This window comes from Cornus florida, unplaced genomic scaffold (genome assembly GCF_030987335.1).
Source record: "Cornus florida cultivar Cherokee Brave unplaced genomic scaffold, ASM3098733v1 CherokeeBrave_3.0.0_Hap2_Chr01, whole genome shotgun sequence".
Taxonomy (NCBI): Eukaryota; Viridiplantae; Streptophyta; class Magnoliopsida; order Cornales; family Cornaceae; genus Cornus; species Cornus florida.
The window spans coordinates 89,615,608-89,687,696 of NW_026775571.1; the positions used below are offsets into that span (position 1 = coordinate 89,615,608).

The window sequence follows — 72,089 nt, forward strand, 5'->3', positions numbered from 1 at the left end:
TGTTGCTTTAATTGCCTTGAAATTTTTACTAGAACTTCCCACTTGGGTTTGACACTACTCAGAATTTTTTCATGATTTTAGAGTATTTCTAATTTTTTTTTAAAATCCGAAACTATCTGCTGTCCATGTTTTTATTGCAGCTGGAAAACATATTTTTAGATGATTTATTTCACTAATCTTTTGACATTGGATCATGGCTTAAATTTCCAGTTTTACACTCTCATATGTTTACTTCCAAAATAAATTAGGTTTGCCCAATTTGGATGTCAAATGAATTTTTCATGAATTTTCAAAGTTGGAAGCTACAGACTGAAAATGTGTTTTCTGGGCAGAATTTGTTTCAAAGTTGTGGGTCAAAATGATTTCAATTGGAAAAATATTTTGTTAAACTAAATTGATATTATCAAATTATAATGTTAAAGCTTTCATTGGGCTTTGGATTCATTCAATTTGGGTTAGAATTGAATTTTTTATAAATTTTACAAGTTGAAGGTAGCAAGCTGAAAAATCTGTTTTGCGGACCGAAAATTTGGGGCGATTTCATTTCGGTGGTAATTGGGATTTTCATTCCAATTGAGGTAGGGAATATTTTAGGATTATTTGTGTGTTGTATTGTGTGTTTGCCATGATTATACAACATATATGTATGCCTTGTATCAAATCTAGAAAGTTAGTAATTTTTATTTCTTTGTATAAGATTTAAAATTTATGATGATGTATAACTTTGATTTGAATTGTAACATGCTAGGAAATTATGCTTAGATATATTGGTTAACATATATTAAATTTGGATCATTTGATTAAGAATTACAACTTTTATTTAATATTTATCTTTAATGAAAGTTTAATTCACATGGTTGTATCAAGCATTAAATCAAGTTGTAATGTGATATTTAAATAGGCCTTGGCATGTTCTCTAATATAGATTAAATTGAGGGTATTTGGAATTGTTTAAAAATCTAGAGGAAATTAATTAATTGGTTTGATTAATTTTGTTTTAAGTGTTTTAATCACTTAACGTGTCATTTGATGTTATATATATGATGACCATGACATGTCTTTCAATATATATTAAATTGAGATTATTTGGATTAACATGGAATTTAGATAATTTAACTATTTATGTTTAATTAAATTTTACTTTATTACTCCATGGATTTAATTGCATTTTGGAAGTTGTTGCTTTATTTAAATCATGGATTTGGATTTGATGTATGTTCACTTGATTACTTTTGAGCATTGGATAACATAGTTGTTACTTTTATATTCATGAGAACATATTTTTCCTTATTGAATATATTATTGTTATGTGTAAGGAATTGCACACTTTGTATTTGACATCTTACATGCCATAGTAGTTGTGAATTTTGAGCATGTATTGTATAAGTTTCCAAAATTTGGATTGTGCTTGGTAAATAGTTGATGTCTTGTATATACATGTTGATATATATACGTTGTTGCACAATTTGTTGATTTTGGAAACTTGGGAATGTCGTTGTTTCGCTACGACTAGGACTTAGTTCTAGTACTGGGGATTGTCCCTCTATATAGTCTAGTGCGTACATAGGGAAGTTACCCATGGGCTAGTAACTTTAAAGTAACTATGTTGTCGGTCTGATCCGGCGTGACGTCCGAGTATCCATTTTGTTTGATTTCGTATTTCATTTCGAGTTGATAACTAGATGATATCGTAACTTGTTGTTCCGTATTTGATTTCCTATTTTGAGCTTAGGATGTAGCTTTGTGAAAGCATGCTTCATGCATTGTATTGGAAGTTCGATTGTTGGTTAAATTGCATCGATATCATAATTTGTGTTTTGATGCTCAAATGTAGTTTAGGAATGACCCTATAAATTCATTTTGAACATAGACGTTAGGTGGCATGCCCCAAACTTGTTGTTTTCGTATTTTGGATTTCAAGTTGAAGACTTTGAGAATCTATATCTTGTTGCCTTGTATAACATGTTTCCATGTTGTTTAAATTGCATGAATAATGTGATTATGATAGAAATGATCTAGGTAGCTTAGGATGCTCCCTGGGTCTCATCTTGACATAAACGTTAGGTGGCATGAGCCCCTTTAACATATTTCACCATAAGGTGATAAAATTATAAAATGCTAGGTCGATGCATGCTCATCTCCTACGAGTAGCTTTATGTTACTCACCCCTACGATACTGGGGCATATTTCAGGTACAGGACTCAGGATTTGAAGATTCCATTGCTCCTTGGATGGCTTACAGTTTCTAAGTTTCTATTTTATGCAAGTGTTAGCATAAGATGCCTCTTTGTAGCCCTATTTGTTTAAACTTGTATTCGTTGATTCGTATATGTAAAATGTACGTAAGTGCACTCTTTTCAATGTATTTAATATGTATGAGATGAGGCCGGAGGCCAATGACATGTATCTCATTTTATATGCACTTTTATTTTCAAAGTTTATTATGAAAATATTGAAAAATGTTAAGTCATTGCTTCATAACTTTCGCATCGGGTGTTGAAATTTCATATCTTTTCTGCCCAGACTCAGAATCAGACGATTCTTGAGTCTAATTTTGTTCATTTTTCATTGTCCTTCCAATGGTGTGCACGGTGGCACCCTTTTCAGTGAGAAATGACCATTTTGCCCTTAGTTCATCTCTTTTCGGGTTAGGCATTCTTGCTTCATTTGCTTGGCTTATTTGAGTTCCGTGGCTTCATGGAAAGTCATTTTGGGGCCTTAGGGATGACGTACATCTCTTGAGGTCATTTGGCTTCTTTCGCTTTCGCATTTCGGGTCCGTTATCGGGTCAACTTCCGGTTCATCACTAACGCACCGGGTTGAGAAATCCGGGTCGTTACAAGTGGTATCAGAGCTCCTAGGTTTGAATACCTTGGATGACGAGTTTTGGGTGCATATCATGCTTATGTTGCCATTCTCTATGTGTTTATATGCTTCATGAGAACATGTTTTGGTTTGATAACATGTTTATGTGCTTACGTGCTACATATGGGTTGCCGTTTGTTTAGCATGATTTAATTATTATGTAAAGAGCATGACATATGATGTATTCTAGATCAGATTTGTATATACATAACTGTGTTGCATATTTGGCATAACACGAGATTGGTCATTAAGGCTTGAGTTGAGGTTGATGGTGATTGTAGTAACGGTTGTATTGTAGTTTAGGTTATTGTTGACCTAGAATTGGTTTTTAGGTAGGTGGAGAGACACATTTTGTTTAGGCTCTCGTGGGGTGAGCCATTAGGCACAACCGTAGTACTGGATTTGTTGATTTTAGGCCATGGTTAGGTTTTGGACCTTTTGGGATCCTTGGTTGTTTTGGAAGGTTCCTTTGAGATTGCAATTTTCGTAGGCAGGTACGTTGTGGGCGGGTGCATGGCACTGTCATGCTACCGTACTGGCAAGCTACGAGTGCAGTTCGGATGGAATCAGCGTTGGGTTTTGTTCCGACAGGTGTAGTCCTTTTGATCGATAATGATGATGGTTGTTTTGGGGATCAGTCATAGTGATCGATTTGGTTGTCTGATTGTATAGCTAGAGTTGCCATTTTCTTTGAGTTTTCCTTGCGCGATGATGCTTTTGGGGTCAAGTCGATTGATAGATGCTTCGGGTAGAGAGAGTATTGCATTGTTAGTGTCACTTGTAGTGTCACCCTTAGATTCAGAGATGGATTATAGGAGTCTTACCATTGTGGTAAGGGCTCACGTTTGTTTTGAGACAGGTTGTTGTTGCATTGGTTTTTGGAGTCAGTGTATGGCTAGGACTGGTCCTTCCTTTTTACCTAGGCACTCTAGGACATGATGTCCGTAGGGTTCATTGTTGCATCACTTTAGTTTTCTGCAGTTTCATTTACTACCATGTTAGTAGTATGCTTTATGATATTGTGATGCATGAGTAGGTGGAGGTCTATCCACGTTTGCTTTCTTGTTGTGTGGCAATAGCATGCCTTTCTTATATGCTTCGAGATGTCATGTTCTTACTGCACTTTAATGACATGCTTTTGTGTTTATGTGGAGACGTGCAGCATGTGCTTTTGATTTTCATCTATGTAAGTAGATTTTCTTTCTGGTAGTTGCATTCCTTGTCATATGCATGACTTTCAGGTTTGGTTTTCCCATTCGTTTCCTTTGGTCGCACGTAGTCTGTATGCGGGTTTCCACAATGGTTTTGTGCTGGTTCGTGTTAGGGACTTCACAAGGAGTGAGTCTCTTCCCTCCGTTGCGTTGTGCACTGTTTTGGGGTTAGTTGGTCCATGAGGATCATCGTTGTTGTCTTGAGTCCTTGGTGAGGATTTGATAGATTTTAGTCGACTTACTTCCATGTAGGGGGTGAAGTCGTTGACTTTGTTGTCTTTCATTTGAGAGATGGAGTCGTGGTGTTGTCCTTTTTAGGACTGGTGGTCCCCTTTCTTTCGTGTCTTCCCTTGGGGAGTTCCTACCGTGGTTGTTGACGGTTGTGGTGCTCAAGTGAGTTGATTGGTGTGAGATCATTTTACGGAGACTTATGTCCATATCTTTAAGGATTGTTTGATTTGTGAGGTGAGCTCGATGCTCTTTTGAGAATGTCTTTTGGAGACTTGTTCCAGTTTTGGAGGCCTGGATATGGTTGACTCTTAGGAGGAGTTTTGGAGGATCGTTGTTGGATATGGCTTGCTTGTGGAGTTTTCTCGTCCTAGTTATGACTAGGCATGGCCTTGGGGAATCGTAGTTCCAGTGGTTGTTTATAGATGGATCGAAATTGAGGAATTTTGATTTAACTTGGTGTTGTCAAGTACGATTTCGAGAGACTTGTTCTATGACCTTGGTTGTCAAGATTTTGATGTGTGTGCCACTTCGTGGACTTGTATTTCGAGGATCTAGTTATCCGTGATAGGGATTTTGATCCGATGTTTGATTACGGTGAGTAGTCTTATAGTTGATTTATTTTATGATGATATCTGGGATTTTGGAGATGCTGTTTTGCTTGTCAGACTTTGGATTCGTAATTGATGTTGTTGATAGTAGTGTTTTGAGATGTTAAAATTGTTGGTCTTTTTGTATTGAGGATTTAAGGCCTTAAGCGTAGCGGTACCTATGGCATTGTTGTCAGAGTTTTGGGATTGGCCAGGATGGTCCGGCCGGACATCTTTGGACCATATCTCAACTCTCACAAAATGTTGGTTTCCGTAGTGCTTTTGGTAATGATCATTTTTGACATTGAAGTCATTTGTATCGAGAGTTTTCATGGGTAGACCTAGTGGGGGCAGGTTATAAATTGGTGCCTTATACTGTCATGCTACCGTACAAGTTATGTGCTGTGGGCGAGTGCTAGTTGTCTTCGATGCTACCTTACTGACGAGTAAGTGTGGGCAGTAGGAATTGTCATTGCTACCACACATTTGAGTATGTTATCGGCGGGTTCTGGTCGCTATTCGTACTGTCACGTCGTCTTTGTTTAGTACTTTGATTTGATTCATGGATATCTTGGAGTTCTGTTGGTGGTTATTTTTGGTTCCTTATGATGGTTCGTCAGGAGGGGTGCTTTCGATTGTTGTCTTCTGTTCCCTTGTCTGGCCTTAAGTTCTGTGTGTGAGTTTCGACTTGTGGTGTGGCCATGTGATCACTTTTCTTTTGAGGGGTTGTCCTGTCGTGAGCACGTGGGTGCGAATGACATGGGGTTGTACGTTGTCTTCAGTTTTGGGATTGCTTTCGTAGCATGTTGTGAGGAATACTCAGAGATATACTCCGTAGTTATCCTGGTTTCGCCTTTTTATTTTATAGGGGCTAGATTTCGGGGATGAAATCCCTTTAAGGTGGGAAGGTTGTAATGACCCGGTCATTTTTCTTCCTTTTCTTTTTCTCAGATTTTAGCGGATATTTTTTTTTTCCGTTGTCTTTTCCTTTTTGGGTTCGGTTTTTCATCACTTGAAGTCGTCTCGAGTGCTCTGGAATGATTTCCGAGACTCTTTTCCTTGGATTGACAACTTCCTCTGGGGATTGTGTCATTTCCATATTTTATTTTTCCGAACACTATTCACATTTTGTCTTTTTCTCGTTTATCCTTTTTCCTTGCACAACCTCACTTTTTGTGCTCGGATTTGATTCCGGTTTTGCATGCATTCATAATATTTGATTTCCATGATAGTGGTATTTTTACTTTTCTAGAAAAGTATGTTGATTGCTTACTTCTTTTATAAAGGGGCATTAATGCATACTTTAGTGTAATTATTCTTAACTTGTGGGGTTTTAGTGTAATTAAATAAAGTAATTATTTTTCATCTTGGGGACCATTTTGTAATTAAATTTGGAAGATATTTTCAAAAAGGACCTTTTTGTAATTTTTGAAAAGTGTGACAAGTGTCACACTCGCATTGGTCCACTTGTTGACATTTGTGTGGAAACACTTTAATGCATTGGATGATGACATTTAGAGGGTGAGGATTCACCCACTTGTTGGCCTAGGATTAGTGCACTTGTTGGCTTGGATGGTTGACAAGTGTAGGTATGGGATTAAGCCTAGGAAGGAGCCATGGATTGGTGACAAGTGTTGGTTCATAATTTAGTCTTGTAAATATCTTTAGGCCACTTTGGGATTATGGTTTTAAAGGAAGGTTTTTGTGCAATTGACCATAGATGTGTGTGTTGACCATGGTGTAAGAGCACATAGTGAGTGGAGGATTTCTATTTCCTCCACTCACACTTAACCACATTATTTCATTCCCTTCCTTACAAGAAAACCCTAGCCTCCATGGATGGAGCTTGAAGCCTTAGGCATTGACCTTGATCGCCCTTCCACTTACTTTAGACCATAAAGCTTGGAATACGTTTTGTTCCCCTCATCCTCCTCTTCAAAATCCTTGAAGGATCTAGCCTAACTCATAGTTTTGCTTTGGTATCTAGAGATTCAATCCTCTAGTGAGGTATTGATCTATTATTTTGAAGTATTTTTATGTCATTATTGAGTGTTTTACATGCATGGAAGAGAAGGACTTGTATTTTGCCCTTAAACTGTTTTAACTTGAAATTAATCCTGTCAAATTAAATATAAAATATAAAAATATACTCAATTAGCTTTCATTTAGTTTTGGTTTCATGTAATTTGGATTTAAAGTGAATTAGTTTTGAATTTTTGAAGTTGCAAGCTAGTTGCTGGAAATTTGAAGCTTTTCCTTTTCGGTCAGGAAATAAATTTTTATATAGAGCTGTGTTGCTTTAATTGCCTTGAAATTTTTACTAGAACTTCCCACTTGGGTTTGACACTACTCAGAATTTTTTCATGATTTTAGAGCATTTCTAAATTTTTTTTAAAATCCGAAACTGTCTGCTGTCCATGTTTTTATTGCAGCTGGAAAACATATTTTTAGATGATTTATTTCACTAACCTTTTGACATTAGATGATTCATAAACCGGGGTAAATTGTGCAACTAGAGGCCTTGGTAACCCCTAAAGTTAATTATTAAACCCCCCAATAATGTCCCAAAATTAATCAGTACAGCCTAAACATCCAACCAATAACCAATAAAAAAAATTCAGAATGCGCAACCTGAGAAAGCCTGCTCAAAAATAAAAGAGCAGGCTTTTTTTTATCATGGAGTCGACTCCATACCTATTGGAGCCGACTCAAAAGGGTTGGGAGCCAGCTCTAAACTCCCTAGAGCCGGCTCTTTCTTTTGAGGGAGCTGTCTCTGCTCCATTGCTTCGTCTCTGCTTCGTCCTGTTGCCGTCTGTGCTTTCGGCGAAGTCCAGTGTTGTATCCCAAACCTTGTAACATTCTTAGAGTTCTATTTATGTTCCTAAATTCCTAGAAACCCTTCATAAACTTGTGTTATTTAATTGATCCAAAACTTAAGGCATAACAGAACAGTTTATGCAAGTACCTAAGTTTCAGTTAACAAATAAACGAACAATTTAAGGTTAGATAATATGTATCAATATTCTGTTTTAAAGTTCAATTAACACCCTGGAGACTACATAGAATGCACAGAACACAAGTTTACAGGAAAGAAATAGACTGAAACTTGCCTTTAGGTTTTGGTTTGAAACCTTTCAACGCCATTGCTAAATTCTCCGACGAACTATAAACTTCCGGCAACTCTCCTACTGCTCTAGTTCTATCTCACGATCAACCTTTTCCTTCCTCTGTGATACACCTTCAGTCCATAGCTAAAACCTCTCCGTATTTTTTCCCCTCAAACCTCTCTGTTTCTCTCTTCTCTAGTTTCCCTCTCTAGATTATCTTACAGGAATAGGGTTTCTCCAAACCCTTGCAAACACCAACTCTCCTGTATATATAGACTCATGCAAAACCCTAATCCTAATCCCGGCGTTCTTATCCATCGGCTACCCTAATTACATAACTAAAACCCTAAACTTAAAACATACGCAACACAGTAATAAATAACCGACTAAACAATTACATCCCTATAGATATATCTGTAAGTCTAATTAAATACCTAATTAAATAATTATACGTAAAACAAATAAAGGAAAACAAATAAATAACTATAATCAAATAAATCACTCAAAACACATAAACAATTTCAATTCAATAAATAATTAACTAAATACACAATTAGACAATATTAATTTAAATACACACAATTTATTAATTAAGAAAACAAAAAAAAAAACTAAATCACATAATTAAATCAATTAATCAATAAAAAGTAAAATTAAATTCCCAATTTTAACCTTTTAAAAACTAGGGGTATTACAGAGTTGGTTCGTGCTGAGTAGAGACAGTCCACATTATTCTTCCGGATATACGTAGGGCTCTATTTATGTTTTAGTTTCTGTTATGTTTTTCCCAGTTGATTCACAGTTGGATTATCATTAGGGGTCCACTGGATGGATTCCCGAGTTGTAATAATGATTTAAGGTTTTTGTATATTAAGTTAAGGATTTTAATATTTAGTTTTCTTTTCTGCTTAATCATTTATTTCTTAAATCTTTTAGTATTTTGTGTTTGTTAAATATTAATTGTTTGATATTCCCTCGGGTTCGGGCTTGGGCCTGATCAACCCATGTCTCGAAGTCGAGAGGTATCACAGTTGGTATCAGAACACTTTAGGTTCAAGTGTCTCTAGGATTCTATCGTATAAGACTTCCGCGTAGCATTTTTTCTTGATTAGAGCTTAAGTTTAGGATTCGTTGTATTCCTTTATTGTCTGCTTAGAACATACTAATGTCAATTTTATTCTGTGATTTTAGAATGATTGGCACTAGGAAGATGTTATGGTCCGCAATGAAAGCAAAGAAGGACCCAAAGAAGATGAAGATTACTCCGACGATTACTGTGCGAAGGCCGACTAAGAAGGCAGAATTGGAGACCAAGGAATTGGTTCCAATAGGTGTTGCTTCGGAGTATAAGTCAAGGAAGATTTTTGGTGTGAGAGATTGGCAACCATTCTGTGGACCTAACACAACTTCGGTGGTGCTCGAAGCTGAGTCAAATGGAGAAGAGGACCCCAAAGAAGATCCGAAGAGAGGAGATACCGGAGCATCCAAGATAGAGGGTACCGGAGTTTAAGAATGAATGCTCTTTTAAGAGTAATATGATTTTCATTACTAGTAGGAGTGGAAATATTCTTTAAAGAATAGTAGTATTTAAATTATATACACTAGTATTATATTAAAGAATATTTGACAATTATTCTTTTGGAGGTTTATAATTTAATGAAATTCTTAACAAAGTGAACTGGTGGTTTTGGCATCACAACTGTGTTTTATAAAAGTATTTTTGAGTGTTGCCATAAATGGTTTTAACTATTTTGGAATATGTATGTTGTGATAATATAGAATTATCACAGTGGAGTGATAAATGGGGTAAGCAAACAAATCTTTGCTTATTGGTATGTTGTGTTGAGATGGGACGATTATCAATGAGTTTATAAAAGAAACTTGTAGGAATCAATCCTGTAAGATGGATTGTAGAGGAGACAGTTTAGCACCTTTAAGGTGGTTGCTACACTTATGGAGAGTATAGTCATACTTTCAGGCAGTGTCCTAAAGCAGGACAGGGACAGGAACAGCAGGTGCAGCAGGGGCAGAGGGCGCCGGTACCTTTACCCGCTCCACAGGTTCCACGGATTCAGGGACAGGCATATCCAGCTTTACCGGCACCGCCACAGCCTCAGGGATAGGCACCGCAACAGTTGCATTATGGCAGGGTGTATAACCCCATACCACAGGATGTTCAGGCACCTAAGGCTGTTGAGGGTAAGTTTTGCTATTCATGGTTTACATGGACATGTTTTATTTGATACAGGTGCTACACACTCGTTTGTATCTAGGTCTTTTGTTGCTTTATCTGGGATGGTGATGCGGGTTTGCGATAGACCTCGGAGTATTTCTACACAGTTGGGCAATACAGCCATTTTATATGAGAGTGATGGGCCTGTGACACTAGATATTGGTAGACTCAGATTTCTAGCCAATCTATTGGTCCTGGACATACACACTTATGACGTAATACTTGGGATGAATTGGTTATCTTATTATCATGCCCAAGTTAATTGTTTTGATAGGTCTATTGTGTTCACTATACCTGGTCAGGATATGTATGTCGTCGCTATTCCACGTTCTAATGGGGGTACTAGTACCTATTTGTTCCATTTAGAGGAGAAAACGAAGAAGGAGGTTACTGTGTCATTGGATCACATACCTATTGTACAGGATTTTTCAGATGTTTTTTAGGAGATTCCAGGGTTGCCACCCAGTCGAGAGATCGATTTTGTGATTGATTTGGCTCCAGGCACTACGCCTATTGCTAGAGCACCATACAGAATGGCACCAGTGGAGATGAGAGAGCTGAGGGATCAGATTCAACAATTACTCAGCCAGGGTTTTATACGTAGCAGTACTTTACCCTGGGGAGCACTGGTTTTGTTTGTGAAAAAGAAGGATGGTTCGTTCCGCCTGTGTATAGATTACAGGGAGTTGAACAAGGTTACCATACGTAACAAGTACCCTTTGCCCAGGATTGATGATCTTTTTGATCAATTAAAGGGAGCTACGTATTTCTCTAAGATTGATCTGCTTTCGGGATATCATCAACTTCGGGTTAGGAAGCAAGATATTCCTAAGACAACGTTTCTCACTAGATATGGTTCTTATGAGTTTTGTGTCATGCCGTTTGGATTGACGAATACACCAGCAGTCTTCATGGATTTGATGAACAGAGCCTTCAGGGCTTATTTAGATCAGTTTGTCATTGTCTTCATTGATGACATTTTGATTTATTCTAAGTCAGATGATGATCATACTAGACATCTTCACATAGTGTTGCATCGTGAGCGCTAGTTGTATGCCAAGTTCGAGAAATGTGAATTTTGGCAGCGGGAAGTGAAGTTTCTGGATCACGTAGTGTTAGAAAAGGGAATAGCTGTGGATCCAGCCAAGGTTTTAGTAGTGGTCGAGTGGGGACAACCTACTTCGCCTACCGAGATTCGGAGTTTCCTCGGCTTGGCAGGATATTATCGTAGATTCATCCAGGGGTTCTGCAAGGTAGCGGGACCACTCACTCATCTGACTAAAAAGGGTGTACGGTTCGTGTGGGATAAACACTGCCAGGAAACTTTTGATGAGCTAAAGACTAAGTTGACTTCAGCACCAGTTCTGTCTACTCCATAGAGCGGGATTGAGTATCTTGTCTACACAGATGCTTTTTTGCAAGGTTTTGGATGTGTTTTGATGCCAGAGTAACGACCGATTTCATATGGATCTCGAAAGTTTAAGCCTCATGAGCTTAATTATCCAACACATGATTTGGAGTTGGCAGCTGTGGTCTTTGCCTTACGCATTTGGAGGCATTATCTATTGGGAGAGTCTTTCAGATTATTTAGCGATCACAAGAGTCTGCAGTATTTGTTCACTCAGCGGGAGCTGAATATGAGACAGCGCAGATGGTTGGAATTTGTGAAAGACTATCACTTCTCTATACAATATCATCTAGGGAAAGCGAATGTGGTAGCAGATGCACTTAGTCGCCGACTCGAAGCTAGTACTTCTGTTTTATTCACCACTTAGTAGAATGCTTTGAAGATGGTGGATAAGTTTTCGGATGCTTTCATGGCTTGTATGGTAATTACACCTTCCATTATTCATAAGGTTTTGAAGGCACAACTCACGGATTAGCCGTGCATTGACAGATTTGTAGAGATACCTTCCGGGGAGGTTCCATTTTATTATGTTGGGACTGATGGAGGTTTGAGGTACAAAAGACGGTTAGTAGTACCTTCTGCTGATGATTTGAGGAAGGATGTGATGACTGAGACTCATCATTCTGAGTTTTCTATTCATCCAGGGGAAGACAAGATGTATCAGGATATGAAACGGCAGTTTTGGTGGGCAGGTATGAAGAGGAACATTGCTTTTTTTGTTTCTCAGTGTAGTTACAGTCAGATGGTTAAGATTGATCATCAGAGGCCGCCAGGAGCTCTACAACCATTACCTATACCGGAGTGGAAATATGAGAGCATTTCTATAGATTTTGTGGAAGGATTGCCTAATTCTTTCAAGGATCACAATTCCATTTGGGTCATCGTGGATCGATTGACTAAATCAGCTCATTTCTTACCTATTTGCGCTGACTTCACATCAGAGCAGTTGACGAGGCTTTACATTACCGAGATTGTGAAGTTACTTGGCATTCTATTGTCTATTATATTATATAGGGATTCGAGGTTTGTGTCAGGCTTTTGGAAGAGTTTTCAGCAGGCTTTGGGTACAGAATTACATCTTAATACTGCTTATCATCCTCAAACTGATGGACAAACTGAGAGAGTTAATCAGATCATGGAGGATATGCTTCGTTCGTGTGTTCTTGACTTCAAAGGCATTTGCCACTGGTGGAGTTTGCATATAATAATAATTTCCTAAAGACTATTGGTATGGCACCATTTGAGGCATTATATGGCCAATCGTGTCGATCGTCTGTTTGTTGGATGGAGGTTGGCGGGAGCAGATTCTTGGGTCCAGAGTTTATCAAGGATACTTCAGAGAAGATTGCTTTTGTTAGGGATCGCATGCGCACTACTCAGAGTCGGCAGAAGAGTTATGCCGATCGTCGCACACGTGCTTTGGAGTTTCAAGTTGGGACCAGGTTCTGCTCAAAGTGTCTCCTATGAAAACAGTAATGCACTTTGGGAAGAAAGGGAAGTTGTCACCGCGGTTTGTCGGTCCATTCATGATTACGAATCAAGTTGGCGCTGTTGCTTATCGGTTAGCACTTTCGGATAATTTGGATCGCGTACACAATGTGTTTCACGTTTCCATGTTGCGGAAATTTCTGTGAAATAAGGATCGGTATCAGCATATCGATGTTGGGGAGATTGAGTTGCAGCCGGATGAAACCTATTTGGAGCCACCGTGTCGTATTATCGACCGTAGGGATCAAATCTTTCGTAATAAGGTTATCCCTTTGGTGCGTGTTCAGTGGAGTCATCATAATGAGGTTGAGTCTACTTGGGAAGGGAGGATGTCATTCGCTCGCAGTTTCGTGAAATATTAGAAGAAGGTAAGAGCGAATTCCAAGGACGGAATTCCTTTTATTAGGGGGGAAGAATGTAATACTCCTAATTTTAGAAAGGATAATCTCGGTATTTTATTCATTGTTTTTTTAATTCATTAATTGATTCCTTGGCTATTTGTTAATTGTTTGTATGATTTAATTGAAATACTTGTTTAGTTGAATTACTTGGTTGGTTGAATTATGTATTGGGTTTCTTGTAATAAATAGTTAGGAATTTAAATGGGATAGTCTCGGTATTTTATTCATTGTTTTAATTGTTTTTTTAATTCATTAATTGATTTCTTGGCTATTTGTTAATTGTTTGTATGATTTAATTGAAATACTTGTTTAATTGAATTACTTGGTTGGTTGAATTATGTATTGGGTTTCTTGTAATAAATAGTTAGGATTTTAAATGGGTGTTTATTCTATTTTATTTTCTTTTAGTTTAATTTATTTTATTTTAGGGTATTGGGTAGTAGTCATGGGCCAACCAATTAGATTTCATGGACTACTTGGATAAGGAGTTTAATGGGTATGGATCATTTCCGTATGAATTTATATAATTAAATAATATATATTTAGGAAAAGTCCTTTGGAGATAATCTAGGGTATTTATTTTATTTAGATAAAAATTATATACATAGATTTTACGTAACTTATGTTTTTAGTTACCTTTTTATTATATTTTTCTTTTTATTAATTGGATGTGGATTGGGAAAAGGAATAGAGTTTGGTTGTAGCCTATTTATATGTCTCTATAGGGTTGGAAAAAGGGGCTAGATTAATATCACGCATATTTTAGAGAGAGAAAAGAGGAGGAGGAAGAAGAAGAAGAAAGAGGCTAGGGTTTTGTCAAATCCTATAGGTAAGTTCTCTGTTCTACTCTTTTCCTTAGATCTGTAATCTATATGTCTTTAGTATATCATCACCCAGATATTGATCGACCAGTGCTACCCTTTTCATCCTCAGGAGCAGCCTGAGAGAGGTTCCTGTCATTTTTTGAGGAAGAACTAGAACAAGAGCTACAATGCTATTATCACCAGACTGCAGGACCACGCAGTAGTGGCTGCATAGGAGCTCGAGGCTGAAGAGGCAGAGGCAGCAGCAACAGATCCCGTAGCGGAAGATGTACCAGTAGGTCCAGCTGTCGAGCACATAGACATTGATTTAGAGCGACCTACAGATGACGTAGAGGAGCACTCTCTAACTGGGTCGCTAGTACACGAGGAGGAGCAGACTCAGGATCTTTCTTCTGATTCATCCGTACCTGAGGCTCCTAGTCAGACCCTTGGCTTTGGAGAGCGTTTTCAGGCTCTTGAGGATGCAGTGGTTGCTATCAGAGCTGATACTGCTGCCATTCGAGCCGATGCTATAGCCCACCGAGCTGATTTTGCTACATTCCGCACGGATGTCATGACTGCACTCTGAGACTTATCTCGCGATATCCGCAGAGCTCGCCCTGCCTGTCCTACCTCCTCCACCTGAGATTCCCAGTTCTTTTATCTTTTTATACTACACCTCTATGCTTTATACTTCATTTTTGTCACTGTATATTATTTGCAGCCGATCTGTTGGCTTTGATCTTTTGATGTATCCAATACTCTATTTTCCTTATATATACTTTTGTTATAGATCTCATGTGTTATATTCTTATCTCTGTATGTTTAACTCCATCAGGTGCATCACAGTGACTATAGTGAGAGAGAATGCTACACAATTTTCAAGACCACCCTTATACCTCTCTCACTGCTTTATTTCATTTACACTTGTATGTCCACTGTGCAGTGATTATCCATTTTTGTTATCTGATGAGTTTATCCGAGTGCCAAATTTCAGGACCACAGTTAATCCCAAGTTCGGGGGGCCATGCCACCCACTTTGGATACTTCAATCCCAGCCATTCTTTGCCTTAATTGCACCGGTATATTCTTTCCTTTTGTTCTCTTTACACATTGAGGACATTGTGCCATTTGAGTTTGGGGGTAACAGTGTATGTTACAGTGTTTGCTTTTAAATTCAAAAATTGAGCATGACTTGTGTATTTGAGAGATTTTCTATGATTGGTCCATATTTAGCTATGATTTTGATCTTTTGAGGACTATATTGCTTAAAATTTAAAAATTGCTTGACCTAAGAGTCCAATACTCCTTATATGCCTTGTGGATGCCATTTATGAGTAAATTTTTCGAAAGATTGATATCTTGCTTGCACTTGTGGTCCACATAATCTTGATTTTGTGATTGTTTTGAGATTCACTTTAGAATTCTACACTAGCACCGACGCACACTAACATTCATTTGTGGGGTACATGCTTTGTTGATTATTGAATTGGTTATATCCTAATTGGGCTAGTAGTGCATTGAAAGCTTTCATTCTTGATAAAGGTGGATAACAACCCCTTTTCACTAAGTAGCCGGGATTCTAGCCTCATCAAGTACTGAATTTCTCGCGCCGAAAGGTGGAGGGCCCAAACTCTAGGTTAATAAATGAACTTGCTTACAAAAAAAAAAAAAAAAAAAAAAGAAAAAAAAAAAGTTGCAAAAACAATAAAAAGTGAGGACTTCTCCCAAATGGTGAGAAGTGGGAAATGATTAGATGGAGGTTGGCTTGATTTGTAGCCTAATTGATTTAAGTTTGTAAGTTCATAGGGGTGTTTGAACACCTAATGCCCTAAAACCGTCTAGTTTGGGAGTTATTAACCTAACGCTCGGCCTCATGAATCGCTAGAAAGCTTAATAGATCAACACATTGCACCATGCTTCCATCTTTGATCCTAAAATAAAAAAAAATAAAAATATTGAATGAAAAGAATAAGCGCACCTAGAATAATAAAGCTTTAATAAAAAGGTCCACTTTTTGTCTTGATGATCGGTACCAGATTTGTGTGCTAGTTTGAGGGTAAGGATATGATTAATTCTTTAGTTGGCTTAGATAGCAACATATTTGATGCCGGTCCACTCAAAAAGGATTCTAGAGTTGTTTTGATTTGCACGATTATTTTCTTGATGTGTGGAGGACCATACTTGCTTGCTTGATGTTGAGATTTTGGGAGATTGCTTAGAAATGTTTGAAAAATTGCATACTTGAGGTAGTTTTCTCCCAATGCTTGTTTACAATATTGGTGTCTCTTTTGTGAGAATGAGCTTAATATTTGTGGGTATCATTTCTGGAAACCCTCACGAGACTTCACTCGTCCACTAGGGGTAACCTAGGGGTTTAAAAGGCTTGTTGCATATGCTAAGTGCAATCGTGTTCCCTACGAAAGTGGCGTTATCCATTTATTGCTTTCTAGTTCATAGTTGTATAGTTATTTATTTCATTCCTTTACTTTCTAGTTCATTGCTAGGAACTAGCAATATTTAAGTTTGTGGGTGTGATGAGCGCTGAAAAGTGCGTATTTAAACCCCTTAAGCTTAAGCATTCTAGTACCTTTATCTATCTTACTTTACCGTTTTAGATTGATTTCGTATTATTTCCATTTTCAGGCACTTATCTCGAAAATAAGCTAACTCAGCCAAATAAGAGCAGAAATGAAACAATTCTAGGATGAATCAGAGAAAAGAGCCAAGTGGAAGCAAAAGAAAGAAAAATATGGAAATCAACATCTTCGATCGATCTCAGATCAAAGTTCGATCGATCCAACATGATTGATCTCAGCACTTCAAGATAGATCAGAGCCATGATGACATTTTCAGAGATCTTAAAAGTTCGATCGATCCAATATCATTCTTCGATCGATCGAACTACTTTATCCTTATTCAAATGATTGATCTTATCTAGTTGTACCACCCTACCAACCACTTTTGTCTTTTTTCCAAAAATATCTTCAAAATATCTCAGATTTGTCTTTATCCAAAAAGCACCACCATTGAGGATCGATCCAACTTTAGTTCGATAAATCTCAGCCATGTTCAATCGATCCAAGTCCACAGTTCGATCGATCGAACTTCCTCCAGTGCGAAAAAGTTAAATCTCCAACTCAAAAAAAGTTATCCTTTATCCAATCATTAGGGAATATTTTGTGCACGACCCAATCTCATTTTGGGTGTCATTTGACCTACCTATAAAAATATAAGGATTATTTTCTATATCATATCACATCATATCATATCATACCTTGTAGAACTCTTGGAGAGCAAGCTTAGAGGAGGAGGAGGCTAGAGACACCATTGGAGACTTTTCATCAACCAATGAGCAAATCTCTACCATGGAGTTAGCCCTTGAGGGTTGGAGAAGCACAACCATGAGTGGCTAGACATCCTCTTGGGGCTAGAGTTAGCCCCAAGCATGCTTTCTACATCTTGATTTTGTGTATTATTGAGGGATTAGTGTTGTAATATATGTTTTGGCACTTTTATATATATAGATCATGTTTGTTTTATTGATTTATGTGGTTTAATGCTTCCAATTGATCATTTCATTCTATCCATATATCTATGTATGCTAGAATAGATGTTCATGTGTTTGTCTCTATCTCTTGTGTTATTGATGCATGTCTATGTGTATTAATGCCTTAGATTTAGATATTGTCAAAACATTTTGCTTAAATGAATGCTTTTATAATTTTCTAGATGGTTCATGCTCATTTCTTAATGGATTGTGCCTCTCCCTTAGCTTAATTAGTTTAATTTCATGACATTAGCTTAATTGTAGTGTAGTGGTAGCATAGTTGTTAGATGGGAGGACAATCCATGCTTGTTGTTTAATGTTCCATATTTTTTAATGCAAGTAGCATATGTCTCTAACCTTGTGGTGTATTTGGCTTGTGAGCTTAATGAAAGGATTAGTGACATGCTAGATATATTGTGCTTTTCACATGCTATTTAGACAATATATGCTTAATTGTTAGATATATTGTGCTTTTCACATGTTCCTTAGACAATATATACTTAATTGGCCACCCTTGCTAATTGAATCAACCAAATACACACACACATCAATATTGCAACACACCTTTTCCTCATTAGTCACCTGTTAAGGGTGTAGAAAAGCATTGTTTGGTGGTGATCTCTAAATCCCAAGATCTCTCTCTCTCTTACTTACTCTTTATTGCATTTAATTATTTAGTTTAATTTGCTCTTCAGTTTAATCAACCAACCAATTATTTGTTTGATCATTCGACCTACTAACCCTAATAGTGAATCCACAACCAAATTCGACTCTAATCCCTTGGGATGATCCCTACTCACCCTAACTATATTTTTAGTGAAGGTAGCAGTGGCTTTTATAAATGTAAAACTTGGCCCTTACCTTAATGCATACACTTTAAGCTTGTGGTGTAGTAGCGACAAGGCCACCACCACCGGGTAATTTTCATATAATCTATTTGTTGCTCTTACACTAGTTTCTGAGGCCATTATTTTTTTGATTAGCTTAAATGTGCTATTTGCCACTTCACTTGGGAATTAGCTCTTTTTGGCATGTAAAGAAACCCAAATATTAGTGAACAACATATGAACATGGATCAAATAAGACTGAAAGATAAATAGAAAACTATTTATAATCGTCCATGTGTAGAAAATTGTAAAAAACACGCAAAAGAATTACATGCAACATATGCCAACTGATTGAAGGAAAGAAAGAATTTGAATAACTTCATTTATTTCCCAATTGATGATGGAGCTCCTATTAATCAGTGAGCATTTATACGTTTACTACATATAGCAATTGATACCTCTAAAAATGACTTGATGCATGCTATATGTTTAGAACTAATTTAAATAATGGATCCAACACCACATCTTGTATTTATTGTTATTCATTAAACATATTAAAGTCTTTTAGATCGTTATCTAAAATGTACTTTGCAACTGCAATTGTCTTAAGCAGCTCCATAGACTACATGAAGATTTTCATTCAGAAATTATTGTACATCCATAAAGAGTGTCAATTGAAAAATCAATTACGTTGCCACATGCGACCTAGTCCAGATTGCTTTAATTTCTCTTGTTTTAATATCTAATTGATACTATTATCTTATATTTCATTCACTTCAGATGTTGTACGTAGCTTAGGGAAGAAGCAAGAGAGACTATGTAAAGAAATGATTGAATAAAACAGTAAATATTTACATATACATGTATATGAAAATCACCTTGACTAATCTGTTATATAGTCTTACTCAATTTATAGTCTATTCATGCCCCATATTGTCTGTTCTTTGGAATTCCATGATCTTCCAAAGGTACGAAGGTAAGTTACTTTGTCTCTTCTCTTCCCTTATTAAATAAAGTTTATTATTATTATTATTATATTTTTTTTAAGATACAGTCTTCTCTTAGGTGATCATTTGTTGATATAAATAAAATTTGCTACATAAAATTTCTTGTGCTTATCCTATTACTGCACCAATATATGGACAGGTAGTTTTGGACAAAGGGGTAAATCCTAAAAAGTAACACGTTAGGATCCTTATCTCATGATCATTCTCAATCTGAGGGAGAGTCAAATAGGTTGTTTTAGCTACCCGAGGAGTTAGATGATTCAAATTATTGGCATGTGGATGCTTTAGAAATATCTTGTATTGTGCTTGAAATAAACATTTAAGTCTACTGCAAAAACTTTTTGCATTATTTATATTTACGCAAAGTAGGGGCGGAAAACCTATTCTTTGAAGCTCAAAGGACCTTTTTCTTATGTCGTGAGGCTGACTCTTTACTTTTATCTTCTGACTTTTGACAGGTCTAAATTGGTGTAACAATGACTCTATTCGAAGAGGATTTCTTCGGTGAATTACCTTTCAGTCTTTCACCTTTAGACTATTATACTCAAATAAGGGATTTTCACATAGGAAATTCTCCTTTCTCAATCCTAGTTCAGCCATTAGGTACGATCCTTGGGATGATAAAGGAACTTCAGGCTCGAAATATGCAGATGCACCTATCCATTGATTTTTTATTTTATTTTTTGGTTTAGTTCTACCATTGATTTGCTAAAGCAAGATAAGTTCTAGAATGATGAAGTGTGCAGAATCAAAAAGTAAAGCAGTTTGTCAAAATAAATTGTACTTTAAGTTGTAAGGATCATGGTTATCAAAATCGCGATTCTGAGTCGTAGAATCGCACGATTCTATGACTCAGAACTCAAAATCGAGTCAAATTGGAGCAGAATCGTTCAATTGGTAGAATCGGGGGTAGAATCGTTTGTAGAATCGTAGAATCGTACGATCCTACACGATCCTACACGATTCTACCGATTCTACCAAAACGGGTGTTTGGGCGGGCCTTTATAATATTTGGTCTTTGGGCCTTAATTGTATGAGTTGTTTGGGCCAGGTCTGGCCCAAAACTTACCAAATTATATGTTTTATTATTTATTTTATAAATTATAAAATACAAAGTAACAAAACATGACAACAGAAAACCCTACTCTATTATAGAATTAGAAATGGGAAGTCAAGACTCAAGAGTGAGGACTGAGAGCTGAGAGGAGGCGGCAGTGCAGAGGCCTTTATAGAGTAGATCGGATCCATTCCATACAGCAGCAGGTTCGGCGGCTCGACCAGGTATGTTCTATACTAAGAATTATTTTTCTCCCTCTTCTTTTAGTATGGAATCATGGATACAGTGAGTGGGTGATTACTGATTGCTATTCTCTAATTCTTCTCGAAATCTTCGTCCAGAAAATCTTATCAGCCTTGACGCCCTTTAATTTCATGAAATTTTAGCTAGCGGAATCACAAATACTGCATTAATTTTTACAAATTTTGAAGCCAAATAATATTTTGATCTATCTGATATTGTTGTTAAAATTACAGAACCAAATTTGAATTGAAACTAGTAGCAATAAGTAATTAAATAGCTACACCAGAAAGGCACAAATAGTATTAAGAAAAAAAAAAAAAGGATGTCCTGTAAATATTACAAGGGGTCTGTGGTTGCGTAATTTAAACCAGCTAAATGTAATATATTTCATTCAAGTTATACCTTTTCTTGTTTACTTTTTTTTTTTTTTTTTACATATATAAATAGGCATCAAAATGAGTAATATTCTTCATACCTCTAGTCCAAAAAGAAAATAATAAAGTAGAGTGCACAGCTTTAGGTATGGAAGAAAGAAAAAAATGTTGTTTTTGTTAAGGATTAATGACAATCATTATTCTGAATGCTTATATATATAATTATATATTATTGTTTTCTGTACATATCCTAATTTATATTCATGTTATTGAAATGAGTGTATGATCAATTTTTACTTGTTGGAAGATTAAACTGGATACATCCCATGGGTTACAGAAAATTGTATCTTGTTGGAAGTTCTCAATTCTTTCTCCTCTGTCAGAATGCTCAAACACTAGTTATATGAATTATATGAATGCAAAACTTTTAATTTTCGTTCTTTCTTTATGCTTTGTAGTTGAGGAAATATATGCAATTGATGATAATGAAGATTTGTAGCCATTAAATCCCATTGATGAAGCTAATGAGGAAGATGGTAAAGGGTTGAATGATGACTTTATGGATACGTAATTTTAGTTTCTAACTTTGGAGAGGGATGAGTAGGATTTGAAATTTGTGGACCATGTTATTTTGTGTTACATTCTCTTTTATTTATATTCAGACTTAGGAATATTTTCTTTTATTTATATTCGCATTTTAGAATATTATTAGGATTTGAGATTTGTGAACTCATGGATATGTAATATTGTGTATTTTGGCCTTATTTTGGTTATATTTTACATTTCTTATTGTTTAAGAAGTTAGTTTTAATTATTTTTTCACAATTTGGTAGAATCTTACGATTCATGATCCAATTCTACGATTCTGATTCTACGGAACCCAAAATGATTCTACGTAGAATCCCGATTTTAACAACCTTGGTAAGGATTTTACTTATCTTTTTGACGAAAATGCTTCAAGTTTCCAATAAGGTGTTGTGGTTGTCCCATGATAAACCTTCATTGGCTTCAACTTCACCGTACAGTACCCTTGACCGGTTCGACCAGTCACCGTTTTTATAATCGGTGTGATACATTCATGGCTTGCTCTGGATTTCAACTTGCAGCCTCTGCAAATCTTGGATCTGCCTTTGGATAAAATCTGAAAGAAGATGATGGGATTGATTGAACTCGTGCATCATGTGGTCGACATGATTGTGTCAAGATCTTGACCCGCTAACTGATACTTGAAGCAAACATCGGTGTCTTATTAGTGAGCCGAGAGCTTCGAAATGGTCTAGATAATTAGGACCACATATGAATAATAGCATAATTCACTCTTACAATAATCACAATTTATAATTCAATAAATATGAATATGAATTTTACACTTTTTGGCCAAAACCATATTTGCACCATTGGTCATGCAGTCTAGGATGGATTTTATTTTTTGATGCCTTCAGACTCTTGAGATCTGAGGCTACTTCTTGGGCTTAAGAATTTCTTTCAATTTTGATGATCAAAATGTTGTCTTCTAGTGCTGCAATTACTCCCATTCAAAATAAATCTGTGGTTTCTCCTGATCACATACATAATCATCCCTCAAGCGATTCCATTTTAATATTTGTGGCTGTATCGGGTAATATGATTCCAATGCGGCTATTGGAGTCTAATTCGGTCGAGTCAGTGAGGCTTTAGATTCAGTCCTATAAAGGATTTGTTGTGAAAAAATGGAAGTTGGTTTGTGGAGTGTTATGAAAAAAGGATCGAATAGGAGTTTATGAGAACAAGTGAAAAATAATGACAAAAAAAAAAAAAAAAAAAATAGGCACACACAAACGAGACAAGGATTTATACGTGGTTCACCCTCACAAATAGAGTTATGTCCACGGGCAATAATGATTCGTATCACTATAAAGAAGAAGATTATTAATCTCTTTTCTCACACTACTCACTCACCAACAAAGAAGACTCACACAACACTCACAAGAAATATCCCAAATAATATATGGTTTACACAAAGAGAAAACCCACCCAAATACAAGCTTCAACTTTCTCTTGAAGATTGTACACGCAAAAGGATTTTCTCACACAAACAAAAACCAATATGCTCTCTTGATTCGAGTATTGTCTTATTCTTGGATGCCTCTCGGATGCTTTTCATTGAATGAGTGCAAGGCTATTTATAGCCAAAAATATACTTGGTGTCTAAGTATATTACAAAGCTTCCTTTGGAAGCCAAATAACACTTGTTGCCCAAGAATAATTCTTGTTGCCCAAGAATTTCAAAGCTTCATTCGGAAGCTAATTTAGAAGCTTTACCATCACACTTCTTTAGCCAAAAGATTTTTGTCATGTCATAAATGAATTTTAGATAAATTTCTAACATGAAGGATGAGAGAAATGTCATAGAGCAATTCTCTCATTCGGGATTATGTGGTCAGTGAGGGGAATGTTTTGCATTTGGTTCACCGTCTCTCTGATCTTCATGTCATCAATGTGAGAACATCTTGTGGAAAAGAATTCATATTTCATGTGGAACGGTGCCGAGACGTTGGCTACGTTAAGTGTCAGATTGCTAAAAAGAAGAATGGTTTGGTTAATCTTGATGATCAAGAGGTATTATGTAATGGTGAGCAGCTGGAGGTTCAGAGATTGATTAATGATATTTGTAAAAATAATGATGCTATGATTCACTTTTTTCTTAGAAATCTGCTAAAATTAGGGCTAAAAATGTTGACAACAATCTTGTTATACCTAGAAAAGCCTCCTGATACAAATTTTTGGATAAAACCTGTGATTGTTAATCAAAAAATCGAAATACCTTTGGCTATTTGGAATTTGAATAACTCTACCTCTAAAGGGTCAGATAGATTGAACTATCCAATCAGGTCCTCAGAGGGTACAGGAGGAGCATATTTAATGTTGGATGCATCAGGGAGCAAGTATATATCTGTTTTTAAGCTGATTGATAAAGAACCCATGGCTGTGAACAACCGTCGGGGGTTGTCCTTGTTAGGTGAAGGATTGAAGAAGGGTACCAGAGTTGGAAGGTGCACCAAGGGAAGTTGCTGCTTACATTTTGGATCATCCAAAGAGTGGTCACCACTGATTTTCAGGTGAAAAGAAGGGTCCCCCTACAGTGATGGTCAAGTGCTTACACACAAGTTTGAATCATCCAGAAGGTTTGAATTTCAAGATCGGATCCTTGCAGATGTTCAAGGAGAACGATGGAGGTCACGAGGACATGGGGCCTAGCACTTTCCCCGTGGAGGAGGTACACAAAATTTCTGTCTTGGACATAAGAATAGCAAATGCAGATAGACAACATATTTTTGATACCTTCGGACTCTTGAGGTCCGAGGTTAGAGGAAATTGTATTTTTTTATGCCTCCAGATTCTTGAGGTCCGAGGCTACTTTTTGGTGTTCGGTTTGCCCCCACTTTTTTTCTCGGAGTTCTGACACCACAACATATAGCATATCTGTATATTTGGACTATTTGCAATGTAAATAAACAAAACCCAAAAATATTTTTAATCAAAATATACATATGGAGCAAAGCTATTTGTAAACAAAATTATCAGAAGCATGTAAAAGAATTACATGCAGCATATTCCAAATGATTGAAGGAAAGAAAGAATTTTAAGAACTTCTTATATATCTCACAATTGAATAAATAGAAATTCCAATCAGCAAGTATTTTTTGATGATGTGTCAACTCTAAAAACATTTAAAGTTCAATTGGAATTATTTAATGCATGTAATATGTTTAGGACTTCAAACAACAGACCAATTAGCACATCTTGTGCATTCACTAATATCATATTTATCAAAATCCATATAAACTCTAATCATAAAGTATAGTTTTTAGTTTTGCAGTTTGACCGGTTGCCTCTTTTACAAGGGTCGCGATACCAAGTAAAGCTTGAAGAGTTGTGTGAATTTAGGAGGTGGCCAAGTTTTACATTTATAAAAAGCCACTACTACCTTTCTCTATATAAAATATAGATAGGGCGAGTAGGGATCGTCCCAAGGGATTTGATGGTGTATCGAATTGTGAAACTATGGTAATTAGGGTTAGTAGGTCGAGTGATCACACAATTGGTTGGTTGGTTAATTAAGCTAAATTGAATTCAACTAAATAAAATAATATGAGGTAAACAAGAGAGAGAGAGGTCTTGGGGTGTAGAGATCACCACCAAGCAATACTTTTCTATACTACTAACAAGTGATCAATTGAGGGTAATGGATGTGTTGCAATATGATAAGGGTGTGTGTGCATTAGGTTGATTCAATTGGCAAGGATGACAAATCAAGCAAGTATTGTCTAAACATCATGTGAAGAGCACAATATATCTAAACAATAGAGCATATATTGTCTAGACAACATGGGGATAGCACAATAGATCAAAACAAGTCATTAATCCTTCATTAAGCTCACAATCCACATGCAACACAATATTAGAGGAATATGCTATTTGGACTCACAAGCATGGAACATCAAACATCAAGAGTAGATTGTCCTCCCATCTAACATTATACTACCACTACACTAAATCTACACTACTAGCATGAAAATAAAGCTATCTAGACTAGGGGAGAGGCACAAACCATCAAGAATAGGCATAAATCATCAAATGAACCAAAATAGCATTCATTAAGCATATCATCTTGATAATCTCTAGATCTATAGCATCAATACACATAGACATGCATCAAAAACACTAAATCTAGAGATAAGCACATGAATATCCTGCTCTAGCATACATAGACATATGGGAAGAATAGAATAGTCAATTGGAAGCATTAAACCATACAAACCATGAAATAATCAAGATTTATATATACATGAATATCAAGATGTATCATACAACACTAATCCCTCAATAATACACAAGATTAGAGTATATAAAGCATGCTTGGGGCTAACTCTAGCCCCAAGAAGATGTCTAGCCACTCATGGTAGTGATGATCTAACCCTCAAGGGCTAACTCCATGGCTGCTCCTTGTTGGTGAAGATCTCCTCCAATGGTTGCTCTAGCTTCCTCCCTTCTTCCTCTCCAAGAATAGCCTCCAAGATGATTTTCAATGTGTGACAAGAGACTCTAGAGACCCCCCTCCAAAAAGTGTATCATATTCCTTATATAGGTAGGTCAAATACACCCTATGATAAGCTGTGGTCGTGCAAGGCATATTCTCCAATGATTGGATTAAGGACGGAATAAATGAGCTGGACTTTAACTTTTCTCACTGGAGGAAGTTCGATCGATCGAACCTTAACTTGGATCGATCGAAGATGGGTTCGATCGATCGAACTGCATCTTGGATCGATCGAAGTGGTCTGACTCCTCCGGATAAGGACAAGGCTGAGATATTTCGAAGATATTTATGGGGAAAAGGACAAAAGTGGTTGGTAGGCGTACAACTGTGGATAAGATCAATCATTTGAATAAGATAAAATAGGGTTCGATCGATCGAAGGTGATGTTGGATCGATCGAACTTGGAATTTCAGCAAAGGCCAAGGTTGGATCTATCGAGAAGTACTGTGATCGATCATAGATGTTCGATCGATCGAACTCTAAGTTGGATCGATCGAACTTTTCAGCTGCACAACTTTGATTCCTTTTTGCTCCTTTCTTTCTCCACTTCGCTCCCTTCTTTGGTTTATCTCAGGATTGCTTCAATTAAGCTCTTATTTGGCTGAGTTAGCTCAATTTTGGGATTAGTGCCTGAAAATATAAATAACACGTAATAAGTCTAAAGCAGCAAAGTAAGATAGATAAAGGTACTAGAATGCTTAAGCTTAACGGGTTTAAATGCGCACTTTTCAGTGCTCATCACACCCCCAAACTTAAATATTGCTAGTCCCTAGCAATGAACTAAGAAGTAAAGGAATGAAATGAACAACTAAACAAGTATAAACTGGAAAGCAAGTAAAATGATAACACCATTTTCGTAGGGAACACGATTGCATTTAGCATATGCAACAAGCCTTTTAAACCCCTAAGTTACCCCTAGTGGACGAGTAAAGTCTCATGAGGGTTTCCAGAAATGATACCCACAAACATTAAGCTCATTCTTTCAAAAGAGGCACCAATATTGCAAACAAGTATTGGGAGAAAACTACCTCAAGTGTGCAATTTTTCAACCATTTCCAAGTAATCTCCTAAATTTTCAATATCAAGCAAACAAGTATGGTCCTCCACACATCAAGAAAATGATCATGAAAATCGAAACAAGTCTAGAATCCATGTGAGAGGTCCGGCATCAAGTGTGTTGCTATCTTAGCCAACTAGAGAAGTAATCACATCCTTACCCTCAAATTAGCACACAAATTTAGTACCGATCATCAAGATAAGAGAGTGGACCTTTTATTAAAGCTTTATTCTTCTAGGTGCGCTTATTCTTTTCACTCTATTTTATTTTATTTTATTTATTTATTTTATTTATTTATTTTTTTTTTATTGAGGATCAAAGATGGAAGTATTATGCAATGTGTTGATCTCTTAAGCTTTCTAGAAGATTCATGTAGCGAGCGTTAGGTCAATGACTCCCAAACCAGATGGCTTTAGGGCATTAGGTGTTAAGACACCCCTGCGGACTTACAAACTCAAATCAACTAAGCTACAAATCAAGACAACAACCATCTAATCATTTCCCACTTCTTGCCTTTTGGGAGAAGTCCTCACTTTTATTGCTTTTGTAACTTCTTATTTTCTTCTTTTTTTTTTTTTTTTTTTTTTTTTTTTTTTTTTTTTTTTTTTTTTGAAATAATCAATTATTAACCTAGAGTTTGGGCCCTCCACCTTTCGGCGCGAGAAGTTCACTGCTTAATGAGGCAAGAATCCCGGCTACTCAATGAAAAGGGGTTGTTATCCACCTTTATCAAGAATGAAAGCTTTCAATGCACTACTAGCCCAATTGGGATATAACCAATTCAATAATCAACAAAGCATGTACCCCACAAATGAATGCTAGTGTGCACTGGTGCTAGTGTAGAATCCTAGAATGAATCTCAAAACAATCACAAATTCAGGATGATGTGGACCACAAATGCAAGCAAGATATCAATCTTTTAAAAAATTTACTCCTAAATAGCATCCTCAAGGCATACAAGGAGTATTGGATTCTCAAGTCAAGCAATTTTTAAATTTTACGCAATATAGTCCTCAAAAGATCAAAATCATAGCTAGAAATGGACCAAGTATAGAAATATCCCTCAAATACACAAGACATGCTCAAAATTTGAATTTTAAAGTAACACTGAAACATACACCAATACCCCCAAACTTAAACTGCACATTGTCCTCAATGTGTGAAGAGAACAAAGGAAAGAGTATACCAGTGCTTTAGACATGAATGATCGGGATAGAAATATCCAAAGTGGGTGGCATGGCCCCCCCAAACTTGGGATAAACTGTGGTCCTGAAAAGTTTGCACTCGGATAAACTCATTAGATAACAAGATAGGATAATCAGTGCACAGTGGACATGCAAGTGTAAAATGGGATAAATAGAGAATAGAGAGAGAGGTGTAAGAGTGGTCCTGAAAAATTGGGCAGCACTCTCTCACTGAAGTTACTGTGGTGTACCTGATGGAGTCAAACATACAAATATGAGATACTAAGAGACATCCATAATCAAAAAGCAATATATAGAGAATATAAAGTGCAGGTACATCAATAAAATAATAAAGCCGACAGACCGGCCGCAAAGTATAATACAGTAACAGTGACAGTATAATACAGATCCAGAATAAAAGAAATGAAAGTATAGAATAACTGGAAGTGGAGTCTCAGGAGGCCTGATCGTGAAGATCTGTAGTGGCTGGAGGTGCAGGTGCGGGTGTAGGTGCAAGGAGTTGGCTGGAGAGATCGGCAAAACAAGCCATGACATCCGCCCTGAAAGAGGTGAACTCAGCTCGGTGGGCAGTGATGTCGGCTCGCATGGCTGCTACGTCCTCCTCCAGTGTCTGCAAGCGTGCTCCGAATCCGGGAGTGGGAACTAGAGACTCAGGCAGAGATGCCTCTGAAGAAGACTCCCGAACTCGCTCTTGAGTAGCGGCTCGATCACTGGTATCATCGGCATCAGCATCATCTGCAGCATCGGCATACTCCTCCGCAGGTCGCTCCAGGTCAATGTCCATGCGATCGGTAGCAGGACCGACTGGTGCATCGTCCGCTGCGATATCTGCTGCTGCTGGAGGTGCCGGCTGTGCCTGGGCTGCCTCCTCCTCCTCTAGTTCAGCTGCTGCCTTTACAGTTGGCTCCTGAAGACTCCGAATAAGAGCATTGTAGCTCTTATTCCAGTCGCTCCTCCTATAGAAGCTGGACCGTGCAAGGGGCTCCTCATCTGGGGGCACTCTGTAGCACTGGTCAAGAAGGATCTGCGTGATGAGGTGTCCGAAGGGCAGGACCTTGGACCGCTTAGGGTCCTTCCTGGAAATGAAAGAATCATACAGCAACCTCATCACGCTCCAGATGAGAACTGGGATAGATACCCAGCAGCCCGTGTAAAAAGCGTAAAGAGCTGTCAAGTAGTCATGACGCCTTTGGATCTTGTGGCCCGCCATGTAAATGTTCTGGAAGAGAACTGTGTCGATGAACCAGAGGTCGTCAGGCAAGAAGGTCCTGGTTGCGAATGTTTGACCACCGGCATGATGGCCTATCAAGGAGACAGCCATGTCAGAAAATGAAGGCCTATGCAGCCTCGGGTATGTCTCTGCAAGCTTAGGTGGACACCGGTGTGGGCACCGGCAAGCACGGGCCAGAGTGTCAACTGTGATGACAATCTCGTGGCCGTCCAGTGTAGTGATCATCTCTGCGGTAGATCGTGGCGAAGGCCGGAGATGCTGAAAGAATAGCCGCACCAGTCGCGGGTATACAAGGCCGGTGACTGGGGCAAAGATAGCTGAGAGGCCCCGCTGCATGAGATCCTGATAGCCAGACCGGGTCAGGATAGACTCGGAGAAGTACTCAGTATCGAAGTACGACTCCTGAGCCACGCTCATGGCTGTATATCTCGGCAGCAACTGGTCACGGCGCTGAGCCGGTAGAGGTGGCTGCGGTGATGGCATGGCGGCTGCATCTGCCTGATGGCGCACAGGAGAAGGTGATGGTGTGAAGGCTGGAGGAGCCTGGGAAGTAGATGGCATGTGGTCAGCTCCCTCTTCAGCCTCGTGGGATGGGGACTGAGGGGGAGTAGCCTATGCAGGCTCCTCCTGAGCATGAGATGGCTCTGCAACCATCTCTATCCTGGGCCGCATATGTCTGCGGGGTCGCTGTGGCCCCGAAGATCTCCTGGCTGTACTCTTGTACCGCGGAGGCATGATCTGTAAAAAGACAAGAAAATTTCAATATATAAGTCAGTGCCAGATATATAAGAATTTAAGTGCATAATAGAAACATGTATGTCAAATAAGATAGACAAAATATGGATGACATGAATCTATGATAATAATGAAATGTGAGTCATGCTAAGCAATGTAGGTATGAAATGCATCCAATGTGGAATATCACAGGCATTGTGTATATAAAGATAGCATGAAGACAACATAAGATGAATGGAGTGTGTATGTGTGATCTGTGAAAGTTCGATCGATCACCGAAAATTTTCGATCGATCGAAGTGAAAAATGTTCAAAAGTTGGATCGATCGAAGTGAATTGGATTAATCCAACACTTGGATCGATCGAAGTATGAAAGTGCACAAGATTGGATCGATCGAAGATAGTGAAATGAAGTTCACTACTTCGATCGATCGAAGCATAAGTTCGATCGATCAAACTGTACGAATGCCGAATCTGAAAAGTCGCAGATCTGTGAGATCTAGAGCACGGGGCCCACACAAACGTGTTTGTGGGCCCATCTACACACCAAACATCTAATCCTCAACACCCAAACATTCCCCAAACTCCACAAATCACATCACAATCCCCAATTTGGTTCGACCGAATGGATATGTATATGTATATCATGTAACAAGAAATTCAAGCTTTAATAATGGACAATTTATACATTTATAACATGATTCGACATAGAAAATCAATAACATGCATCAATTTAAGCTTGGAATCAAGAAAATTGCATTCAGTTTACCTCTAAACCGAGAGAGATGAGATGAGAGAAAGGTGTGAAGCCGCGGGGAAAATGAGACTTGAGTTGGCCGGAATTTGCTCGCTGGAGATGAGGAAGATGATTGGAATGGAGGTTGGCCGGATTGAGATGAGATTGAGAGAAGAGGGAGACTAGGGTTTAGTTTCCTTTTGAAGTTGGATCGATCCAAAGTGATCGATCCAACTCGGTTATATTTTAAAAACGCGATATGCAGAGTTCGATCGATCGAATATGGAGTTCGATCGATCGAACTTAGGTCTCCACTCTAAATGGCATTTTTTTAAAAAAATTTGGCATTTTTTTTGAAATGAATTTTGAAAAATCAAAGTAAATTAGATTAATGAGATGCAAATTTCGATCGATCGAGGAAAGATTTCGATCGATCGAAGAGGATAAAGAATGTACAAGTTTAAGGGTTCAAGAATTGACACGTGTTGGAACCTTGGATCGATCGAACTTGGAATTCAATCGATCGAACATGAAAATTTTTGAAAAGTCCCGAGAGCATTCATTTTGGAATTTGGATGCAGGTCCAAAATTTTTCTAAGTGTTGGGACTCATGATCGATCGAACCACATGTTGGATCGATCAAACGGTAGTTCGATCGATCGAAATGGTTTACGATCGATCGAACTTTTGAAAATTTGGAGCTCCCGAGAGCATGCATTTAGGAATTTGGATGCAGGTCCAAAATTTTTCTAAGTTTTGGGTGCAAAATGAGAGCTGGATCGATCGAACCAATGTTCGATCGATCGAACCAAAACTTGGATCAATCGAAATTATGCCTAAATGCTCAAAATGACTTGAATGCTCATGCAATCCCTTACTCAGTTCCTTCCAATGTATGTGAACCACAAAAACAGTATCTAGACTTCGCAAGAATCAAAATGCAAGATAGAAATGAGGGAGGAATAGGGTTTTGACATCCTACGAATTTCAGTGCTAGTCTTTAACGTCTCTAGCAAGACCTAGGGTTCTTTTAACCCGGATCAAAGATCTTACAATGCATCCCCTCCTTTTTGGGATGAGAGATGTTTCGAGTTACTCCTAACAAATGGTTCTTAGAAGAACTTGTTGGGGTAAACTCAAAAGACGTCTTGAGTTCCTTGTCAAAACTTTCCTTGGGCTTCCACGCCCTTTCACAACAAGAATCCGAAATCACTTTTCTGGCATGCAATGCTGAAGATGAAGATGAAGGCTTTGAAACATTGTTTATGCACAAAAGCTCATTCCTTTCACAAGCAAGATCATGATATTCTTCTACCACATTAACCTCTTCCTCATATTTGTCAAATGGATTAGGTGTGGGGTTAAAGATGTTCAACTTCACTCTCATGTGCCCAAAAGAAATCTTCATTATCCCCGTCCTACAATTTATGTTGGCATTTGAGGTTGCCAAGAAAGGACGGCCAAGGATAACCGGAATTTAGTTCTTTGGATTGGGCACCGGTTCCGTGTCAATGACGACAAAGTCAACCGGGAAGAAGAACTTATCAATCTTAATCAACACATCCTCAATTATTCCCCTAGGCTTCTTAATGGATCGATCGGCAAGTTGTAAAACCACTGACGTCGGTTTCAATTCACTTAGGCCCAATTTGACATAAACCGAATAGGGAAGAAGGTTAACACTAGCCCCTAAGTCAAGAAGTGCCAGGTTGATGACATGTTCACCAATGACACAAGATGTTGTAGGTGCACCGGCGTCCTTAAACTTTGGCAAAGTGTTGTGTTGTAGAATGGAACTCACTTGTTCGGTTAAGACCACTTTTTTTGATGTTTGGCTCTTGTTCTTCCGCTTTTGGGTGCATAAGTCCTTCAAGAATTTGGCATAAGCCGGAATTTGCTTAATTGCATCCAAAAGTGGAAGATTAACTGTGACTTGCCTAAACATATCCATTATCTCATTGTTCTTGGTCTTTTGCCTTTCTTTTGAAATGGACCCTTTCAAGGCGTTCGGAAATAGAGCTTTATCAAAAACTCTTTCAGCATTTTCTTTCAAAGAATTTTCAGCATTGGACTTATTCGATTCATTGGATTTCAAATCACTTTTCAAAGAAGAATCATGAATAACATTTTTCAAAGAACTTTTCTCAAACACATTTTTCAACACTGTTTTCAATGAATCTCTTTGGAAATCATCTTTCAACTCACAATTTGAGGGCTTCTCATTCTCAAGATCATGCACATGCAATGAAGGAGGAATAGTGTGTGGAACGGGACGGGTGACAACTTGAGGTTGTACCGGTTCACTCTCTTCATTAGGCATTTTAACTTGATTGTCTACTACCCTACCACTTCTCAAGGTTGTTACCACATTGACATGCTCAACATTATGCCCTTCCAATGAGGATTTGGTTTCTATAACACATTGTTGTTTGATTGGGGCATTCATGTGCATCTTTCCCTTCTCTCTAGCATTAAGTGCCCTACTTAGGTTTCTAGTTTGCAATTGATTGAGAATGAGAATGCAATAATTGAGTATTTGCTTCTAGAGTGCCCAAAGCATTTAAAACCTTTTCCTCAAAAGCGGAACCTCTAGAATTTCCTTGAGAATATGATTGGTTAGGAAAATGAGAATTAACAAATTCATTTCCTTGTGAGTTATATGGTCTTGAACTTTGGGATCCTTGGTTTTGAAGTGGAGGTGGAATGTATTTCCCTTGAAAACCGCCTTGGGAAGAGTTCGAGCCCTCCCCTTGGTTTTTCCAAGAAAAATTAGGATGATTCCTCCAACCGAGATTGTAATGGTTACCATAAGGATGTTCCCTTGGTTCACAAATGTTGCATTAACTTGCTCAATGGGTTCATTTTGAATTTGTCCATGAGGACAATTAGAAGTAGAATGAAGAACACTAGAACAAGTCATACATGATTCATTTTGAGCTCTAGGAGAATGGTTAGGAAAGGAAGACACTTGATTCGCCAAGTTTTGATTGATCAATTGATCAAACTTTTGAGATAAAGACTTCATCTCGGCGGTTATATCATTTGAGTGGTCAACTTGATGCAAGCCAACACTCTTCCTACCTTGAGAATTTCTACCATTCCTAGATGACAATGTTCTATGCAAAGAATTTTCACTCATGCTCTCATAAAGACGCCACACGTCTTCCTCTTGCCGGTCTATATAAGAACCTCCCATTGAAGCATCGACCATGCCTTTATAATTGTCCGATAAGCTTTCAAAGAAGAATTGGACCAATTGCCATTTAGGCATGTCATGGTGAGGACACTTCCGAAGCAATTCATTGAAGCGTTCCCATGCCTCGTGGAAAGTTTCTCCCTCCCTATGTGTGAATTCCCTAATGGCGGTTCTCATAGCATTGGTCTTCGAAACCGGATAGTACTTTTTCAAAAATTCTTGTTGCATTTTTGCCCAAGAAGTTATAGAAAAAGGCCTAAGGTTGTTAAACCAATACTTCGCCTTATCTTTAAGGGTGAATGGAAAAAGTTTCAGCCTTAAAACTTTTTCTGGCATGTCCGTGTATCGAACGGTAGAACAAACTTCAAGAAACTCATCCAAATGCTTGTAAGGTTCTTCACTAGGAAGTCCATGGAAGTTAGGTAGCATTTGGATAGTTTGTGCTTTAATCTCATAATGGTGTACTCTAAATGGTGGCAATTGAATGCATATGGGTGCATTATACTCATTAGGCACATAGTGATCTCTCAATGCGAGTGGTGGATTAGCAACTTGAGGTGCAACATGGACACCTTGGTTATATTGAGCTTGATTAATGATGGGGGGTTGTGGTGCATACATTGGCCTTGGAATTCCCATTGGAATTTGGCCTTGTTGTTGAGGAGGTTGATGAATGTATGGCCCAGGCATGCCTAATAGAACTTGCATATTATCATTTTGCATATTAGGGTGAAGGATGCCTTGTTGGTCTATGTGACCAAGGTCTTCAACATGATCATCATTGAGAGCATCCATTGGTAGATTGGTTCTATGTGAACTTCCTCTTCCCTTTGGATTCCTAATAGTGGATTCTAAATGCAAATCAAGAGGGACAAGAGTATGTCTCAATGAACGACGACCATGCATGCACAATGCAACACGAATAAGCAACTTTCTCAACAATGCAATTAAACTTCACAACCACAATTTTCAAATGCAATGTATGTCAAATAAATGCCTCCACGTGGGCCCCTGATTTAACTAAGGAGATTGAGTAAGAAGGTCTCACAATAGTCCTTTAGCACTTCAACTCCAAATTTAAAAGCTTAGCTTAGCAATTTTACTTAGCAATTTTTCATTTTAAGCATTTTTCCTTTGCTTTGCATTGCTCCTTAGCTTGGAATTACTTTGCTAGCTCCTTGCTTAATACACCTTGTTAATGAAGAACAAACTTAATAAGTAATCAAAAACAGAAAATAGAAAGAAAGTAAAGACACGATCAAAAGAGTACTAATCCTAATTGAATTTCACAATTCGACGTTGCCAATTTAAAATCCCCGGCAACGGCGCCAAAAACTGACCGTTTGCCTCTTTTACAAGGGTCGCGATACCAAGTAAAGCTTGAAGAGTTGTGTGAATTTAGGAGGTGGCCAAGTTTTACATTTATAAAAAGCCACTACTACCTTTCTCTATATAAAATATAGATAGGGCGAGTAGGGATCGTCCCAAGGGATTTGATGGTGTATCGAATTGTGAAACTATGGTAATTAGGGTTAGTAGGTCGAGTGATCACACAATTGGTTGGTTGGTTGATTAAGCTAAATTGAATTCAACTAAATAAAATAATATGAGGTAAACAAGAAAGAGAGAGGTCTTAGGGTGTAGAGATCACCACCAAGCAATACTTTTCTATACTACTAACAAGTGATCAATTGAAGGTAATGGATGTGTTGCAATATGATAAGGGTGTGTGTGCATTAGGTTGATTCAATTGGCAAGGATGACAAATCAAGCAAGTATTGTCTAAACATCATGTGAAGAGCACAATATATCTAAACAATAGAGCATATATTATCTAGACAACATGGGGATAGCACAATAGATCAAAACAAGTCATTAATCCTTCATTAAGCTCACAATCCACATGCAACACAATATTAGAGGAATATGCCATTTGGACTCCCAAGCATGGAACATCAAACATCAAGAGTAGATTGTCCTCCCATCTAACATTATACTACCACTACACTAAATCTACACTACTAGCATGAAAATAAAGCTATCTAGACTAGGGGAGAGGCACAAACCATCAAGAATAGGCATAAACCATCAAATGAACCAAAATAATATTCATTAAGCATATAATCTTGATAATCTCTAGATCTATAGCATCAATACACATAGACATGTATCAAAAACACTAAATCTAGAGATAAGCACATGAATATCCTACTCTAGCATACATAGACATATGGGAAGAATAGAATAGTCAATTGGAAGCATTAAACCATACAAACCATGAAATAATCAAGATTTATATATACATGAATATCAAGATGTATCATACAACACTAATCCCTCAATAATACACAAGATTAGAGTATAAAAAGCATGCTTGGGGCTAACTCTAGCCCCAAGAAGATGTCTAGCCACTCATGGTAGTGATGATCCAACCCTCAAGGGCTAACTCCATGGTTGCTCCTTGTTGGTGAAGATTTCCTCCAATGGTTGCTCTAGCTTCTTCCCTTCTTCCTCTCCAAGAATAGCCTCCAAGATGATTTTCAATGTATGACAAGAGACTCTAGAGACCCCCCTCCAAAAAGTGTATCATATTCCTTATATAGGTAGGTCAAATACACCCTATGATGAGCTGTGGTCGTGCAAGGCATATTCTCCAATGATTGGATTAAGGAAGGAATAAATGAGCTGGACTTTAACTTTTCTCGCTGGAGGAAGTTCTATCGATCGAACCTTAACTTGGATCGATCGAAGACGGGTTCGATCGATCGAACTGCATCTTGGATCGATCGAAGTGGTCTGACTCCTCCGGATAAGGACAAGGCTGAGATATTTTGAAGATATTTATGGGGAAAAGGACAAAAGTGGTTGGTAGGCATACAGCTGTGGATAAGATCAATCATTTGAATAAGACAAAATAGGGTTCGATCGATCGAAGGTGATATTGGATCGATCGAACTTGGAATTTCAGCAAAGGCCAAGGTTGGATCTATCGAGAAGTACTGTGATTGATCACAGATGTTCGATCGATCGAACTCTAAGTTGGATCGATCGAACTTTTCAGCTGCACAACTTTGATTCCTTTTTGCTCCTTTCTTTCTCCACTTCGCTCCCTCCTTTAGTTTATCTCAGCATTGCTTCAATTAAGCTCTTATTTGGCTGAGTTAGCTCAATTTTGGGATTAGTGCCTGAAAATATAAATAACACGTAATAAGTCTAAAGCGGCAAAGTAAGATAGATAAAGGTACTAGAATGCTTAAGCTTAACAGGTTTAAATGCGCACTTTTCAGTGCTCATCACAGTTTTCATCTAAGGAGTGATAAAGTCATCTATGAAATCTTGTTTTCTTTCTTTAAGATGATCTATTTTTCTTGTTATCGAATTGTTGTGCCAGTTTTTTTCTTTTAGCCGCTAAGGGGGACTCACAGCAACATATTTTAATAAATAAAGAAACCAAAATAAAAGAAGCAGACTTTGTCATTTGTCACTATTTATACTTATTTTTTTAGCTGTCACAAACTGAGGGTCTATACACCCATGGGAATTTCTCAAAAGATGGCCCTCTAATTGTAATTTTTAGTCTCTCACCCTTTTTATCATATCACTGTTTGTCTAGAAAGACTAGAATCGCAATGGACCCCAGTCTTTTTCTGAATCTTCATTTGTGAATGAAGAAGTGAGAATTTGATAGACGAAGTAAAGTTTCATGGTAGTGTTGAACTAAAAATGCATTATCCAAAGCATCAATGTCAACCACATCCTTTGGTTTGCACAACCAAAAAATTATTCTGAGGGTCTCCAAGATGATCAAAAAATACGGGATTGCATGTGTTAAGAATTATGTACAAAAAAATATGCGAATATCCTCCGGTGTTGAGGGAATTGCACGTATTGAGATTCAAAAAAGAATCGATCTGATCCAGGTCATAATCTATATGGGATTCCCAAAGTTATTAATAGGGAGCTGGCCACGAGGAATCGAAGAATTGCAGGTGAATCTACAAAAAGAATTTAATTGTGTGAATAGAAAACTTAACATTGCTACCACAAGAATTGCAAAACCTTATGGAAACCCTAACATTCTTGTGAAATTTATAGCCGAACAATTAAAGAATAGATTTTCATTTCGCAAAGCAATGAAAAAGCTATTGAATTAACTGAACAAGAAGATACAAAAGGAATTCAAGTACAAATTGCAGGGTGTATCGACGGAAAAGAAATTGCGCGTGTCGAATGGGTCAGAGAAGGTAGGGTTCCATTACAAACCATTCAAGCGAAAATCGATTATTGTTCTTATATAGCTCGAACTATCTATGGGGTATTGAGCATCAAATTTTGGATATTTATAGACAAGGAATAATAAAATGTTCCTTGTCTTCCCTTTCCCTTCTATCCGCTAATAGAACAAAAAATGATAAACTCGTCCATTCTTTTTTTGTTCAATCAGAACAAAAATAAAAATGAGGAATTCGAATTCTTAATTCTACAAGGTTGAATAAAAAAAATTCAGTTGACCATTTGATATAATTGCTATGCTTAGTGTGTGACTCGTTAATTTTTTTCGGGTTAGGATTAAAAAAAAAGACCAGCCCATAGTATGAACTAATAACTATAGAACTAATAACCAACTCATCACTTCGCATTATCTTGATCTAAAGAACCAGTCAAGATATGATATATCAATCATATCATTGTTGCAACTGAATCTTTTTTGCATAAACAAAATAAAAATCAACCTGATTCTAAATCGTGAAGCGAAATATAAAAGAAGGATGTGGATAAATGGAAGGACGAGAGAAAGAGAGAAAAAGAATATCAATGATATATGAGTCCAATATGTAAGGTCTATAAATTATCTCATAAAAGGCAATGTAATAAAGCATCAATACTGTGATTCATCCATAATTAAATGAAATTAAATTGTTCATAGAACAAAAAAATCAAGAGCCTCGAGCCAATAAAGACTGAGAAAATTGACTCAAGAAAAAATTTCATTAAGAGCTCCATTGTAGGATTCAGACCTAACCATTAAGCAAGAAGTGATGGGAACGACGGAACCTATGAATGCGGAAGATTCTATTGAAACGGAATCCTAATGATATTCAGTGGTCGGGATGGCGGAACGAACGGAGATGAGCTAACCCTACAACTGAAATAGATATTGAAAGAGTAAATATTCGCCCGCGAAAACTTTATTTTCTTAGATTGCTAAATTTTGAACAATTCAATATGATAAGGAACAAAATAAAAAAAGATTCGCTATAGCCTTATAAAAAACAATATTATCTATAAATAGAAATATATATTTTATATATTTAGTTATATATCCAAATAAGATATACAAATTACTAATAAATTAAATGAAATCTCAAAGAATCCCGCGATTCAATGTATTATTCATTAAATATTAAATACTTGTACATCTTCAATTCTATTTAAATATTTTTTAATTTGAATCCTTTTATTCGCGAGGAGCTAGATGAGAAGAAACTCTCACATTCGGTTCTGTAGAAGAGATGGAATTGAGAAACAACCATCAACTATAACCCCAAAAGAACCAGATTCTATAAACAACATAGAGGAAGAATGAAGGGAATATCTTATCGAGGTAATCATATTTGTTTTGGTAAATATGCTCTTCAGGCACTTGAACCCACTTGTTTTGTTTTGGTAAAACCCAGACCCATTTGAATGTAACGGATAACAGCGGGGCTCGAGAATTGATGTGTATTCAAATCATAGGAACTAGCAATCGCCGATATGCTCATATTGGTGACATTATTGTTGCTGTGATCAAAGAAGCAGTATCAAACATGCCCTTAGAAAGATCAGAGGTAGTCAGAGCTGTAACTGTGCGTACCTGTAAAGAATTCAAACGTGACAACGGTATGATAATACAATATGATGACAATGCTGCAGTTGTCATTGATCAAGAAGGAAAGAAGGAAATCCAAAAGGAACTCGAGTTTTTGGTGCGATCGCCCAGGAATTGAGACAACTAAATTTAAATAAAATAGTTTCATTAGCTCCCGAGGTATTATAAAATGAGACCGTGGTATGGTTATGGTGCTGTGAGAAAAGTCATGGTGGCCTGTGAATTATTACTTACTAGATAAAGAATAACTAATTTGCTGATGAGCCTGAAGAAGATACCTTTTTTTTTTTTTTTTTTTTTTTTCTAAACCAGAAAAAATATAGAACAAACAACAAAAAAATTAACCCCATAAGCCGAATGGAGATTGCTATCAATATGCAGGTCAAATTGAATTCTTAAATAGAGAAAAAGAAACTTGAGAATAAAGTGAAGTTGAAAAGCACTTAAATGGGAAACTAGGCCATCCTCGGTTTCCTTCTGAATGGTAAGGTTGTGCTTTATTCTTTTGCGCTCTTTTGGATGCATACTTGTGAAGTTGTGATACAGTTATCAAAAATTGAAAGTGTCAAACTGTATTCGTATAAAAACAGTCAAATCCGGCTGACTTTAGACAAAGATAGTGTTGCAGGGACTGATGATGTCATCAATGCCCTTATCTGATACACTTTATATATATATATAAAATATATATTAGATTTTGAAGTTTATATATATATATATATATATATATATATATATAATGGCCTAAAAAACAACTGAAACATTCAATCACGTGCAGATTTCAAACAACTTTCAGTTTCAGATATTCATTGCTCTACGAATCATGATTAAAATCAAATAAAATAATCTAGGTAAATCAAGATTGTGATATATATTTTTGTGGATCAACTGTATAAAATCAACGACCCAATATGCATATATAAATTCTATAGATTTACCATTTTCTTAATTTCTACGAGAAAAACCTTGGCCCTAATCATGGCTCTTGGGTTTTGGTTCAATAATAGAAATCAAGAAGAAAACATTAATTAAAGAATCTAAGTCGGCAATTATACCTTGATCGAAGATTAAACCATTGGAATACCTTTTATGTCTTTTGAATATCTGCTTGCAAAATTGTTAGGGTATACTCCTTTGGCAATTAGCCTTTGGTTTGTTGTCCTTTGTCCAAAGGGCGTTCGGCGTGGCGCTCAGCGTGTTACGCATTGTGTTTGGTTCGACGGCTGCACTTGTTGTGCAAAGATCTGGCTGTGTGAGGAACACAGCCTTCGGACGTCTGCCCGGCCTGGTGCACTTGTTGTGCAAAGATCTGGCCATGTGAGGAACATGGCTTTCAGACGTCTGCCCAGCCTGGTGGTTGGAAAGAATCACGTCTCTGGTGGAATTTGTAGGTGCAAAAATCCATCAACTTTAATCCGTCAACTTTGAAAAGTCAACCCATAAAAGCAACACACTTAAATAAAATGACATATTCAAGCAAAAAAGAATAATAATGGTGCAAATGTTGCGTATCTCCTTTATTACAGTCTCATGCCCCTATTTATACAAGATTTAGATGATACAATTATGGTTGCTTAATTGTCCCTCACGATTTTATTCATCTTCATTGTTTACATTTTGTTCCATATGAAGCTTCTTCGGAGTTCCTTCTTCATATATTGTTCCATATGAAGCTTCTTCCTATACGGAGTTCCTTCTTCATATAGCTTCTTCCATGTTAGGCTTTTCTTCTATTCGGGGCTCTTTCTTCATATAAATTCTTCCATATAAGGTTCTTCTAATGTCGTGATTGATCTGATCCGAAGCATGGATAATATTTGTACAAGTTGTGTGTTTGACTGAGAATGGATTAATCTAATCTTGTGATGGGCTGATGATGTCTCTTTCAGTCTTGAACTGTGTTGGGGCGGAGAGATAACTTCGATTGGTCTTATAATGGGCTGAGGTATCAACAAAGATTCTTCTGAGTTGGGCCTCGTTTCTGGGCCTTGGGAGGACCCTAGTTTGTTTAATCCAAAACTGTTGTATTGGGCAGGACCCTTGCTGACTGATGTAGCTTGTCTTAATTGGAAGGGGAGATTTTTGCTCCCACAACGGCAAAAGAAAAGAGGCATGTCAAGCATAATTAAGGTGTCCCTAGCACAAGTATTATTAACTTGAACTCTGACAATTTATAACACTATTAATCAACACAGCTGAAATTAAATGAAGTTACACATACATGATTTCCTTACAAACTAAGTCTAATGTTACTCAAATTCATTAGTATCATAATTGATCCTTTTTCGAGCCTACTTTGTCTAAATGGAGAAAGTTCATAAATGAGAAGAAGAAAAATTGACAAAATATAAAGGTCACTTGAGATCACTAAGAAGTTTAGCATGTGTAATCATTCCATAAACAGATGGGAGAACGTTCAGAAAACGTCAGAAGAATAGAGATGACGATTATGATTATGATGATTTTCATGTGGTATAACTAACAAGCATAAAGAAGAAGAAGAAGAAGAAACATTGATGCCTTTTAACTTCAAGGTAAATATGGTCGCAAAAGAACAGAGATGATGATTATGATGACATTTATGTGGTTTAACTAACAAGCAAAAAAAGAAGAATGAACATTGATGCCTTTTAATTTCAAGGTAAATATGGGTTAATATTTTTTTTTTATTTCAACGTATAGAATTCGCTTTATCAAAGAAACTAAATTGGAATAAGTTTATAAATTGCATTATTAAAATCCAACTTCCATTTTTGTTTCCGTATATTTCTTCATTCTATAATTCATGATTTTCATTTACATGTAATTAAATATGTCAAAAAGGTTTAAGAAACCAACTTTTGCTACGAAAAAACTTTCATTTACATTTGTGTGTGAGTACCCAACTAGGAAAAAAAGGGCTCAAGGAAAAACAATGCCTAATTAAAATTTCAAATTCAAATAAAGAAGAGAGATTTTTCTGATAATTTTTTTATCTCATTAATTTTGCAACTAATTTTTGTAGAAGTTGAATTTAATAAGAAACGATTTTTTAAGCAATCCAGGAAATGGAATATGAATCCCATGCCCCACAAGAAGGGTAGTTTACAGATTACAAATCTCTTAAACCAAAGAGAAATTCTATATTTTGTTTCTAAATATAGGGAGCAATTGGTTGGGCAGCCGAAAAAATTACGATAACAACACATACGCACACAAAGAGGGAAGACTAAAAGAAATAAATTGCTTTTGCCTTTGTATATAAATATATTGAATGTATTTTCCACAAGTTCATCCATTTTTTTTTTTTTTGCTATCTTCTCTCTCAGCAGGTGATCATTGGCACCTATAATGTTGTGTAAATGATATCTTCTCTCTCAACAGGTGATCATTGGCACCTATAATGTTGTGTAAATGACACTTTAGTCTTTAGACAACTAGATTAAAAATACTATAAAATGTTAGTTTATGTAAAATAATGACACTTTGAGCCTAGTTCAATTTTGGCCATACGGGCTTAAAAGCCCAATGTTTTGTTGGCCTTGGGCCAACAATGCCTATCATGTTCATGAGTACTCCTTTTATTAGTGGGAAAGAACCGAAACACCACGTGATAGTTTTACGTGGACATCACACAATTAAATATTACCTTATTGTTAGTTAACCAAAACCATTATTTTAGTGGAGTACAACTGTGCAAGAATCTCATTATCTTGTTCAAAACCATCACTTCCCTTCAAAGACATAAATACCCTTGTGGGAAAGACTTGAAATACCCTTACCTATCTTTCTTTCTTTTTTTTTCCTTTTTCTTGTTTTGTAATGTAAAATTCAAATAATTCTCTTCTATCAGTTCACTCTATGTGTTTATCATGAAAACGATATTTTTTCCGGTGTATGTCACTATATATGTGTGTATATGTGATAAAAAAAAAAAAGAAGGTGAAACTTTCGAATTAATATATACAGTATATAAGTCTATACATAGGGAGAGAGAGGAGAGAGAGTCATAAACATTTGAAACGAAACGTGTTGAATTGACGTTGGGTTCTATCCTTAAATTCAAGCGGATTCATTTTATCAATTTTCAAAACGAATCGTTATAATTGAACAAAAAGTTAAAAGAAAAAATAAATAATAATAATAAAAAATTTTGATTTAGGAAAGAAAAGTTATAGAATTTGGTATTTAAAAAAAAAAAAAAAAACTCACCAAATTCTTTAACTTTCCTTTTCTTGGTATATATAAGTAATCTGACTTAGGATGGAATTAGGGTTATGTACTTGATATATACATGTGTAGTCTGTAGTGGGTTTAGAAAACCCGCAAACAAGAGAGATAGAGGCGGGAGAGAGGAAACCGTGAAGAAGAAGGAGAAAAGAGAGGGTCGGCGTGAGAGCAAGGACGCCAAACCAAGGAAAGGCTCGTACTAATTAATTTGGTGCTGCTCTGTTAATTTGGTAACATATATTAGTATAGTTATTTTAGAATACATCTTATTTGATTCCACACACTCAGAGAGAAGAAAGGATTTCAGGCGGTCCAAAAAAGCGATCTCTTGGACGGTGTTTAAGTGAAGTATATTTTTAAGACTTAAATTCTATATTGGTGGGACCACTGAAACGGCTGAGTAGACCAGACTCAATTCTTGGCGTAGACTAAGTCTGTTGGTTGCTTTGTCACTCTCCTTGCATCGGTGGTTAGAATAGAAACGCCGGTGCGATTCATCCTTGGCTACCGGCAGCTCGGGTTGTTCGGCTTTTACAGTCACTGTCTTTGCCGGACTCCATGCTTGCCGGTTAGAATACTTCATGACGCTGTTACCATCCGTCCACTGCCTACGAGATCGTTGCAGAAATTTCACTGTCATCGCCGCCGTTCAGAAATCTAATCTAAGATATATTATGTATGTTGGGTGGAGTTAATAGTTTGGAAAACGTGATTAGAAAGATTCCTAGACTTTTGGCCATGGAACCATATATGATCTATACCCAGATTAATGATGTATATAAATGCAATCACATGGTATGTTTAGATGACGCCTTTTGGGGTGAAGCTCAAGAGCAAAACCGTGCAGGCTCAGGCCCAAAGCGGACAATATCATACCATGTGGTGGAGCGGGTCGTTACAAATGATATCAGAGCCTGACCCAGCCGAAAGTGTGCCGACGAGGACGTCGGGCCTCTAAGGGGGGTGGATTGTGATGACCTTGTGGGCAGGTGTGCCGTGGGCGGGTGCGAGAGACACTGTCAGGCTACCACACTGACGAGCTATGGGTGCACAGTTCCACATCGCCTGGGTAGAGGAAAGGTGAAGTGCTTATATGTAAGTGTGTCATCTCCAATTGGTATGAGGCCTTTTGGGGTGAAACCCAAGAGCAAAACCGTGCAGGCTCAGGCCCAAAGCGGACAATATCATACCATTTGTAACGACCCGCTCCACCACATGGTATGATATTGTCCGCTTTGGGCCTAAGCCCGCACGGTTTTGCTCTTGGGTTTCACCCCAAAAGGCCTCATACCAATTGGAGATGACACTCTTACATATAAGCACTCACCTTTCCTCTACCCAGGTGATGTGGGACTGTGCACCCGTAGCTCGCTAGTGTGGTAGCCTGACAGTGTTTCTCACACCCGCCCACAGCACACCCGCCCATAAGGTCGTCACAATCCACCCCCCTTGGAGGCCCGACGTCCTCGTCGACACACTTCCGGCTGGGTCAGGCTTTGATACCAAACTGTCACGCCCCGCAAATTCTAACACAAGAACCCTTGTCTTATACTAAAACTTGGTATGTGACTCACATCATTCATCTACCATAATCCATGATTAAATCAATAAGAAAACATTTTTTATTCAAAAATCTATCAATCCAAATGAAATTTATTACATCCCCAACTAATTCAAAATTCCACCAACTAAGTGAATCTTATTACAAAGTGTTCACTAAGAAACAATAATAAAATCATAATGTAGAAATCCGGAAATCTCCTTCTCTCACTGAGCCTCCTTTGCAAGCTAATCCATATGCACCTGAAAGTAATAAAGGGGTGAGCTCACAAGCTCAGCAAGAAATTGCTAAACACTATCATCGTTCAGCAAGCTAATCCTTACTTAAAATCCGTATATAAATATACATATATAAGTGACCGCGAAATATCTACTAATCATCGTCATTCTATAATATTAACTCAACCTATGAAATTGTAACCCATCTATAATTTAAATTACTAAAATTCCCACTTACCTCACATGAGCCCTTGGCTCCCCTCAATCAGTTGGCGTTTTAATGCCATTACCTCACATGAGCCCCTGGCTCCACTCCGAATAAATGGTGTGAATTGCATAGTCCCTGACTACCAAATACACACATGTGGTTGAGTTGTACGTCTACTCACCCATATGGCCCCTGACCACGTCCACATACTAAGGGCACCTTTAGCCCAATGGCCATAACAAAAGAGTAATTCACTCCCGTAGACAGTCCCTGACTACGCTCAACAAAATTAATAGTCTCTACTAATCATTACCATTTATTCTGTTTTTGCCATTTACTGCACTCACTTGCATCAATCCCAAGTATTTAGTTGTTGTAAAGCCTACTACTAGCTTATGGTTTCTTACTGAAACTTCCGATTCTTGATCTGGACTCATTCAATAATGACTAGTACTTGCCCAGACAACATTCTAACATAATCACTGAGCTATTTTCTAAATCAGTTTTGCTACCCAACCAAGTATGGTATCTTGAAATTCAGATGACACATATGACAGCTTTCTAAACCAGTATAATTGGCTAATATGTACTCCCAATCACATATCATGATTAATTGGCTCACACTGATTCATAACTATATAAAGAAAAACTAAGTTCATCTATCAAACTTAATATAAAACTAATAATCTTAATATAATTGAAAACTGTAACCATACATTTGCACATTGCATCGTAGCCTTAAGCCTTAGTCCTTCCCAAATCTATTAACCATGCGGATTATAATTAAACACATAATAGAAACACACTTAGCTCATAAAACCATTCCAGTAACCAGAATAATCTACAAGTCCTCATCTAAACATACCATGTGATTGCATTTATATACATCATTAATCTGGGTATAGATCATATATGGTTCCATGGCCAAAAGTCTAGGAATCTTTCTAATCACGTTTTCCAAACTATTAACTCCACCCAACATACATAATATATCTTTTATGCTTTATAAGAACATACTGATATACACACATCATATGTATATTTATTTAATTGACATTTCTTACTCCCACAGAAAGTAAAATATCATATAGTTCCTGATCATCAATTTATTTCTACACTTACATATGCAATCTGCAAAGCTCAGACTAACATCAATTTTCACTTGATCTATATTTAAATCATAAACATTCATGATAATAAGCACACCAAATATATACATAAAGAAATATAAGCAAGAATTAACTTGCCTTCAAATTCACTATTCGCTTGAGCAGATTATGACTTTGCGATCTCAGTGAAAAGAAATCCTTAAAATAGCTTGTATATGCCGAAATACACCGATGCCTCCTAATTTCTAATGAGATACGAGAGATAGATATATGCCCAGTGGTTTAGTTCATATAGAATTCTTTTGTTTTTAAAATACAGGATAATGGTTAATTATCTAACTGAAAGATACGTTAAAAAAAAATATCTCCTCTAATATCTCTAATAAACACATCTAATGATAAAAGATAGGAATGATTATCAAAAGTTCTATTCCAATAAGTGTTATTCCAAAGTACGAACCGAGAAAGGTATCTAGCGTACGAGATTGGCCTCCATTTTACGGACCCAATGCAAACCCAGTTCTTCTCAAAGAAATGAAAAGTGAAGAGCATGATCCTGAAGAGGATCCTAAGGCGGAGTCGTTGGACCATAAATGAAGGTATGTAAATTTCGAGGACGAAATTTCAATTAAGGAGGGTAGAATGTAATACCCGTGAAAAAAAAATATATAAATTTTTTTTTTTTTTTTTTTTTTTTATCATTAGATATGTTTATTAGAGATATTAGAGGAGATATTTTTTTTTAACGTATCGTTCAGTTAGATAATTAACCATTATCCTGTATTTTAAAAACAAAAGAGTTCTATATGAACTAAACCACTGGGCATATATCTATCTCTCGTATCTCATTAGAAATTAGGAGGCATCGGTGTATTTCGGCATATACAAGCCATTTTAAGGATTTCTTTTCACTGAGATCGCAAAGTCATAATCTGCTCAAGCGAATAGTGAATTTGAAGGCAAGTTAATTCTTGCTTATATTTCTTTATGTATATATTTGGTGTGCTTATTATCATGAATGTTTATGATTTAAATATAGATCAAGTGAAAATTGATGTTAGTCCGAGCTTTGGAGATTGCATATGTAAGTGTAGAAATAAATTCATGATCAGGAACTATATGATATTTTACTTTCTGTGGGAGTAAGAAATGTCAATTAAATAAATATACATATGATGTGTGTATATCAGTATGTTCTTATAAAGCATAAAAGATATATTATGTATGTTGGGTGGAGTTAATAGTTTGGAAAACGTGATTAGAAAGATTCCTAGACTTTTGGCCATGGAACCATATATGATCTATACCCAGATTAATGATGTATATAAATGCAATCACATGGTATGTTTAGATGAGGACTTGTAGATTATTCTGGTTACTGGAATGGTTTTATGAGCTAAGTGGGTTTCTATTATGTGTTTAATTATAATCCGCATGGTTAATAGATTTGGGAAGGACTAAGGCTTAAGGCTACGATGCAATGTGCAAATGTATGGTTACGGTTTTCAATTATATTAAGATTGTTAGTTTTATATTAAGTTTGATAGATGAACTTAGTTTTTCTTTATATAGTTATGAATCAGTGTGAGCCAATTAATCATGATATGTGATTGGGAGTACATATTGGCCGATTATACTGGTTTAGAAAGTTGTCATATGTGTCATCTGAATTTCAAGATACCATACTTGGTTGGGTAGCAAAACTGATTTAGAAAATAGCTCAGTGATTATGTTAGAATGTTGTCTGGGCAAGTACTAGTCATTATTGAATGAGTCCAGATCAAGAATCGGAAGTTTCAGTAAGAAACCATAAGCTAGTAGTAGGCTTTACAACAACTAAATACTTGGGATTGATGCAAGTGAGTGCAGTAAATGGCAAAAACAGAATAAATGGTAATGATTAGTAGAGACTATTGATTTTGTTGAGCGCAGTCAGTGACTGTCTACGGGAGTGAATTACTCTTTTGTTATGGCCATTAGGCTAAAGGTGCCCTTAGTATGTGGACGTGGTCAGGGGCCATATGGGTGAGTAGACGTACAACCCAGCCACATGTGTGTATTTGGTAGTCAAGGACTATGCAATTCACACCATTTATTCGGAGTGGAGCCAGGGGCTCATGTGAGGTAATGGCATTAAAACCCCAACTGATTGAGGGGAGCCAGGGGCTCATGTGAGGTAAGTGGGAATTTTAGTAATTTAAATTCTAGATGGGTTACAATTTCACAGGTTGAGTTAATATTATAGAATGACGATGATTAGTAGATATTTCGCGGTCACTTATATATGTATATTTATATACGGATTTTAAGTAAGGATTAGCTTGCTGAACGATGATAGTGTTTAGCAATTTCTTGCTAAGCTTGTGAGCTCACCCCTTTATTACTTTCAGGTGCATATGGATTAGCTTGCAAAGGAGGCTCAGTGAGAGAAGGAGATTTCCGGATTTCTACATTATGATTTTATTATTGTTTCTTAGTGAACACTTTGTAATAAGATTCACTTAGTTGGTGGAATTTTGAATTAGTTGGAGATGTAATAAATTTCATTTGGATTGATAGATTTTTGAATAAAAAATGTTTTCTTATTGATTTAATCATGGATTATGGTGGATGAATGATGTGAGTCACGTACCAAGTTTTAGTATAAGACAAAGGTTCTTGTGTTAGAATTTGCGGGGCGTGACAGTTTGGTATCAGAGCCTGACCCAGCTGGAAGTGTGTCGACAAGGACGTCGGGCCTCCAAGGGGGGTGGATTTTGACGACCTTATGGGCGGGTGTGCTGTGGGAGGGTGCGAGAAACACTGTCAGGCTACCACACTGACGAGCTACGGGTGCACAGTCCCACATCACCTGGGTAGAGGAAAGGTGAAGTGCTTATATGTAAATGTGTCATCTCCAATTGGTATGAGGCCTTTTGGGGTGAAACCCAAGAGAAAAACCGTGAGGGCTCAAGCCCAAAGCGGACAATATCATACCATGTGGTGGAGCGGGTCGTTACAAATGGTATCAGAGCCTGACCCAGCTGGAAGTGTGCCGACGAGGACGTCAGGCCTCCAAGGGGGGTGGATTGTGATGACCTTGTGGGCGGGTGTGCCGTGGGCGAATGTGGAGACACTGCCAGGCTACCACACTGGCGAGCTATAGGTGCATAAGTCCCACATCGCCTGGGTAGAGGAAAGGTGAAGTGCTTATATGTAAGTGTGTCATCTCCAATTGGTATAAGGCCTTTTGGGGTGAAACCCAAGTGCAAAACCGTGCGGGCTCAGGCCCAAAGCGGACAATATTATACCATGTGGTGGAGCGGGTCGTTACAAATGGTATCAGAGCCTGACCCAGCAGGAAGTGTGTCGACGAGGACGTCGGGCCTCCAAGGGGGGTGGATTGTGACGACCTTATGGGCGGGTGTGCTGTGGGCGGGTGCGAGAAACACTGTCAGGCTACCACACTGGCAAGCTACGGGTGCACAGTCCCACATCACCTGGGTAGAGGAAAGGTGAAGTGCTTATATGTAAGTTTGTCATCTCTAATTGGTATGAGGCCTTTTGGGGTAAAACTCAAGAGCAAAACCGTGAGGGCTCAAGCCCAAAGCGGACAATATCATACCATGTGGTGGAGTGGGTCGTTACACCATGCTTGCCGGTTAGAATACTTCATGACGCTGTTACCATCCGTCCACTGCCTGCGGGATCATTGCAGAAATTTCACTGTCATCGCCGCCGTTCAGAAATCTAATCTGTGCAAACCTAATTCTCCCTAGTCCCTTACTCTGCAAAACCCTTTCCCCTCTCGTTATCACTTTTTTTCCCTTCTTTTGATCAATCATCAGAGTATTCAATTGATGTTGAATCATAGCAAAACCCAAATCTAATTCACCAACTCCTATCTCGCCGGAGGAAAGGGAAAGCCGGCTGCGACAGAGCCCGTGGGATTGCTTCTTCACCAGCAGGAAAAAAAAATGATAAACGAAAATAAGAGAGAGAAAACGTGTCGCCGGACACGTGGGTGTGTGTTTTCCAGCCGTGGGTTGCTGCGTCGTCGGTAGCTACTCGCCGGATCTCCCTTCTCTATGCTTGAAGTTAGGTTGGGGAGACAAAGAGACGAGAGAGAGAGAGAGAGAGAGAGAGAGAGACCGTGGAGGGAAAAATTTTCCACCAATGAGAATAATCCACGTCATCATAAATGTTATCAGTGGATCTGATTTAAATATTAGCTCTTTTGGGGAGAGGAAACTATGGAGATTTTATGTGTACGTATACATATATGTTGTTATGGAACTCAACAGTTTCTTGCATGGTTCGCATTTTTGTTCATGTGGTTTTTGATTGTACCTCATTTATGACCTATATGCTTCTTTATGGATTTGTTTGTCAACAGTTCTAGGGATAGATATAGATAGATATAGATATAGATAATTTTTTTTCCCTGAATAGTTCTAGGGATATTATCTCTTATTATTATAGCATAAAATTTAGAAAAGGTATAACAAGATTCCAATTACATAAACATTTTAAAAAAGAGGAATTACAATATAATATGACTATCATGTCTAACTTAATCGTAATGCAAGAGAACTCTTATTTTGTTTTCTTGTATTCATTTATTTTTATATATAATTTCACAGTTGAAAGTAAGCTTATTTTTGTATCTATGATTTTTTACTATACTATCAATTCTGAGTGATAGGTGTTCTTATGGATTTGTTTTGGGAGGAATGAGACATTTGTTTCTATCAACAACATGAATTTTATTATCTAGAGTCATACTCTCTATTAGATCCTTAGCAACTATAAAGCTCGATTATTTATCTGATAGTAAACTTGTAGGTACGTCAAGATTTTTAGAGGTTTAAGATTTTTCTTTTAATGCCACTTACTTCCCTTTGTTTTCAAGAGAGCATTAATTTGATATTTTGGGAAGGAAGATAATGAGGTGTTTGTATTGAATAGAATAGAATTTGTAACACTTTTACATAAGATACTGAGAGAGAGGGCATAGCAATGAGATGAGATTGAAAAATTAAAATGTAAAGTTTGATTTATTCTCAAACACCCCCCTTTAACATCAAATTTATAATTCCTTAATCTACTGTTCTTTTAATTATGCCAGATACGGAAGATACTAAGAGAAAGGGCAGAAATGGACTAATGAAGAGGGTGTCAAGTTTCTTGATGTGGATGCCAACTCCACATCTCTCAATTGCATGGAGCAAAGCTATGGACTAGACTTGCTTCTATTTATATTCTATCCCTAGTGAATTACTTTAAGTCACCAGGCTTAGATTTGCATCTGTTATATTCTCTACTATATAAATTGCTTTTATTAATTTGTTTATAATTAATTTCTTATATCCCTGCTAAGATAGGATAGTGGGGAGTTTGTCCCTCCAAGAATCTCACATGGCTTCTTATAATTTTTTAATTCTCTTGCATATCAATAATTATTCAACATTATATTTCTTTTGAACTCTCACATAGCAATTGCCTATAAAATGAAATCACTATCTCTATTACATAATTTTCATGTCCATAATTATTCAACATTATATTTGTTTTGGACTTTCTCTCAGGACCAAATGAAATTATTATCCCTATTACATGTCTTATATTTGTTTTGGAGCATATCAATTGCCTACAAAATTAAATCACAAGAATATTTTTATATTTCCTTTGAATAAAAATATATATATATATTAATATTATATTAATATATTAAAAGGCTTAATTTAGAAATTTTGTTGTAGGCCTCAAACAGTATCAAGCTGAATTCATGTTGACTTGTGAATGGAAGAAGCCCCAACAAAGAAGATGGTTAAAGTTAGTGTGTGTTTTGATTATGTACCTCTTTTTAATTTCAAAAATTATTTTCAGCAAATACAATCAAGTAGATTTATTAATTTTTGTTCTTCATTTTGTAGTTTTTCCAACCAAGCATATTTTCAACTTAAAAAATTGAAAACTGTTCGCCATTTTGTTTTGATTCTCTGAAAAGTTTTCTTGAAAAAGTTACATTCCAGTAAGGTTTGAAATGCTAGGAAACAATATAAAGAAAATTGATGTTGGGAGAAGTGTAAATTACATACATGTTCAATTGTCAAAGAACATTAATTATGGATAGAATTGAATGATTAGAAAACTTGATGCAACCAATTTGTGAGCAAGTAACTATGGCCAGCTCTGAATGCCATTGGAATATTTCAATTTGTATGCATGATGGTAGACATATTTTCTTTGATGTTATTTGAAGGTGATTCCAGATTTCGTGTTGGAGTGTGAGGTTGAATTCATTTACATTTGGATGAAAGTGGACTAAACTTCATAATTGAAGTTACAGCAATTAAGCAACACAAAAATTTAAAAACTCCCTAGCATTGCTCTGTAATGGTAGCATCTACATGTACGTTGAAAAAACGCAAAGCCTAGAACAAGATAAATCCATAGTCCATGCTAGAGAAACTAAATGCATTCCATCTGATCAAAGCTTGTAAAGCTCATCCATAGCCAAGAAAGGTACATGGCAAAATAGAGTTTGGGAGAGCCCACTCTCTCTGAAACCATCTATAGCTGGCAGACACATGCAAATTCTTCAAAGACCACACATCCTGGACTTCACCAAATCAATGATTTTTTTTTTTTCCTCTCTCTCCCTCTCTCTCTCTCTCTCTCTCTCTGAATTGTACAAAACTAACCAACGTACACTTTAAAAACAAAAAACTTTTATGTAGTCATAATTTACCTCCCCCTCAAGGTTGATGCTATAATCAAAATCATATTCCAGTCAGAGTTCAAAATGAATAGGCATGTCAATAACAAGTGAAGGAAAGGGGAAAAAAAAAAAAAAAAAAAAAAACCAAGACTATTGGTTCAACATAACCAAATTGCAATGATCAAGAAGGTTTGAACACTGTTATAAATCAAAATCATATTTCAGTTAGGCTGTTTCGACATAAAACATTTTCCGTTGTAAATTATTTTTATATACAACTTTTTACAAGTGAAACAATTGTTTTCCTCTTATTTTCTGCTGTTTTGATTACCATCCTGAAAATATTCTTCAAATCCATGTCCAAAACTCTAACAAGAGCAAAAACTATGCACAAACAGTTAAAAAAAAAAAAAAAAAAACCAGTTTGACTTTTTATCAAACGCCTAATAGACAAAATGAGACCCACACTAGTCAAAACTCAAAAGTAAACTAGAACACATCCCCATTACCAAAACCTCAAATCCACCATCAAATGGTGCACTCTTCAGATGATTAAGTCACGTTTTCGTTCGCAGCCTTCTTCTTTCTCAATCATCCTCACCAACACGGCTATCCAGACTTCCTGTAGCCCTCTGATGATCGCCATGGTTGTCTTCATCGCCACTGCTCATCGTCATCGTCATCGTCATCTACCCTCGATTCATCTCCCCCCACCACCTCTGCCATCGCTAGCATTGTTAACGTCGATGTCGACGCCTTCTTACCAGAGGTGGAGCGGAAGTCTCTCAGCAAGGAACGGGAACCAGGGTATTTTTGCTTAGCGCGGTTGCTTAGGAAACCATACTGAGGTTGAATCATTTAATATTAGGTCGGACAAAAGGGGTATTATAGAAATTATGAAAACTTTCATTAAATATAAAACAGCTTCCCATGTTTTATATGGAAGACAGCTTTGAGAAAGCTGGTTCCTACCAGAACTCGAAGCTCTATTGCTTGTGCAATCCAGCAAATCAAAGATAAGGTTGTGTTTGGGGGAGCTTCTCAACAGCAAAAGTTCTGTTATTGATAATTCCTTCTTAGGGATTCTGCTAAAATAAATTTACAACAAAAAGATTTTTGGCTAGTGTATTTTTTAAAAGTAATTTAGCTATTAAAAAATTTTTATCAAGCAATTTTACTAATCTCCTTTGTACCATTTCCATTCAACCCGTCTGCTTTATGCACCCATCTCCATCGTCACTGTTTGACCAAGGTTGAATAATGCAGTAAACACAAAATGAAACTCGATCTTCCCTCACCTTTAAACCTATTAACCCTCCATTTCCTCCACCTTAATTATTTTTCTAAACCCATTAACTCCGCATCTCCTCCACATTAATTATTTTTCTCTCTAAACCAACAACGGCAAGAAGAACATTGAAGATGCAAAAAATTCGTCCTTTCTTTCTCTCTATAGAATTCTTACATTTCAACCAAAAATCTCTCCCTTTGCTCTATCCATTACCTTTCCTATTTACAGATACTTACAAACATTAATGGACTGCTAGATCTAGGCCCGTTCCTCTTGTGAGTTTTGGTCATCTTTGATAGGCTATTCGCGTTCGGCCCATATGGCAGTGTCTCTCTATGGGCTTGACCCATCTGTACGGACTGGATGTCGCGTTTGCGGGTCATATCTGGCCCATGTCACTTCGGGCTTCCTCAACTGCCCCCATAATTACCCCTTGTTTAATAAGGGGGTAATTATTGAAGGCGTCTCATCATGATGCTGACGGCTTGAGAAACCCATATGGGGGAACGGACGGTCAGATCCGGAATCAATTTTCCGGGGCTCGATGAATTTCTCGCCTTTCTGACGCTTCGGCCCTCGGGTCCACTTCGCCTTTATAAGGCTCTAGAATGCCACTTCATGCCTTTTTACCGTCTCCATCATCAGTCAAATCTCTCGCTCATCTTTTTAGAACAGTGCTAAATTTCTTCCGGTGAAATTCTTCAAGAGTCATTCCTCCAGCGATCTTGCAGTGCTCTTTGTTGTTTTCTACCTCAGAGGTTAGTTTTGTTCCTTTTTACTTTCGGCAGACTTCTTTTTACCCTTTTAGATCCCTCAATCGCTTCCACCATGGTTGTAGATCTAGATGTTCTTCGTATGAGACTTAGACTTCCTGACAACATCCAAGTCAGGGTTTGCCCTAAGGATGTTAATATTATAATCGGTGCCGGCCTTCTTCCCGGCGAAGTTTTATTTACAAACCTTCAACTGAATGTCGTTAGGTTCCCTCTGCACCCCTTCTTTAATTATGTCTTCAATAGACTGGGGATATCCCCCCTGCAGGTAAACCCCAATTTCTTTAGAATCATATCCGTTATGCTACTGTTGATTCGTGACAGAAGTCTGGACCTTGACCTCATAGATCTTCTTCTGTGTTATAAGGTCAGTAAGATCCGAACTAACGAGCCATTCTACCACCTCTACCCGATCGACAAGATGTCCATATGTACGGATACAATCAAATCTGAAAAGGGTTGGAGGGATAACATTGTGGGTGTTAGTGGGGCCTGGTCTTCGCTGGCTGCAGAGGATTACCCAATCCCGAGCGCCTTTGGCGTCTGTTCTGTCTCCTCATATAAGAAATTCAAATCTCATAAAAACGATTGTCCCTGCGAAACATGTGTTCCTCGCTTTTGTACTTTCTTATGTCGCTCCTTAGGCATACCTTGTGATGACTTGAGCTACAGTGTTTGCAGGGATAGGAGTAATTACTTGAAGAAATACGTTCTGAACGATATTCCTTCTTGCTCAGACCTCCTCACTTCAGACAACCTTCTAGCGCTCTCATCCCTCGGCTATACCATGAGCAAGCTTCAGATTCCATCCTTTGGTAGGAGGAAAAATACTCCCCCAGCCACTTCTGCTGCTGGAGCAACCTCCTCTCCTGCATCAGCCTCCTCCTCAGCCACCATCTCTCACACCATCCCGAGTACGGTGGCTATTGATCCTGTTGTCAGCACCCCTGCTACCAACCTGAGCACGTCTCCACAAATCACTACTACCCCTGCTGCCGCTGGGGGTGCTCGGGACAAAGAACGAGGCAAAAGACCTCATCCTGACGGTGGAGTCAACCTTGAGGAGGAACCTCTTATAAGAAGGACCCGAGTCTCTGGGCCGAGTGCTCTCTTGCATCGCCCAGTCAGAGCTCCTGCCCCCTCCGGGCCTGTTGCAGCTGGTGCCTCTGCTTCTGCTTCAGCTTCTCCTTCTATTCCTGTTTTACCACCATGGGCTCATCGGTACACCCGAACGGATGGGACGTTCGTGAAGCCGAACGAGACCATGTTAAAGGATGGCCAGACCGCCATGGCGTATTTTAGGAGCATATGGACTCCGAAAGACCTTGAGGCGGCGAAGAGTCTGTCCCAAAAGGATGTGTTCAGCCGCTTTCCCCAATCTGCCATAGAGGTGACTTTTATTTTCTAACTCATGAATCCTCTCATACTATTTGGTCTTGCCTTTGTCCGACCAGGCTATCGGTTTAACCAGTATTCATGTATATCTATGCAGACTTTGTTCGGTATGATGGCTATGCAGAAGCAGGTGGAAATGGGGAACGCCAGGGCCCGTAAGTTCTCTGATAGCCTGGATGTGGCTAATAAGGAAAACGACCTTCTCGCCAGCAAGAATACCGAGGTATTGGCTCGGCTTGAAGAAACCGAAAAAGAAAGAGATGCTTTGAAGAAGGAAAATGACTCTCTTCAGGATGAGAAGGATGCCCTCCAGCTTGAGAAGAGTGTCTGGCAGACTGAAGGTGATTCAATCAGAAACGAAAAGGCAGAGCTCCAGCGCCTTCTGGCTGATGAACAGTCTGCTCGGATGGCTTTTGAGAAAAGAGCTCTGGACGAGCGCAACGCTCTGATTGATACCATCAGCAGAATGAATGGTGGAATGCTGGCTCTTCATGCTCGGTTCTCAAGAGTCGGAGCTCTTAGATATGCTCAGGGATTCCGAGATGGTTTCTCCGACCGAGTTCCGGCTGAGGGACAGACCAGCTCAACTCCGGATGAGATTGATAAGGAATTAGGGATTGATCCTCTGGGGGTCTATGTTGACCCAGAACCCACCGAAGCCGAGCACATATTTGATGAATGTAAGGAGATTGCTTCCTCTAGGATCACTACAGCTCCTCCTACCGTTCAGCCTCTAACCGCTCTTCATTCGTCAACTGTGGTATCTCCCATAGTCACTGCTGACGTTGGCCCCCAGCAGAATGACTCTGTTATTCATCTTGATTCCCCACCTCGTGAGGGTGAGATGGCTGACGGGACCGTGAGGCGGATCGGCACAACCAGGAGGCTATCGGTACTGAGGCAGCTAGCTAGGACTCCTCCAGACTCTTCGATTCCATACTCTTTTGTAACAATGTGACTTGAATACTTCACTTTTTGTAACTCCAATACTTATTATGAATGAGATGACAGAACTCTTTTTTTTCTTTTTTCTTTGTGCTACGCTCTGTTCAAACCCATTTTCAATATATATATTTTTTTATATTAACTTTGTCGTGTGCGTGTTTTTGGCAAGTGCCTGGCGTTCGGCTTATGGTGCCAGCTGCCACTTATCTTGCTTAAGTGCCTGGCGCTCGGCTAGAATGCCACTTCCCACTTGGCTTTTCATTTTTTAGCAAGTGCCTGGCGTTCAGCTTATGGTGCCAGCTGCCACTTATCTTGCTTAAGTGCCTGGCGCTCGGCTAGAATGCCACTTGCCACTTGGCTTTTCATTTTTTAGCAAGTGCATGGCGTTCGGCTTATGGTGCCAGCTGCCACTTATCTTGCTTAAGTGTCTGGCGCTCGGCTCGAATGCCACTTGCCACTTGGCTTTTCATTTTTTAGCAAGTGCCTGGCGTTCGGCTTATGGTGCCAGCTGCCACTTATCTTGCTTAAGTGCCTGGCGCTTGGCTAGAATGCCACTTGCCACTTGGCTTTTCATTTTTTTTTTAAAACCCTTTGAAAAGGAAAGTTATTTTTATAAATTTCAGGAATTTGCACATTCATACGTACTTGATTGACAACAAACCACACCCAATAAAGCCGAAACTTAGCTTTTATTGGTAGTACCTCTTCAGAGACGTAGCATTCTAGGGCTTGCTGACCAACCTTCCCGCCATGGTCTCTAACGTATATGCTCCTTTCCCTATGACTTCTGCAATTCTGTATGGGCCTTCCCAGGGTGGCATCATTTTTTTGACTATCCCCACCTTTCTTTTCAGAACCAGATCGCCAGGGGCAAAATCTCTGTGTTTCACTCTTTTGTTGTGACTATTCGCCAATACTTGCTGGTATGATGCTAACCTTATTGCTGCAGCGTCCCTCTTTTCGTCTATCATATCGAGGTTCAATCTTAACATTCTGTCGTTCTGATTTCGACTCCATGCTAAGCTTCTGATAGTTGGGACCAAGTGCTCAACCGGTATAACCGCCTCGGTACCATATGCCATTGCAAACGGGCTCTCCCCAGTCGGCCGCCTTGGGGTGGTTCTGTAAGCCCATAGGACGTTCGGGAGCTCATCCAACCACTTCCCTTTATGGTCCTCCAGCTTCTTCTTAATGCAGGCGAAAATTGTTCTGTTTGTAATTTCTGCTTGTCCATTGGCCTGGGGATGACTTACCGCAGCCAACTTCTGATTAATTCCATACTCCTCCAGCAGTTCTCTTACTTGCTTGCTGTCGAGGTTCGTGCCATTATCCATGACTATTGACCTTGGAATGCCGAAATGGCAGATAATATTGCTCCAAATAAATCGTCTCACATGAGTCTGAGTCACGCTTGGATATGGTTCTGCTTCTACCCACTTAGTGAAGTAATCCGTGGCCAGTAGCACATACTTGTTCTGAGCTCTTGCCGTTGGCAGAGGACCGACCACATCCATCCCCCATTGCACGAAAGGCCATGGCGAGGCCATTACGTGGAATTCCTCAGGTGGTTGGTGGATCAATGGTCCATATCGTTGGCATTTATCGCACCTTCGAGAGAACTCCTCCGCATCTCTTGACATATTCGGCCAGAAATACCCTTGTGTCATTGTTTTATGCGCTAACGATCTTCCCCCAGAATGATTGCCACATACGCCTTCATGAATAGCTCGCAACACCTGCCGCGACTCTGCGGGGGTGACACACTTCAAGTATGGGCCAGAGTAGGACCTTCTGTACAGCTGGTTATGCACGATGGCGTATTTTGCAGCATTCTTTTTTATTTTACTAGCTTCATCCCTTTGCATAGGCAAAACGCCATCTCGAATATGAGTGATGATGGGGTCAATCCAACTCGGTTCATACGGTATGATATTGACTTGCCAAGGGTCAGAGTCCAAAGGTTCTTCGAAAATAGATGGCTGGGTCAATATTCCTATTGGAATCACCCTCGCCAATGTTTCACCAGAACTCGAAGCACTACATACTAACCGGTCCGCATCTGCGTTCTGTTCCCTCGGTAACTGTATGAATTCAATCTTTACAAAGTCCTTGGCTTTATGCAGAACGGTAGAACGATATGCCTCCATCGTGTCATCCTTGGTCGCGTACTCACCATTTACCTGCCGAACAATCAACTGTGAATCACTATAAACAGTCAAACTTCTGACCTGTAGTTCTCTGGCCAACTTTAACCCATTCAGCAACGCCTCGTATTCCACTTCATTATTGGTGGCTCGAAACTCAAGTCTGAGTGCTTGACTCAAAGAAGTACCCTCTGGGGTTTGCAGTTTAACCCCAATTCCTGCCCCCATCTGGTTAGAGGAGCCATCCACATAAAGTTTCCAAGAGCGGCACCTAAGGTCTTCTTCCGTATCCTCAGAGTCACATTCTAGCAGGAAATCGGCTACCGCTTGTCCTTTGACAGCTGTTCTCGGCTCATACATTATGTCAAATGAACTTAACTCTATGGCCCACTTTATCATTCTGCCCGAGAGTTCTGGCTTGTGCATAAGCACTCTGATTGGAAAAGTTGTTAGAACAGCTATAGGGTGGGATTCGAAATAATGCCTCAACTTTCTTTTTGCGTTTACAAGTGAAAGTATCACCCGTTCAGCTTTCGAGTATCTTCGTTCTGCCTCGGTCATTGTTTTACTGACATAAAATACCGGGTGTTGCACCCCTTCCTTGCAACGAATTAGAACGGCACTTGTCGCAACACTAGATACTCCAAGATATAGAAATAACTTTTCTTCTGGATTCGGGGCTGACAGGACTGGTAGATTCTGCATATATTCCTTCAAATGGGTCAATGTTTGTCGTTGCTCATCTCCCCAGACCTGTCTTCCATGACTCCGAATCGTGTCAAAGAATGGTTTGCAGCGATCTGACAACTTAGAAATGAATCGACTTAATGCAGCTATTCGTCCTGTGAGGGCTTGCACCTCTCTGATCGTCTTTGGCTCGGCATTCTTAATCAAAGCCTCTGCTTGAGCGGGGCTAACTTCGATGCCTCTGCGATTGACCACGTGTCCCAAAAACTGACCGGAACTCACACCGAACGAGCACTTGGTTGGATTGAGCCTCATCCCATATCGCCTCAGCACATCAAATACATCTTGCAGATGTTTCAGATGATCATCCTTCTTCCTACTCTTTACCACCATATCATCAATATAGGCTTCCACAATCTTTCCTATTTAATCCTTGAAAATTTTGCTAACAAGTCTTTGATAAGTTGCTCCCGCGTTCTTTAGTCCGAAAGGCATAACTTTGTAGCAGTATGTCCCTCGCTCGGTTACAAAAGAAGTTTTTTCTTCATCTGCCGGGTCCATAGGGATCTGATTATAACCTGAATAAGCGTCCAGAACGGTTAAACGCTCATACCCGGTGGTGGCATCCACCATTTGATCAATCTTTGGCAGCAGGAAGCTATCCTTCGGACAGGCTTTGTTTAAATTGGTGAAATCAATGCATACTCGCCATTTCCCATTCTTCTTCTGCACGACAACGACGTTGGACAACCAATCAGGGTAGTGCACTCCTCTGATGAATCCCGCATCAAGCAGCCTATCAACTTCCTCGGCTATGATTTGGTTACGTTCTGGAGCAAATCTTCGTTGCTTCTGTTTTACTGGTTTAAAATTGGGATTGACATTCAAGGAATGACAGGATACGGAGGGATTAATTCCAGGCATGTCTAGGTGACTCCATGCAAATACATCGGCATTGTGAGACAAGAAGTCAATTAGCTCTTGTTGCTCTTCCCTGGTCAGTCTTACTCCTACTCTGGTAGTTCGCTCTAGCCTGGACTGATCGATCTGGACATCCAGAAGGGGCTCTTCGGTCAAGTCAACTGACTCCTCCACCCTGTTCTGCTTGGGCGGAGGTTCCTGTAATTGCTATCTGGGGATCGCCGATCGGACGGGCGCCTTCCCTTTCCCAGCATACTTTAGTGTGACGGAATAACACTCTTTGACTGCAACCTGATCCCCATGAATGTCTATCACCTTATTTCCATCGGGTCCGAGGCACCTCATGACCTGATGCAGAGTTGAGGGTACACCTTGGACTCTGTGAATCCATCCTCTTCCCATCAGGAGATTGTACGAGGGGTGAATCTCCACAACCACAAAAGTTTCCATAAGAGCTCGTTCTGCAGCTTGAACTTCTACTTCCACCATTCCGACGGGCTCCACCCTCTTGCCATCGAATCCTAACAGGGGATTTCCAGTGGGCTTGAGCCTCTCTGGTTTAATCTCTAGCCGATCAAATGTGTCCCTCGGCATGACATTCGCACTGCTCCCGGGATCGATCAGAACTCTACGCACCAGGCAGTCCGCCACTGTCAAACTGACTACCAACGGGTCTTCATGGGGGACTTGAACACGCTGCAGGTCTGCCCTGTCGAACTTTATCTGTATCGATGTGATCTGTTGGTGTAGAGTATTCACACTGCTGACCCTTTTCTTCATCTGCGCCTGCCATAGGCGCGCTCGGAGTAGCTCATCTGAATCTTCGCTGGGCTCGGGTCGACCGTGGATAGCATTGATTATACGAACTGGTTGTGAATTGTGGGAGCTTTGTTTATGACTCCTTTTTATTTGCTCCATCGGTCGATTCTGCTCTGTCGCCGAGCCTTGAACATAACTCACGAACTCCCCTCTAGCTATCAACATCTCCACTTGCCTTCTCAAATTCCTGCATTCGTTAGTCGGATGACCGAAATCGGAATGGAAAGCACAATGTTTAGTCTGATCCTTCTGTTCGAGGTGTTGCCTAATTGGCAGTGGTGGATGAAACTTATCTTTGTTCTCCTGATATACCCTCGCCAGAGTGACCTTCAGCGGAGTGATCAGCTCTTCCTCCCTGGACCTCTTTTCTGCCTTCCAGGAGGTCTGACGTTGCGGCTGAGCCTGCTTCTGCCTGATCTTTGCCTTGGACTTTTCCTCGGTCGACACGACCGACGCTGTCCGAGCATTGGCTGTCTCCTCTTCTTCTAGGCGCACAAAGCCATCGGCTCTTTTATTGAGTTCATCCATAGTCGTCGGCGTGTTCACTACCAGACTGGTATGGAACGGAGTGCCACGTGTTATGGCTAACTTGAAGGCTTGAACCGCAGTAGAAGGGTGGCATTCGATCACCATACTCTTAGTGAGATTAAACCTGGTGAGAAAAGCCTGGAGACGTTCATCTTTGTGCTGTCTCATTGTGAATAGGCTCGAGATGTCCTTCGGCGGACGCTTGTTCCCATACTACTGGCTTATGAACCGATCGCACAGGTTTCGGAAGCTACCAATGGAGCTCCTAGGCAAGTTCTTGAACCAGCTGAGCGCCGGTCCAGCTAGGTTTGTAGGGAAACATTTGCACATTAAAGCGTCATTTTCCGTATTCAGGGCCATCTTTAACTGGATATGGTACACATGATCGATCGGATCAGTTGTTCCGTCAAACAGAATAAAGACTGGCATAGCAAACTTCCTTGGATGCGGGGCATTCAGGATCTCGTCAGTGAATGGTGAATCAACCGTCCGAGCCGCGGATCAGAGTGCTTCATTCTCTCTCTGGAGCCCAGTGGTAGCTCTGTGAGCTACGGTTCTGCTCTCCGAACCGTGATGAATGATTGTAGCCATAGAGGGCCGGTAAGACGGATCGAACGACCGTTCCTCTATGAGCTCTCTTTGCCCAGGCGACACAACTCGGCGGCGATCAACCTCTATCACTTCCTCTCGGTTGAACCTTTCCCGATGCGGATCGAAGGTCATGGCTTCGTTCTGTCTAATCTGCTCATGTCGCGGATCAACGTGAGTCGATCCTTTGTGATCCTCAACTCGACGAGCATTTGGCGGCAAATCGTCCATCCTCCTTTCATCACGGTGGAGAGCTGACTAATTGTTCTCGTCCTGCTCGCCTTGATGCGCGATATTAGATTGAACACCTCCTTCACCGGCCGGAAATGGACACGAAACCGCGGGTATTTGCTGATGTTGCATTCCAGCTTTCAATTCTGCATTCTCTTTTTTGAGAGCTTCGATCAAGTTCATCAACTCCTCAAGCTTCGCTTGCTGGACAGCCTCCATCGGATTGGAGCTTTCACCTATCATTATTCCTGAACGGAGTAAAGGCATTAATCTCAAGTTCGTGAGTAGATCTGAGCTTCGTGAGTGCGAATTTTTCAGATCTGGTTTCGAATTCTCCGAATTATGCTTACGGTTGACGAGATCTGAATTGTCCGTTCTAAATCCGTCAGATCCTGCCACAATCGAACAACTCGTTGTTGCGTAGATCTGAAGCCATTTCCGCCAAAGCAACAGGAACTAAAATTCCTCCATAGTAGGTCACAATCGCTCAGATCTGGATCCAACTCCCAAAGATCGAGTCTCGTTCCCACGAATTGGTCTGAATCCACGCGATATTGATCAATGATCAATCAATCTTCAACGCTTCCCACAGACGGTGCCAATTGAAGATGCAAGAAATTCGTCCTTTCTTTCTCTCTCTAGAATTCTTACATTTTAACCAAAAATCTCTCCCTTTGCTCTATCCATTACCTCTCCTATTTATAGATACTTACAAATATTAATGGACTGCTAGATCTAGGCCCGATCCTCTTGTGAGTTTTGGTCATCTTTGATGGGCTATTCGCGTTCGACTCATATGGCAGTGTCTCTCTATGGGCTTGACCCATCTGTACGGACCGGATGTCGCGTTTGCGGGTCATATCCGGCCCATGTCACTTCGGGCCTCCTCAAACATGCATATATATATATATATATATATATATATATATATATATATATATATATAATTATAGATGAGTATTTATTTTTCATCAACTGGAAGTTACTAAGTTCAAAAGTAGTCCACTGTTAAAGTCATATTACTCACCGGCGTGCTAGAATACACTATTCCGGTGACAGTCTCTGAAGTTATCTAGCCGGAAAATTTGCGGTCTTTTTCCTTCCTCAACAACTCTGGCAGCTTTTACTACGAATTTTTAATTCCCGATTCAATCTCTACAAGAATCGACAACCTATAAATTTCATCTTGATACCTATCTAATCAATTACAATGAACTAGATATACCCATTTTTATCCATATTTCAATCTACAACCCTCAAGATTAGTTGATCATGGATTTCGTCTTTAAGATAGATCCATCGATTTTCTAGAGATTCACCACCTAATGACAGTTGGTTTGGAGCCCACTTTCATACACAGTCTCTCTCTCTCCAACTCTCTCGTTCTCTCTATATATACATAAATACAGAGACATATATATAGATATATAATTTATAATTGTGGTCAGTGGTCATGGTTCTCTTCAATTCAAATTTTTGCCTCATCTCTGTTGCCGACTGGATCAGCATAAGTGGATCGCCGGTGAATTTATTCCAAGTCGCTCTCAGCCACTACCAGTGTTCTCTTTCGCCTCATCAAAGAGAATCTGTGCCATGATTAACATGTAGTTTACCCTCTTGACAAAGATTTGTAAATTCAGAAGCATAGGAGGACGAGGAGCTGAGTGCTAGAAATTCAGAGAATTTATGGGGAGAGAACAAATAGAGAAGATGGATGTGGGCAACGTATCGAAGTAGAACGAATGGAGAAGATGGATTCAGAAAAATAGGTTTAAATAATTGGACAATATAGGATTTTAGAATTTATTACATAAAAAAGTGTTGCAATTGCGGGAAGTGGATCTAAAGCAGGTTTTATTAGCTTCTCTCAAACGTGCTTCTAAACCACCAGATTTTTTCAAAAGTTCATTTTAGAAATTTTACTAAACACTCACTATTATTGTTAAATGGTTTTCTAGGCTTGGAAGCCCGTTTTGAGGCTACAGAGCAAACAGGCCCCAAGATTATGAGTAGTATAGACTTTTGGTGAGAGAAAGATTTTGATGGAAAGTAATTCTTGAAGCATTTTGCATGAAAGCTCTACGCATAAACTTGCAAGACTTCAGGACCCTCAAAGCAAACCGGCACATATCATTTAAAGGTCCCTAGACTCATTGACTTACCCATTGAACTTAATTGATTCACACCACAAGGGTATAACTGTCATTGAAAAGTTAGAAGTCATTTTGACCTTGAAAGAATTCTAATTCATGATTTTAATTAATGACTTAGCAGGTGTTTTAGTGCTTCTCTACTACGGAAAAGCACTTCAATTTTAAAAAATTACGGTGCAATGTGTTTGGTGAAAAAAAAAAAAAAAATTAAAGATGGTAGAGGTTAGGTCCAAAAAGTGCCTTTAATTGAAATCTAGAATCGTAACTTTTAAAACTGCGTTACGAGGTCCATGTTTTTAGGTAATTAATTTTATTGTCGACAATTTAATCCTTTTATATTTTTTATTAATACAAATTGTGTCCCTTCTACAAACAAATAACAAACAATACGAGGAACTCTGTAACAAACAAAGATCCTAGTTTATTTTGAACTCTTCAGCCGCCTTCCAATCTTAATAGTGCCGATCTGCATCACCATAACTTGTATCGTACCAGGTATGATCCCTACCTGTGTGTGTGTGTGTGTGTGTGTGTGTGTGTGTGTGTGTGTGTGTGTGTGTGTGCATGATATCAACATCTCAAACTATGAAGTCAGTTTGGATGTGTTCTTTACTTGACTAGCCTTTTTTTCTTGTATTTTACATGACTATCATTGTTGAGTTGCATATGTAGTATACTTTATTTATATAGTGTCATTTTCGCCAGATTACAGTAAATTCTTCAGGTAGTTTCCACTCCTATTTTTATTTATTTATGTATTTTTTCTTCTTAAACAACATAGCTGGTATTCTGATTAATCTTTGAAAAGTCATAATTACATTGAGTTAGGAGTTTTAATTTACTAAGTGGTCTTTTTTTAAGATTTATTTTTTAATTTGGTTAACTTAGGTAAAATAATTACATATACATTAAGAATCATTGTTCATGCATGTCATCTTCAAGCTCTTATTACAAAATAAAATTATCATTCTTAACTTAAGAAGAAGCCAATAAAAAACTAAAGGTGGAAAAAATTAATTATTCTTTACAATTTTCATATTTTACATTAAAATTTGTTAATGAGATATTTTGAGATAATAATTTTCATATATTACATTAAAGTTTGTCAGTGAGATATTTTGTCAATGAGATATTTGAAAAGTATGGTTATCTGACAATGAGATATTTTGAGATAATAATTTGAAATTTTTGGTCAAGCTATGAGGCCGTTGTGATTACAGTTTTCTTTTATTGTAGTTTTTGTGTCGGTCCTGGATTTTACAAACCCAGTGCGCCCTGTAATGACCCAAAATGGATCCAAAATGCGATAGCAAAACAAAAACAAGTCTTTGGAGATGTACGTCATCCCTAAGATACAAGAATGGCCTTCCGAGGAGTCCCGTGACTTAGCAGAAGTAAGACCGAAGTTAGGGTTTAAAAACCCTTCAAGGAATAGACCAAGGGCAAAATGGTCATTTTAAAATGAAATGGGAGCCATCGTGCACACCATTGGATAGACAATAAAAAATTAACAAATTTAGACTCAAGAATCGTTTGATTCGGAGTCCGGATGACAAAGATATGAAAATAGGATATAGCGGCGTCCTCCGATTTAGAGATACCACAACCCTATCTCATTAAAACTAACATAAATCTCACTATGGTCGGATTTTTAGTGTGTGGTTGATACCATTGGAAGCTTACTTCAAGCTCTTGAATTTAGACTCAAGAATGACCTAATTTGGGTCCAAAATGAGCAAGTTATAACCATTTGAAGATAGGTCATCATGGCAGCCAAACTAAGTCGACTCAGTTGGCAACTGAGTTGGCTCCTTTAGGCCAAGACCACAAAAAATGACTAAAATAAGGAGTGAATGAACCCAGTCGGCTCCCTTAAAAACCAATTCGGAAAAGAGTTGGCTTCTTTGGGCCGAGAGCATGCTGAACCTGATACTAAAATGGAATTGGAATTTCCGAGACCGAGACGACATTTTCTAGAAAAATATCATAAAGAAACCCCCCCTAAAATCACATTTTCTTTGTGATAGAGTAAAGGTCGGAATTTATTTCCAAAGGAAAACCCCAAAATGCCCTTAAACTAGAATATGCAAGAAAAATGTAAAATGAGTCCATAGGAGGCTCATTTCACTAAGGAATGGGCTTTTCTTGAAAACGATCATGCATATAGACATAACTTACCTATTAGGACGTGCTACAATGATCCATGGCTTAAAAATACTACCGATGAAAAATATGACCTATTCAAACCCCAATGAGTGAAAAATGACCTTTAAAGGCAAAACATGCAACAACCGGACTTAAATGATTTCAAAAGGTCATTTAGCCCTTGCCCACACTTCATGCATATTAAATGAATCCTAGTGGATGTGCTCGTGCACACTTTGTACCACCCGATTTGAAAATGAACCTTTAAAGATTCGGATTTCCTATTTTAGCCCAAAAATGCAATGTATGAAACTAAAACACAAAAATGAAAACGAAATGATGTTTGGCCATTGGCCACGTACACCTCATACATATTAAATAAATGCTAGATAATGAATTTCATACCCAATACACACTCCGGTGCATAAATGACATATTAAAACGCATGGTTTTCATAATATTCTTATTAAAGACAAATTTCAACACTTATGAATATACATAGATTTAAAAAGGAGTTTGGCCCTTGGTCATATATCATATACATAAAATGAATATCAAAAAGTGTACTTAAGCACACATTACAAGTCTCAAGGTAAAAATAACATTTTTTAACCTAACTATACATTACAACTTAAAAAGTAAAACTTGAACATGCTAACACTTGCATGTGAATAAGAATACATTCAAAAGAACTTCAATTCATTGAAACGACCTAGGGATATTATGCATCCCAAACTAAAGTATCCGTACTGAAAAATAACCCGATAACTTTGGGGTGAGTAAACAAGTTACTCATAGGGAATGAGCATGCATAGACCTAACATTTTATAAGGTTATCACATTAATGTGAAACAATTCAAAAAGGATCATGCCACCTAATGTCTATGTCAAAAGTGAGACTCAGGGATCATCCTAAGTTACTTATGCAATTGAAAAGAACTATGGCATATAAGTATACATGCTCAAGTATACGAAATAGTATTGAAACATAATATACGACATATAAGCATACATTTGCAAGTATACTAAACCATATTAAACAAGTTATGCAATGTCTAAGCATATATACACAAATATACAATTAATAAGGAAAACTCGTGAATTAGGTATACAAGCATAAGTATACTAAGCTAACTGAAATTACGCATAAAACAAGTATACACAGCATAAGTACACTAGAATGAGATCCAATTTCACTAATCAAACATACAAGGCGTAAGTATACTAGATAGAATTTAGATACACAAACGAGGATACAAGTTCTAGTATGCTAAAGGAGATCCAAATACACGAAGTAATCACCAATTCTCAAGCTACAAGTAATCCATAATTAACAACTCAAAATTAAATGCTAAATCAAATAGTGGAAAGACTAGGACATGCGGTCACTAGACCAAGCAAGTATTTTCGGGTAATTACAACCCACAAGGTACCACCTGGTGCGCACTTATAACTTAGAGGACTCTTGTCCCCGTACTAGGGACAAACCCTATCCATCATATAAATTAGGTCCTTACAAAATTTCCAAAATCAACTAGTTCAAAACTTATACAAAATCAAATGCAAGTCACCACATTCTATGCACAAGTAATGTTGAATCCACACAAACCATGTCCTAGAATTCAAGTTTAAATGGTATATGACATGTCATGTCCTCGATATATAATTTATATACAAAACAAGAATATTTTACAACAATTGTACTAAATTACCATCCTAAGCCACAAGTACTAAATATGCTATAATTTAGCAACTAACTTTTAAGATAATCAATTGTAATATTCTAAACAAGTTATAGACCTACATAAGATATACTTAAACAAGCTAAACAAGATAATGATATTATATATCATGCTCAGTCCAATTACCATTTTAAGAGGTCACAAGTACTAATTTTACATCTAATTAGTAATATGCTTACAAGGTAATTAGACGTACTACATTTCAAGAGATTATCAACCTAACATGAAAAGTCTCTAAATTTCAAATCAATTCCGAATAGACTCAATTTAGTATATATTAAAGGACATAGTATACTCTTTACATATATCAAGTCAAATGTCAATTTAAATGAATGTAACACTTGAATAAAAAAAATTAAACTAACTAATTAATTTCTCTAGAATTTAAATCAACTTCAAATAACTCAAAATAATCATATGTTAATGGTACTATCATGGTAATCACATATATCAACTCAAAAACTTAATTAATTAAGTCAAACAATTAAATAAAAATTAATTAATTTTAAATAATTAAATATCTAGATTCCAAAACAACTCCAAATGACTTTATACTAATACAAGTTATAGATCAAGTCATGGCCTTTAAGAAAATCATGTCCTAACTTAATTTCATGCAAGGTATAACAATCTACTAATTTAAAAATTAAGTAAAAGACATGTAAACAATTTATAGTAAACTATAAAAACAATCAAAACACTTAGATTATAAACCTAAATCACCCCTACCTCACAAGAGGATTGTTCTTCTTGAATCCAAGGGAAACAAAGGAATTTCAAGTTTTCTTTAAGGGTTATGAAGAGGAAAGTGAGGCAAAGCTTTTGTATTCCAAACTTTATGGTCAAAAGTGAGTGGAAATGGACCAAAATGAAGCTTAAAACTCTAAGCCAAGCTTTGCTTCAATGGTGGCTAGGTTAGGGTTTGAGAGGAAAGAGATGAAATGAAATTAAAATAAAAACCCCAAACTAATTTTGATAAAATCCTCCACTCACTATGTGCTCTTACACTACCTCTCACACACACACACTAATGCAAGAATAAATTTGGAGCCTACACTTGTCACTAATCCAACCACCCATTGTAGGCTTAATCTTAAACCTGCACATGTCAACCATCAAAGCCAACAAGTGCACCTATCCTAGGTCAACAAGTGGCTGAATCTCCACCCTCCACTTGTCATCATCCAAGGCATCAAAGTGTCTCCACACAAATGTC

General features: G+C 38.1%; 1 pseudogene; it reads left to right on the top strand.

Annotated features, from left to right (window-relative positions):
* Positions 1-22,895: 22,895 nt before the first annotated feature.
* LOC132277106 (phosphatidylinositol 4-kinase gamma 4-like) lies at positions 22,896-41,824 on the top strand (annotated as a pseudogene).
* The last annotated feature ends 30,265 nt before the right edge of the window (positions 41,825-72,089 follow it).